The following is a 72089-nucleotide window of genomic DNA, read 5'->3' as shown; positions in this document are numbered from 1 at the left end:
TACTTTGTTTGGAGGACATAGTGAGAACCACCAATTGATCTTCAAGGCAATTCTGCAGTTCCTGCACAATACAGGAATGTATGTAAAAATCGAGTTCAACATCTGACCTGTGGAGGGCAGTAATACGCTGAGCAGCGTCTAAACTGCCGGAATTTTCTAGAAGACCACCAGATGATTCACTATCAGTCAGAAGAACAGTTAGATTTGTTTTCTTGGTTGTGAAGGGACCTCTCTCTTGTATGGTTTGCCATAGGCAGAGCCTTCACGTAGCCGTTGGCTGGATTTAATTTTTAACCCTATTCCCCCGACTTTACCAAGCCTTTTTCTGTCGCCTCCACTTCACGGATGGCTGCTTCATCAACCTGCGTTTGTTCAGCACTGGATTTGCGAAGCTGCTAGCTCTGAGGGAAGCTGTGCCGTGTTCCAATAGCCATACTATCCGTACTTACTAGCCTAAGTTTGAGTACGTAGGGCGTTCCGATTCAGATTGGGCGAAAATAAGTGTACTGAAAGGACCCTGATGGTGTACTCAAAATGGTCAAATCGCGAAGTATGTGGCGATGTACACTTTTCGTACTCAACGGCAGCCATCTTAGCTACGTAGGGGAAGAGGGCGGAGCCAGGCTCAGCCAAAGTCGGCGCATTTTCCACATAGCCTGCATTAATAGATGCATTTTGTAGTTTTTATAGCTTTTATAGCTGCTAGGCGTAAAGAGTTCACCATTCAAAGCGGGATGTTTATTGCGGGGGAGGAGCCGCGGCGGCAGTCGTGATCGTAATTTCAGGTTAGTGCACCACAGAGTATTCGATTTGGAATGACATCTGAAAATTAGCGCACTTAGTGAGTGCGGATAGTGTACTTCGTTTAAGTGTACTCATGGAAGTATGGATATCGGAACACGGCACTGCTGTTCCAACACTGTGAGAGGTGGTCCGAATCCTACGTAGTCACCAGATGGGAACTGCTGCCGTATCCGCTGCCCCACACATGATGGGATGGCGACCTGACAACTATATCCAAATAACACCAGCATACAAAGCTGCGATAGGCAAGATGCCTGAAACGCCTAAGGGACAAGGAGCAGAACTTTCGGTTAAACTGTTTTCAACAAAAACCTCTTCTAGGCTGGGCCTATATCCTACTGGGCCTTACTGTGCACCCCCCACCTCCCAACGAAACCAACTATTTTTGAAAGGTCTGACCATGCTGAACATAAGACAATAGTTGGTTTTGTAGGGAGGTGGGGGTGCACAGTAAGGCCGCATAGCTCGCGGCCTAATAGTTTTATTCTGTTTTTCTTTTTAATGGTAAATTGATTCAAATCACATAATAATATTGATAGTATAATATTGCTTTGGTCTTGTTTAGTAATGAGCCGTACGGCTCATTGGTGTGCACATACTGCTAGGCTATAGAAAAGGCGCGCATTTCCATCCACGGTGTTGTTTGCATTATATTTCTTAATTAGGGAAGACATCTACCCGTCTATAGCCATAGTAGTGTGAAGAGTGTTCATTGGTGATTTATTTTGCACAATAGGATTCAGCTATCGTGTGGGCACTTCCTCAGTGTGTAGGATAATGCGGGAGGTAGTCAGTGCAATCTGGACTGTTTTGGTGGAGGAGGAGATGTCTATTCCCACGAGGGCGGACTGGAGAACCAGCAGTTTGAGTGGCGCTGGAACTTCCCCAACTGCATCGGAGCGATTGATGGGAAGCATGTAGTGATACAAGCTCCAGCCAACTCTGGCTCCTTGTATCACAACTACAAGGGCACCTTATCCCTGGTCCTCCAAACCGTAGCGGACCCCAACTACCTGTTCCGGTTTGCGGATGTTGGAGGCTACGGCAGGACGAGTGACAGCGGCTCCCTCCGTAACTCCGCGTTTGGGGAAGCTCTTCGTGAGGGCACCCTTGACCTCCCTCCCGACTGTGTCATCTCTGGAGCAGAGCAGCGGGGGCCACTTCCTCACGTGTTTGTGGGGGATGAGGCCTTTCCACTCATGACCCACCTTCTGCGACCATTCCCTGGACGACATCACACTCTGGAGAAGCAAGTTTAACTACCGCCTCAGCCGGGCTCGTCTGGTAGTTGAATGTGTCTTTGGGATCTTGGCATCTAGGTGGTGCATGTACCGGTGCGTGATTGGCACCAGCCCTGAGGTAACTGAGGTGTGCGTAAGGGCCACCTGTGTGCTGCAGAACTTTCTCCGGAGGAAGAATCTGCAGAGGTGGGGAAGACGCAGCGTGGAACCGGAAATCGAGCCATCGACTGATCCTGAAGCCCTGCGTAATGCACCCAGGATGGGCACCAACAACGCCACCAGACTGACCATGCAGATGCGGGAGGCCTACTCTGCGTTCTTCAACCAGTAGGGTGCATTGGCATGGCAGCCCAGAGCCTAGCGACACAAAGGCTCCTCAAACCAAACAGCTCTTTTAAGAGCTACCCATGTCTTGAGAAAATAAGCATATTCCAACTACACCTGCACCTTCCTTTACTTGCGTATACATTGTACATTTGCCTAAAGTTACGTTTTAAAAGTAAATGTAACAATGATTGATAATGATTTTTATTTCTTCTGTTTGTTTCTTCACCGCCACATGACCCGAGCCAGCTTTCAAGAATCCCTATTGTCTTTATGCAAGTGTACTGTATAGTTACTAATATGCTAATATTTATATAACCAGACCCTCCAGGATTTCGCGATGTTGCGATTTGCAACTTCAACGCAACATCAACCAATCACCGCAAATTCAGGGCGGTGTCTGTTTGACCAATCAGCAGTCATCTTGAACTGAAATCGACAAACTACCTTCCCCTTACTTACGTGTTTACTACGTTGAAGTGATTCAAGCATTCATGCAGCATGTGCGCGTCCAACGTTTCACACTTGCCGACCAAAATAACGACCAATAAAGATTGCGATAAGCAGTATCCTGGTATTCTACATGAAAACGGGGGGAAATCATTTTGCACTGCATGCAACATTGTGGTGGAACATAAGCATAAATCTGCCATTGATAAGCATTTTGCCACCGCGAAACATAACTACAGAACTGCAGAACTGCAGGCAGGACGTCAGATGACGAGGCAGATCACTATGACAAAGGCTGCTGCATCCAAGTCAATTGCCAGCGTGGAAAGAATCAAGAATCAATTATTCATAGGACCATTTCTCTGTGTTTTTGTTCTTTTAATTAATATTCTTTTCAGTTATAACTTAATATTTAACAAATTACTCGGGAAAAAATGCAGTAATAACTTAATGTTTAACATCAGGGAAAAACTTTTGCAACTTTTATCGCAACTTTCACTTCCTCTCGCACTATAATCGCCACAAAAACCAAAAAATCACTGCAACTTTCATCGCAACTTTTTGGAAAAGCTCACGCAACATCAGGCATTTTAGGCCACAACAATCTCAAAAAAGGCCTGTGAAATCCTGTATAACATAATTCCAGTTCCAAATTGTAATGTATTATAAATGTATTAAAAAAACAACAACAAAGGAACACAGCACAATCAAAGTAACTTTTTTAATTAAGAATATAACAGAACAACACACAGAACAACACAAAAAAACAGAAACACCATAACTTAGTGTGAACAAACAAATAAAACCTCACTCAGTCCCTCAGTCACTCACTTACTCCTCCCTAACCTCTAGCTCCTCCATCTCCGCCCTGAAAATAATTGGGTGAACCTCGTGCCGCAGCCTGGCTCTCCTGGGAATAGAGAGCCTCCTCATAGCAGGGATGAGTCCCGTAAAAAAAATCTCGTCCTCATCAGAGGGCGGCTATGGCTGCGGCTGCAAGGCAAGTGTAGCCAGAGGCTCCATGACCGCCAGCATGCCCTGCTCAAAAGAGGACATCTCAGGCCTACGCCTCTTCCTTCCCCTGCCCTCTTCTGGTGGCTGCACACGCCACTGGTTGATTCTGCCCACAGGTCCACGGCCTGCTGCTGCTGGGGCTGCTGTGGCTGCCGGCACATCTGGCGCTGCCACACCTGCCATTGCTGCTGCTGCTGGGGGTGACAGCGCACCTGCCTCTTCCACTGGCGGCGTCACTGCTGGCACACCTGAAGCTCCACCTACGACCGCTGCTGCTGAGTAATCTGACCAATCTTCCAGCTCCTCCATCACCGCCATTCCCGACATCGGGGGTGGGTCCCGACGCTGGAGGTTGGAGGTGGTCCCTCTGTCATGGAGGAATGGCGCCAGGAAGCCCAACACCGCCATATACTTCCAGGGCTGCTTCGCACTGGCCCCTGCCCCAGTCCTCTGGGCTTCCTTCTCCTTCATCCTCTCCTTCCGATATCTGTCCCTGAGGGACCGCCACCTCTTCAAACATTCAGGCACTGTAAATATATATGTAATAAATTATTGATCACAATACAATCTGCTTCATTCTTTTAATTATTATTTTCTGTAAAGACTTGAACATTTATGTCTATGTACTCTATATATTCTATGTAGCTGTGACCAGCATGGTCAGCTGATGGTGCACGTTTTTGGATTCTGCATGCACGGTCCAAATCGAACGGTCATTAAATACAGGGATATTGTTTCCAAAACGCATGTGTATAAAGAAAGTGCATACCCATGGAATACTCATTTCTTTCTTTGTAAAATATGTTTACACATGTTTCAGCAATGGCAACTAACTATACATTCTAGATAGCAATTAATGAGATATTTTGGACGATGCTAAAGCTGGACCATGCATGCTGTATTGCTAGCAGTCATTCAACACACTGATTAATTTGAAAATGAGTACATTGTAACCAGGTGTAAGAAACACTGTTCATTTAGTACCGTAAAAGAAGAAAGACTTTGCTTTGATTATCTTAGTTGTTTTGAATGCACCGCTCAACTCGCATGGTCCCACGTGGGGTACCTAGTTCTCAGCAGCCAATCAGAAGCTACGCAGGCCACGCTCAGCCTGTCGGCTCGGAGAGGAAGTGCAGTCGCGTTGCTCTTCCGGTCTTTTCGGATCTCGGCCCGGGAAGCGAGGGCAGCTGTGTGTTAAGGAGAAGAGGAAAACTAGAGAAAAAACCCAGAGTGAAACCTGTGAAAAAGGAAAAAGAGTCTGAGCACTTACCCAGTGGAGGTCCGGAGCCAAGTGGCTGAACAAAGGAGAGTTACGTCGGCTAACTGCTTGCCTGTCCTCCGGAGAGCTGCTACGAGGTTCGGCATCGGTATGCTCCACCTTGATACACAGAGCAACGGTCAGGTTTTTTAGAGGACTGAGAGTCTGAGGTTCAGGACAACTTCCTGCTGTGAAAGATGGCGAGCCAACTACCCTGATTGAAGATTAGCACCGAGGAGATATTCACGTACACACTCATTCACACAAATAATACACTCACATTACACTACAAGGAACCTTGGAATCAGGTGAACTTTCAACAACTCCTTTTATTTTAAGGGCCCCAACAGACATTTTTGTTTTAAGTGTGCACACTACTTTTTTATTTTCATTACTGTTTGGTATAATATTTTGCATTTTGTACGAACCAGACAAATTACTTTGTTCACTGTAAAATATAAGAGTGGCTACTCAATTGTTACTCTTGTGTCTGCCTCATTGTTGTTGCTCAGTACAGTGGCTCCTCTCGAATTTGGTCTCTTCTGATTCTGGTCCTGGTCTTATTGTTAGTCCAACTTATATTATACTGTAATTCGCTTTTACACTCCTAAAATTGGTTACAGAAGTGGCGAGCCAGCCAGGAGCCATTTGATTTGAGCGTCAATATTGAAGTAATAACCAGTATGGATTTCATACAAAAGTCTGGTGTCAAAATTCCAAATGCAGTTACTGTCAGTGGAATTACTCAGGTAGCTGAACAAGATGAACAAGTGATTGACTTTCTAAAACAGTATGGTAAAATTTAGAGAATCCTTTTGGTTGATGATTCACAGTCCGAGTTCTTTCAAAACCTGATTGTTGAATATGCTAGCGGTTCAGCCTTAGAAGGTTTAGAACCTCGCTTACCGTACATGTGCATAGCACGAGATGACCCCACTGTTGTCTATGAAGTAAAAACACTCAGTAGCGTGTACGCTACCAAGGTTGGAAGTAATGTTACCAAGACATACTTAGCTGAGCTCAAGCAACTAGCTAAGATGAGTGGCAAAGACTATTGCGTGGTGTTGAAGGAAATGATGTCTCAGATCGGGGAAGATGTTGAAACTATGCAGCCCACAACTGAAGAATCCTCCCCCACACATGTTGAGACCACTGTCGTATCCCCACCCACTCATCAAGAGCAACGGTCTTACACCTCATTTCCAGATGCCACACCAAGCAGCAACGGTGCCACTGACCATGTTCCCCTCACCAATGGAAAGAGAGCACCGTCCCTATCAGTAAGTGACTTGAACCCACCGGACATCCAGAGGGTCGTGGTCGAGCATATTGTGCGGAGGCAAGACGTTGTCCCACACATCCAATCCCAAGTGAGACTCCGCTCCTTCTCCGGCAAGACTCCCAGACCTAATCATGAAACTGATTATGACACATGGCGCATACACATTGAGTTGCTCCAGAATGATCCTAGCATGTCTCCTCTGCAAATATCCAGAAAAATCCATGAAAGCTTGCTCCCACCAGCAGCTGATGTAGTTAAAAGCTTACGGCCTGAGTCACCGCCTGCAGCCTACCTACAGCTCTTAGACTCAGCCTTTGGTACTGTGGAAGATGGAGAGGAGCTCTTTGCTCAATTCCTGAACACCCTCCAAGACCCAGGTGAGAAATCATCCACTTACCTTCATCGGCTCCAGTTAGCCTTGAACAGAGCAACAAAAAGGGGGGGAGTTACACATGAAGAAGTAGACAAACATCTTACTAAGCAGTTCTGCAGGGGGTGTTGGGATAACACCTTGCTCAGCGCCCTGCAACTGGAGCAAAAGAAGAGCAGCCCACCCTCATTCTCAGACCTCTTGCTAATGATTCGCTCCGAAGAAGATCTACAGCAAGCAAAATCCTGTCGTATGAAAAAAAATATTGGCATCACAAAGCAAAGAGCTCAGGTGCAGTTCCATGGCGCATATGTTTGTGAACCAGAGGAGAAAGATGAGAGCAGTATCAGTGCTATTGAGGATCTGAGGAAGCAAATGGCAAGTCTGCAAAGCCAACTAACTACATACATGTCACAGAAAAACACCAAAGGAGATAGCAGCAAGGGATCTGCAGGGAAGCAACAGAGCAGGATGTCAAAGCCAAATGATACAGACATGCAAAGACAAATCAAAAAGAAACAGACATACAAACCCAGGCCCTGGTACTGTTTTAACTGCGGCAAAGATGGGCACATTGCCCCCTGCTGCACCGACCCCGCAAACCCCGACCTAGTGGCAGAAAAGAAGAGGCAGTTGGAAAAAAAACAGCGCCAGTGGGAAGCTCAAAATGATTCAAACTTACCTTTAAACGACTAACAGTTCCTGTTGTGGGACAAACAGGGGCTGAGGAGAGTCAACAACGTCCCTCAGACGTAAACAAGGAAGACAAAACCCCTACTGAGATCAACAAAGACATTACACATACAGGGAACATTAAAGCTCAAACATGTTCCAGCTTACATCATCCAACGCAGGACCAACCGTTTAGACTCCCCAAACGGCTGGTTGGCATCAAGAGCACAGCCCAAGTGACTGTGAGAGGTGAAGAGGTCAACTGCCTTCTTGATTCAGGCTCACAAGTTACCACTGTACCTGAGTCATTTTACAAGCAGCACCTTTCAGAGCAGAAGATTAAGCCGATTCATGACCTCTTAGAAGTGGAAGGTGCAAATGGCCAGCTAGTGCCTTACTTTGGCTATATAGAAATGACCATAACCTTTCCAAAAGACTTTGTAGGAGTCCCAATAGATGTAAATACACTTGCCTTAGTTGTTCCTGACACTTCACAGTCCCTCATGCTCATAGGTACTAACACTCTAGATGTACTGTTTGACATTTACTCAGAGACTGACTTAACCAATCGCCAGCCCCTCCCACACGGCTACAAAGTAGTTTTCAAGGTCATTGGGTTAAGACGGAAGCAGGCAAGCAACAACCACCAGGGGGTAGTAAAGTTGCAAGGCAAGACGCCTCAAGTCATTCCAGCCGGTGAAACTGTAGTGGTGGAGGGAGTTGCCCTTGTCACTGGTCTTCAGGATGAGAAATCCGTCGTCATTGAGTATCCATCATCATCCCCCTTGCCAGGTGGCCTGCTGGTAAAATCTGGTCTCGTTGATCTCCCCCAGCTACGGCCCCATAAGCTACCAGTTGTCATAAGCAACGAGTCTGACCATGACATCGTCATTCCTGCTAAGTGCACTATTGCAGAGGTTAGTGCTTATCAGACCATCATATTAAAGGAGCACAGCATAGCCAAGCAATCAGAATCTCTCCAGAGACCTCCAGAGACCCAGTCATCTCAAGAACCCACCTTGAATTTCAATTTTGCTGATTCCCCAGTCCCACTCAAATGGAAGCGACGCATCACTCAGCAGCTCAACAACATGGCTGATGTGTTTGCACATCATGACCAGGATTTTGGCCGGACGGACCAGGTGCGACACCACATAAAACTCTCAGATGAAAGTCCTTTCAAACTACGTGCCCGACCAATCCACCCACAGGACATTGAAGCTGTCCGGAGGCACATTAAAGAGCTTCTTGATGCGGGAGTTATAAGGGAGTCAGAGTCACCATTTGCATCGCCCATAGTGGTAGTCCGGAAAAAGAACGGCCAAGTCCGGTTGTGCATCGATTATAGGCGTCTAAACCTCCAGACTATAAAGGACGCGTACAACCTTCCAAAGCTGGAGGACACATTCTTGGCCCTCAATGGTTCCCAATGGTTCTCAGTTCTCGACCTTAAGTCGGGGTACTACCAGATCGAGGTTGAAGAGGCAGACAAACCGAAGACGGCCTTTGTGTGTCCGCTCGGATTCTGGGAATTCAACAGAATGCCTCAAGGAGTGACGAATGCCCCCAGCACGTTCCAAAGGTTAATGGAACGGTGCATGGGGGATATGCATTTGAAAGATGCGGTAGTCTTCCTTGATGACGTCATCGTTTTCTCCAGAACCCTTGAGGAGCACGAAGAAAGACTCATGAGAGTGCTAACTCGTCTCAAAGAGTTTGGGTTGAAGTTATCCCCAGAAAAATGTGTCTTCTTCCAGACATCAGTCCGTTATCTGGGTCACATAGTCTCCAGAAGTGGCGTTCAGACAGATCCTGAGAAGATTTCAGCCCTGAAGACATGGCCTGTCCCCCAGACCCTACGGGAGCTGAAATCCTTCCTCGGTTTCGCTGGGTACTACAGGAGGTTCGTTAAGGGTTACTCCAGCATCGTAAAGCCCCTCCACAGCTTAACCTCTGGCTACCCACCTCCCCACAAGAAATCAAAAGCGAAGCTAACAGACATAAGACAGAAAACAAACCAATACCATGACCCAAAAGAGCTCTTCGGGGGGCGCTGGATGCCAGCTTGCCAGCAAGCCTTTGAGGCAGTCATCCAGAGCCTCACTACAGCCCCTGTACTAGCCTTCGCTGACCCCCAGAAACCCTATATACTGCACACCGACGCCAGTACCACCGGGCTCGGTGCTGTGCTATATCAGGAGCAAGAGAGCCAACTCAGAGTCATAGGCTACGCCAGTAGAGGGCTGTCAAGAAGCGAGAGCCGCTATCCAGCGCACAAGCTAGAGTTCCTGGCGCTGAAGTGGTCGGTCACCGAAAAGTACAGCGACTATCTGTACGGCAACCAGTTCACCGTTGTAACGGATAGTAATCCGCTAACTTACATCCTGACAATGGCCAAACTTGACGCGACCAGCTATAGGTGGCTAGCAGCACTATCCACATTCTCCTTCAAACTCCTCTATCGTCCAGGAAGGCAGAACGGAGATGCGGATGGATTATCACGCAGACCACATGGGATACTAGCAGACGATCTGAAATCACAAAAAAAGAGAGAACGTATACAGCAGTTCACACAAGATCACCTCTCTGATCCAAACAACATCAATGCAGTCGATCAGTCTGTTGTGAAAGCAATCTGTGAGAGACAGCTCACCTACAGTGTCAGTCCTGATGATGAGAAAGAGGGAGATACAGATCGTGTTGCTTTAGTGGAGGTTCTTGCCATGTACCCTAGTGCTGTTCCCGACAGCTATGGACAAGAAGAACAGTTTGGAGGTCTTCCAACCGTCCCCCATCTCACTGAAGCTGAGATAGCAGCTAAACAGAGAGCGGACCAATGTATAAAGCATGTAATCACCCAGATCGAACATGGGGACACACCACCTCCCACCTTGCGCACCCAACTTCCTGATCTCCCACTCCTCCTCCGAGAACTCAATCGTCTCGAGCTCCATAACGACATCCTGTTCAGGCGACGCCAAGTGGGGCCACAGACAACTTACCAGCTTGTTCTTCCAGCTGAGCTCCGTGACACAGTCCTCACCAGTCTGCACGACCATATGGGTCACATGGGAGTCGACCGGACACTGGACCTTGTAAGGACCAGATTCTATTGGCCAAAGATGGTCATGAGTGTGGAAAGGAAAGTGAGGACATGTGGCAGGTGCGTGCGGAGGAAGGCACGACCTGAAAGAGCAGCCCCCTTGGTCAACATTAGGACCACTCGACCTCTTGAGCTCCTCTGTATGGACTACCTGTCCCTGGAGGCTGACAAAAGTGGAACCAAGGATATACTGGTGATCACAGATCACTTCACTAAATTTGCGGTCGCCATCCCAACACCGAATCAAAAGGCCCGCACAGTAGCAAAGTGTCTGTGGGAAAACTTTATGGTACACTATGGTATCCCGGAGAAGTTACATAGTGACCAGGGTCCAGACTTCGAGTCCCGCACGATCAAGGAGCTCTGTCAGGTGGCTGGAATCCACAAGGTGAGGACAACCCCATACCATCCTAGAGGCAACCCCGTGGAACGATTTAATCGTACCCTGCTTGATATGTTGGGCACTCTCCAAAATCAAGACAAGTCCAGTTGGCGTGATCATGTGAGACCCCTGGTCCATGCCTACAATTGCACCAGGAACGAGGTGACTGGCTTCACCCCGTACGAACTGATGTTCGGGCGCCAACCTCGCCTGCCAGTTGATCTTGCCTTCAAGTTGCCAGTACCAGAGGGTCAACATTCATCTCACTCTGATTATGTGCAAAACCTCAAGGCACGTCTCAAGGAGAGCTACAAGATAGCCATGGAGAAGGCTGCAAAGATCGCTCTCAAGAACAAAACAAGGTTTGATAAACATGTTACCGTCTCAGACCTGGAACCTGGAGATCGAGTATTGGTCAGGAATGTCCGCATCCGGGGAAAACACAAGATCTCAGACAAATGGGAACCCACTGTCCATGTGGTGGTGAGAAGAGCAGGCACTCTCCCTGTATACACTGTTAAACCTGAAAACGCGGATGGTCCCCTAAGGACGCTACACAGGGACCTGTTGCTGCCGTGCGGGTACCTACCTGCGGAGGAAAATAGTGAGCCTGTGCAAAAGCCGGTACCACGCAGGCCAGGAACTCGTGCAAACCCTGCTGTAGAGGAAGAGAATTCCTCAGATGAAGAGGATGATGCACTCATTCCTGTTTGGTTAAGTTCCCCTGTCCCCATGGTCAGTGAGATTCCTGTGTACCCGGATCTGTCCATGACCGATGTCCAAGACACTCGGCATACTGAACCTCCAGGCGTTCGTCCTGTCGAGAGTCCTGTAAATGCTCAAAATGATGACAATCCACCTGAATTTGACAATCCAACCGATCTTGACACCCAACCCGATTTTGACAATTTACCTGATATGTCCAATAGTACTTCAGAAGGTCCTTTGATGTCCATCAAGTTTAACTCTCATCAGAGTGATACTGAGTACTTATCCGCCGATAAAGTCACACCAACCGAGCAAGCCGATGAACCAGCCTTGATTCAAAATGACTTACCTGAGGATGATAATCCAGATGTCCAAGGAGAACAACTTCCAGTTGAGGAGGATGGTTTTAAAGGAGCAGAACTTGAGGAAGGAAAAGATGGAACAATCCCAATGGATACAGAGGAGAACACAGATACAAATGATTCTGTCAGGAGATCTGAAAGAAATCGTCATCCACCACGACGGCTTGATTATACAGAGCTAGGAAATCCTTTGATCACAGCAGTGAAATCATTCTTTCAAGGACTGTCCACAGCTTGGGAAGAAGTCATAAGAGAAGAACCTGCCCTGACCCCTCGAATAATATTCCTTTAACTGTATACTATGCACAGGGACGTGCATAAGTTCAGGAGGGGAGGGTGTAACCAGGTGTAAGAAACACTGTTCATTTAGTACCGTAAAAGAAGAAAGACTTTGCTTTGATTATCTTAGTTGTTTTGAATGCACCGCTCAACTCGCATGGTCCCACGTGGGGTACCTAGTTCTCAGCAGCCAATCAGAAGCTACGCAGGCCACGCTCAGCCTGTCGGCTCGGAGAGGAAGTGCAGTCGCGTTGCTCTTCCGGTCTTTTCGGATCTCGGCCCGGGAAGCGAGGGCAGCTGTGTGTTAAGGAGAAGAGGAAAACTAGAGAAAAAACCCAGAGTGAAACCTGTGAAAAAGGAAAAAGAGTCTGAGCACTTACCCAGTGGAGGTCCGGAGCCAAGTGGCTGAACAAAGGAGAGTTACGTCGGCTAACTGCTTGCCTGTCCTCCGGAGAGCTGCTACGAGGTTCGGCATCGGTATGCTCCACCTTGATACACAGAGCAACGGTCAGGTTTTTTAGAGGACTGAGAGTCTGAGGTTCAGGACAACTTCCTGCTGTGAAAGATGGCGAGCCAACTACCCTGATTGAAGATTAGCACCGAGGAGATATTCACGTACACACTCATTCACACAAATAATACACTCACATTACACTACAAGGAACCTTGGAATCAGGTGAACTTTCAACAACTCCTTTTATTTTAAGGGCCCCAACAGACATTTTTGTTTTAAGTGTGCACACTACTTTTTTATTTTCATTACTGTTTGGTATAATATTTTGCATTTTGTACGAACCAGACAAATTACTTTGTTCACTGTAAAATATAAGAGTGGCTACTCAATTGTTACTCTTGTGTCTGCCTCATTGTTGTTGCTCAGTACAGTGGCTCCTCTCGAATTTGGTCTCTTCTGATTCTGGTCCTGGTCTTATTGTTAGTCCAACTTATATTATACTGTAATTCACTTTTACACTCCTAAAATTGGTTACAACATACATGGAAAATAATAATAATAATAATAATAAATAATATTTTTTACCTATTTCCCCCACCTCCAGTGACACATCTTTCCACATCCGATCCTTGCGATTGGTGTCCCTATATATGTACAGGGACTGGTCGTAGAGAATGGGACGAGAACCCATCGCAATTATGAGTTAATCCTCCATTTCCAGCTGCCGGACGGCTTTCACATATCCATTCTCGGGTCGTTTACAAAGGTGATTTTCATTGATCAGTGCCCTATACCACGAAGCTCGCTGAACATACCCAGGCTTTCTTGGGAAAACCTGGCTCGACAGAGCCGCAACTCGCAATCAGAGTTAAATGGTACCACGAAGCTCACTTTAGATTCAATTAGTTGAACCAGGTTTTCCGCTTTAGGTTCAGTGTGCGTTCACGTGAAAGGGGCGTTTTTTGCGTCATTTTTCTCACCTTTACGATAGATCAAGCAGTCTATATGAGTATAAGTGAAAAGATTCTGCATATTGTCTGTAAAATAACTATGCCAAATGCAGAATTGTTCGCCATTAATCCAAATAGAATGATGATGATTTAAAAATGCATAAGCAACGTCCATCCTGCCTTATTCTATCATTAAGGGAATTCACTTTAAATACACCCTATTTAAGAAATGTATCGCATGTTTTCGACCGCTGAGAGGTAGCGGCTGTAGCGTAGTGGATTAGTATAAGACCCGAACGCCAGCGACCGGGGTTCAAATTCGCCGGTCTATCATCATGCATTTTACCCCCATAGATGTGGTGCCAGCACGGCCTTGAAAATATGGGTTCAAGTTCGAAATAAGCACAAAAATATAATTCCATAAGCTTTAGTGAATCAGTATTCCATATGCATGAGAATTAGGACTTTTTAAGCTTCACATAAATTCGCGTCACTTGGGAGTCGAACCCCCCGCGCAAAAATTCAAGACTGACGCGCTACCTCCACTCTAGCACTCTGGCACTGAGACACAATGCGCAACAGTAATCATTGTCTACATAAGGTCCAAAAGGACGATCAAATAACGAACACCCTCTGATGAGAATCTGTATCTCTCATGAAGAACCCCAATTTCGTTGTTTGCACAATGACAATAAAGTCTGAAATCCGAATATCGTCAGACAATGCCAAGGGATCGGTTCTGTCCCGTAAAACCCTTGTCTCCGGAGAAGTGCGCCGGGGTCCACGGGAACACCCACAAATGGTGACGCCATTGTCAGAGGAGGGGCTAGGAAGCTGCGCACGCCGATTTAAGTAGCCGATCTCCGGCTAGACTAAGCCGAAAAACTGCTCCCGACCAGGTTTGGTTGCGAGCATAAGTCACCATGGTGATACAGCGACGCTAAAAGAGATCGACTTTCGTGCTACAACTAACCCAGGCTTGGAGCTCAACATACCTCGCTAACCCTCTAAGCAAGCTTCGTGGTACAGGGCCCAGGGCCCGAGTGGTGTCACAGTGCATAAATTTGCACACGCGACCTGATTGGATGACGGATCCGTCGCTGCCTGAAAAGTTGAACATTTTCAGCTTCTTGACGGAGCCGACGGATCCAACGGAACGGATGGATCCACATTGCATTTCGGCTCCGCTCCATTCAAAGTCAATGTGATCCGTCCGTTGACGGATGCAGTGGGCAAGAATAGCACTGAAGCCATAGTAGACGGAGTGACAGAGTTCCTGAAGAGAAGTCAGCACCCTGTCAGCGCCAAGATTCTAAATGCCTCAAAATTCTAAGCAACAGGGTGTTATACATAGGGGTTGCAATACTAATAGAAGAAGGAGGGAAAACAATGTGCTAGACAGCCCTTTATTGTTGTAAATTAATTCTCTGAGGTCAAACTAATTAAATAATAAACAGTAAAAAAGGGCATAATAGGGGCCCCTTTAAGATAGCTGAGCACATTTTCTGTGAAATGGAGCATAGTATGTGCAGCTATGTGTGATTACATATTTTCTGTGAAATGGAGCATAGTATGTGCAGCTATGTGTGATTACATGTGTGCTAGCTTGAATGGGGAGCGTGTCTATGTTCCCCTCTTTGTATGTGACTGGGGAACATAGGACCCTTTTTAAAAAAAAAGGGTCCTATGTTCCCCGCTTTACCCAAAAAGGTCCTATGTTCCCGTATGTGACCGGGGAACATAGGACCCTTTTAAAATGACTGCCAAATTCCGGCCGAGAAAACTACCATTGCATGTCTTTACCTTTTGTGGAAGAGGGAGAGACGTCGGAGAACCTGACGCAGTCTATTCATTCGCAGGTAAACAAACCCCGAGAAGCCCAATCCCTACGAGAGCTCGCCGCGCTACGGCCATCCGGAGGCGCACAGAGCTTTTGGCCGTGATATTATTATACAATTATATTATATTATATACTATTATATAAAGAGCTCCGGGAGTCGCAAACGGCAACAATCACTTTCTCCTCAATGCTGCAGTTCACCCCGGACTGCACTGCACTGAGTTGGCCGGTTGAACGCTGATTGCCTGAGGCTGTTACGTTACACATGTCAATCAGTGGCCACGCTGTTGAACGCCGATTGGCTGTCATCACGCGAATGTCGCTTCAAAGTTTAAATATTTTTAAAGATTGATAGATTGCGGGGAACATAGGGTCCTATGTTCTACAGGGGGTCCTATGTCCTATGTGGCTACAGGGGAACATAGGACCCTTTTTGGGAAAAACGGGGAACATAGGACCCGGGGAACAGAGGGATGACCCCCTTGAATGTGTGATACATGTTAAGATGGTTAAGATAGCTGAGCACATGTGTGCTAGCTTACATGTGTGATACATGTTAAGATAGCTAGACTGCTAGTAATACTAATTAAGCTTTACTGTACTTATATTAAAAAAACAATGGTTATTTAGGGTTAGGGGTAACCCTAGGCTAACCCTAACCCTAATCATTATTTCTCTGGGGGCAGTTTAGTCTCTTCTGGACCCAGGGCTGAAGTAACATTCTCCTGCCCTCAGGGCTGAGTGGCCTAAATCATTATTTGTCTGGGGGCAGTTTAGTCTCTTCTTATCCTAGCGCTGAAGTAACATTCTCCTGATCCCAGGGCTGAGTGGGCTAAATCATTATTTGTCTGGGGGCAGTAGTCTCTTCTGGGCCCAGGGCTGAAGTAACATTCTCCTACCCTCAGTGCTGAGTGGCCTAAATCATTATTTGTCCGGGGGCAGTTTAGTCTCTTCTGGTCCTAGGGCTGAAGTAACATTCTCCTGGTCCCAGGGCTGAGTGGCCTAAATCATTATTTGTCTGGGGGCAGTTTAATCTCTCCTGGTCCCAGGGCTGAATGGCCTAAATCATTATTTGTCTAGGGGCAGTTTAGTCTCTTCTGGGCCCAGGGCTGAAGTAACATTCTCCTATACCCTCAGGGCTGACTGGCCTAAATCATTATTTGTCCGCGGGCAGTTTAGTCTCTCCTGGTCCCAGGGCTGAGTGGCCTAAATCATTATTTGTCTGGGGGCAGTTTAGTCTCTTCTGGTCCCAGGGCTACATTTGTTCCAGACTGTTGTTGGCAGAGGGCCGGTGAATGTCTCCTGGTCTAAGGCCCGGGCATAAAGATATTTCTAGATTTTTTCCTCAGGCCCCTCATGTCTGCCCTGGTCTCAGGCTGCCCTGCCCTGTCTTAGAATTAGTTTGAAGGCAGTGTCATTTCCTCCTTTTAAGTTTTGCCTCAGATATGCAAGTATCATGGTCATAGCTCGTCATAAGTATCCAATTTACTGCTTCAGGAGAAATACATATTTTTATATTTAGTCTTTGCCTGTTATTTTTCTTCAGTATCATGGTTATGTTCTAGTATTTTATACCCTTAATAAGTAATCTTTTTTTTTTAATCTACAGTATACTGCAGTTACATGGATAACCTCACAGAAGCTTGTTGGAAGTAATGTAAGCTTTAGCGCAAGTTCTATCAGGAGGACTCAAACTCACGCGTGCCAGTTTGCCAATCACCTGCATACACCTGCTTTATAAAGAGTCCAACACATGTTTCTTGCTGTTTCGTTCCACCCCACCACCACCAGGTCTGCCCCAGTCTACCGTTCCAGGGGAAGGCTCCGACCCGGCTAGTCCTGGCAGGATATGCCGATTCCACACTGTTGGCATCGACTTTGCTCAGTTTTAAACGCTGTGCACTGGTAAACCAGCTAGGTTTTTCTAGATAAGGGCAAGTGTAGCCTTCCATACAGTGGCAAGACAATGTGCTTCTCATAAATAAAGTAAAAGGATAGTAGGTGATAAGTTCTGACTCTTTTTTTTTTCGGACAAAAAAACCCTGCTATTAAGAACTTTGATTCCCAACTTCAAAGTAGGCCTACCATTTAACTCTGGGTATGTTCAGTGTTGTTTGTAGTATAGGGCACAGGTGTGAGTGTGATTAGCCAGGGCATTTGAAAATCTACCTTTTCCTGTGTTTTAATGACAAATCACAAGTGGAATTGTCCACCTAGATGTATTATGGATAGATAAGCAACATTTGCTACAGTCCACTGGAGAGGCTGGTACACTGATCTATCCAGCGTACATCTAGGTGGACACTCCCAGTGGGATGTCAGCAAAACACACGGAAAGGCAGATTTTCCAACGGCTTGTATTGACTATTAACACTCACACCTGGTGGCATAATATCACCCATTTAACAAGTCTCGTTGGAGTGTCCTGTCAGTAACCTTTTAATAAATGTCCACTTAATTGTCCATTCATTCTATTTTTTCTTCCTTTCTTTTTTTTTTTTTATAATAGGGGTTGATCAATCTCAGAATCAAAAGAACTAATTTAGTTTTACAATTGGACTATATAGATTACCATAGATTAGTTAAAAAAAATCCGAATTAATTAGCCAACTCATTTAAAATAATCCCTGTAGTCCAGCCAATAGTAGTTTTGTAATACGTTTCGCTGTAGAAATAGCCTTCAAGTATTGTTAGCATGCAGTTAAATAATTTGTTTGAAAAGAAAAGTTAGGATCCCAACCTTTCATTCATTTTATTATCACCCTCAAACACACCCTCTCACGCACAAAACGACAAACACAATCGTTCAAACATTAAGCTGTACAGTACACATTTGTTGCTTTGAAGTAATTAATATCCGTATCCAAACACTTGTGACCCTAACCAAGAAAATGGCCACCAGACTTTCATGATAGTTCATTTACTGACGCCTGCTCTTCAATTGCGTATAATAACACCAAATAGGAACAAACCCGTCAAATATCTTGGGCAGTTTAGAATTGGAACCATTTTACCGTAGCGCAATTAGCCTCACTCATTTAATTAGGGGAAAAAGGCAGCATTAGCTTCTACATTTCTATAATGATTTTCTGGTCACGCACTTTAAAATGTGAGACGGTTTATAAGTGCCGTTTGTGTGGTTTGGGTATACATGATTACTCTTGTAGGACTAGTAGAAGTACAGCTCAGTTTCAATAATGAAACGGTCAGACTTTAAACCATTGAACATTGAAAACCATGGCGACATGGGGATCATCACTGTCAATACACAGGAGATTACATTAAAAAGCCAATAATATATTTAAGGACAATTGTTTTTTGATTAATCTGTAAAGCAACTTAAATAGTATATATTTTTTTTTAACAGGATCACAAGCCACCATTTTTGTTCAGGGCATTAGATGAGCTAAAGCACCAATTCATCTTCATACAGTGTACGGTATATGGTTGATCCATTTGAAACCTGCATTGCAGAAACCTCCAATAAGTGGTCTGTTGGCTGCTTTGGACTCGAGCCGTTCTGGATCTCTCCCCCCGAGAATCTCACTTCACAAACTAGAATATTTTATTTTTAATCCTTGGGAAGAAAGGAAGACTGTGTCCCTCAAACTTACCTGGAATTATTAACGGACAGGTGCATCCGATGTTTTTAACTACTTAACCCTAAACATGCTCCACCACATAGGCCGTTGTGCCACTAACACTTTTCTAAAACATTTTTGAGATGCATTTCTTGGGGGCTTTTTGTTTGAGACCAACTGCTAAAGTGGGCCTAATTTGAATTCCCATGATGGAGAAGTTGACATTAACATCCTCCTACGGATATATTTAACAATAGATCAATTTATGTAGAAATTCATAGAAAACCATTTGAAATAAAATAAGTGAGATAAAACACATTTGATTTCAAGGCAAATTGTAAAGATTTCTTGAGGAAAAAGACTGCACTTAATTAGAGCCACTTCTTCCTTGTTCACTCGAGTAAACCATTCCGTTGGGTCGAAGGATAGCCAACAGTACAGTCCACATCCAATCACAGTTGCCCATAGAGGCTAGTCGTAATAATAGTGCATGCTGCAGTCCAACATCACTACCACTTTGTTGAGATTTCTTTTTTTCTTTAGAAAATCCACACTTAATCACATCATTCTGTACAAACAAGGAATCTTTACATCTAGGTATATTATCAATTGAAAAATAATAGCGAGAACCTGCATTTCGACACTGCATTTCCCTTCACTGCCATCCAAAAAGTCATTTTACAGCTACTAGCCTTCAAAGTTAATGCCTCAGTGCCGTTGTTGTCCTTTCATCCAGCTACTGGCAAGAATGTCAGAAAAGTTGTAAACTTAAGTACAGACTACTTGAATCAGATGGCGTCTCCAAGCAGAGTCCTGGTCCATGACCACGTTGGATGTAAGGATGGAAGAGACTATGGCCCCTGAGGAGTCTGAGGAAAAATTATCCAAACAAAAATATATTGCCTATGGAATATCGGCCGATGCATGCTACCACAGAAATAGTAAATAAAAAAAAAAAGACACGACATCCTCTGGCCTGAATAAAGCAAAGTCAAGTGATGAGCCATTTGAAGGAGACTTGATGAAGCACATCTGTTTGGGTCTAACCACTCCACCACAGCATTGTATCGGAGATATCTATGACCACTAGGCCAGTGAGCGGAGCGGCAGCTTCCAGGGCCATACTCCCAACTACTACAGGGAATTATACAGAAGAGCCTCTTTTCACAGCCACACCATTGGTCTATTGGACCATACAGAACACCAACACCTGCTCCTGTCCAACATCGGTCCCCGTTCTCCTACTGTGATGATTCCATGAAGACGCCTTTCTGAATGAGGCCAAATTCTTCTTACACCCTGACGCAGCCCAATGATGGTGGTGATCTGGCTCAATCTAGTTGACGCTGGCCACTTGTCAGTGTGCGTCTCATTGTTAAGATAAATGAGGGAAAGTTTGGCCAAAAAAACTTTTTGTTCCATTAAGCTCAAAGTGGTACCCCCTTCAAAATAAAAGCCCCTATTGGTCCTCTCGTTATTCATAGTCTGAAGTAGAACATGTTTCTAGTGACAATGTTTGAAGCAAATTATCATTCATCGGATGGCCCATCGTTGCCATGGCGATTCAGACGGATATCTCGTAGGTGGTGCCCCCTACTCCTGTCACTTTCTTCACCGCTCCGGCCTGGGGTTTGTGGGCGGGACTCTGCGTGGAACCCGGCCCTTGATAGGCTGCTCGTTGACGGTGGGACATGCCGATTGGGTGGGAGGGAGAGGAAGGGGCGGAGCAGGGGGCGGACACAGAGACGGTGTGACCCCCGTTGGTCCGGTTCAGCGCCTTCATCTGGAATGGCTCATCCCTTCAGGAGGACACAAACACTCAAGTTACACTCTGGAGCAACCCCAGAAAACATCTTCATGTTTTTCCAACTAACCATGCACAAATATGAGGTTAGTGTCACAACACACACACACACACACACACACACACACACACACACACACACACACACACACACACACACACACACACACACACACACACACACACACACACACACACACACACACACACACACACACACACACTTTTTTTTAATTACACTGCTCTTCTCAATGCTGTGGAACGCTCCGTTCACTTGCATGGGCCTTCACAAATTCCGGCGGTGAATTATGTTTCAATGAATCACTATGGATAAGCATGTAATGACCGCTTTCAAGGAAGGTGGATTTTTTGCCTCTGAATCACATCTTTGGTATGACACCGCAAGTAGTCCGGTAACATATCAACCCCAGCGTATTCGGTTGCTAAATGACGTCAATGTCTTCGGTGTCTATTTCGCTGCTGATCAACACTACGAATGGTAATTGTAAAAAGACACACCGTGTGAAGTTATTTTTTCGTTTTGGCAAGTAGCCGTGTAATAAGCGGGATAATGTATAGAACGTCGCCGGTCATTATCATAAATAAGCCCCTTCAGGGCGAAGCAAGACACCTCCGCCTGCGTCGGTGTCCTGTTCGCCCTGTCTGGGCTTATTTCCCGATAATGACCGGCATTCTATACATTATCCCTTACATATTTTATTTCAGAATGCAGATTCTGAAGTCAAATATTACTTCACTGTATACATATTTCTGTACTGTTATTGAAATATTTGCATCATATTCTATCAGAATATACATTTTAGTTTTGATACCTTAAATTTGCATTTTGTTAAGCATCAATATAATAAAATCTCCCTATGATTATTCAGATGATGAACTCTATGTAGCCCACTGATCTCGAACCAGGGTCTGCAAACTACTTGCAAAATTCTCAAATGCAACAAAAAATATTCCTGCTTTTGCAATTGCAAATATAACCAAACTAAATCCCTGTAGAAGACCAAACAGCAGAACAGTGAGGAACAACAATATGAGGAACACGTTTCAGAAAGGACCACAACAGATCGGTTACTGGAACGACGGATTGCATGCATCAGACGCAGATGGAACAGAGAGGCTGAATCCTGGTGTTTGCAAAGGACTAACAAGCATCACACAAAGGGAGAACGACAAGACCACAGCAAAAAGAACAACACAAACTCAACCCATCAAAGGAGCCATGAGCGAGAGGGAAAGTGGAACTCACAGGATATCTGGCAGGAGGAGGAGCAGGAGCAAGGGAGGAAGAAACGGGAGGAGGAGGGGGAAGAGGAGGGAAGGGAGGGAGGCAGAAAGAGTGGAAGCGGGGGTCAGGTGTCAATCAGGTAGTCAGGGCGTTCAGGCGGGCAGATCATTGATGTGGTTTCCAAACGGCTCGGGGGTCTTTACTCACTTGGGTGCCTGGGTCCCCCCCCCACCACCACCCGCCCCTGCCGCATTGGCGGCGGCCGTGGCGGACGCCTTCCTGACGAGCCGGTACTGCATCTCGGCGGCGGCGGCGCTGGAGTAGGATAGGGACTTGCCCAGGGGCGGGGGGTGGGGCGCGTGGGACAGGGCGGTGTGGGAGGAGGCGGGGCCAAGCGGGGCATCGGTAGAGCGCGTGCGGTAGGGGTAGTGCTGGGGGGCAGAGAAGCGGGGCGGGTGGCGGGCCACCGTGGCGTGGTGGTGGTGGTGGTGGGACGAGGAGTGGTGGTGGTGGTGGTGCTGCGGCGGGTGGTGGTGGAGGTGGGGGGCGGTGGCCGAGGAGTCGTGGGGCAGGTGGGCATGGGGCGTCTCCCCCAGGAGCCGCTCACGCTCGGGCGGAGGATGGGGCGGGGGGGAGGAGGAGGAGGAGGAGCGGTGCAGGTGCTGCTGGTAGTGCTGGGCAGAGCGGTGGTGGTGGTGGTGGTGCGGGGAGTGCGACGACAGCAGCGTGGCCGAAGACGAGTGCATCTCTGCTTCCCGCTGCTGAGCCGAGAGGAAGGGCGAGCTGTAGCCGCCCGTGGCTGGGGTCCGGGGTCGCCCTGACGACAGCTCTGGGGGGCCCGGCTCCTCCCCACCTGCCAGCAGGTTGTCGTACGACAGGCTGCCGTTGCGGGACGGGTAGTGGGGCGGCGGCGTCTGGTTGGCCAGACTCTTATAGCTTGCCGAGGTGTTGGTGTTGCCCTCCGAGGCGTGGGTGGCGCTGCCCGGCATGTGGGCGGAGCTTCCCGTCGTGTGGGCAGAACTAGACGAGCGCGAGCCTCCGCCCGACAGCACGGCGGGGTCCGAGAAGGAGGGGTAGGAGCGCCCGCCCAGGGAGTAGCCCGGGATGCCCCCCCCCGCCACCTCCCGCGCACCCTCCCGCCGCTCACCCCCGGCCCCCCCGCCCCGCTCCGAGGGCCCGTCAAGGCTGGGCTGCGAGCGGAAGCCCGGGGTTTGGCTGGCCTGCAGGAGGGAGGAGGAGGAGCAGGACTCCCCCCGGCCACTGCCCACGCTCTCCCCCCGGCTCAGCTGCCGGGGGAGAGAGAGAGGGAGGGTGACATGAAGAAGACACAGGCCGATGAGGAAGGACAACATTGGAAGGAGAACATTGATGGAGAGAGCGGTTGGACAACATTAAAGATCTGTTGGACAAATAATGCAGATTCAATATTAACATAATATTTGATTGAATTACCTATTAAGCTAATTATTAAAAGGTAATACCTTTTGATAATGTGCTTTTTAAAATGAGCAAATGTGACATTCCCTTCTGAAATGTCACTCTGCTCATAAAAAGACAAAGTATAATAATGTTTTTTTGTTTTTTAAATGAGCAAAATTTCAGATAAATAGGAAGCGTAGCAGGTTATGCTGCTGGCTCGATAAACTCGAAACAACGGCGATTCCAACATTGATAAGGGGAACAACATCCTATATTTTGTGGGACAGGTGAAACCAAAAGAAGGGATCAGCTCCTTGGCAGGACAGGGAAAGCATCGGAGGGGATGGATATAAGGCTCCAGGAAAAGAAGATGAAGAGAAAATATAAATGATGGAGTGGTTGGAGAGACCAACAATAAAAGGATTGAACATTGGGGGCCATCTGGTAGGATTAATGCTTTTAGATGTAGTGCCCTGCGCTGTCATTATTTACACAGATTGCTTCTGCAGAATATTTTAAATTGAAAATAGTAACGCAAAAACAAAAATCATGGCAATATTATTGCATAAAAAATAAACAAGCATGTATTCAAATATAATGTTGCATTCCCAAATGCATCCCCATGTTCAGAACACTCGGAGAGGGTTAGGAAGTGAAATGAACTAAAGAATATTAGCTAGCTGCCATCTAAAGGGGTTGATAGGCAAAACAAATAACATTTTTGTGTCATGTTGTATCCTTTTGCCGTTTCTCATTAGACGGTTAATCAATATGTATTATCAATACACTTGGAACGCTGTCGACAAGCCCTCTTAAAGCGATCAACAGGAATTCCTCTTTTACTTTCAAATATCAAGGTGTGTATTAAGCATCCAACAATTATTTTGCACCAAATCTATTTGCAATCCCTTATTTTTTTTTATAAATATTTCTTTCTTCACAATCAAATGTTCCAGGCTTTGAGGGAGTTCAAACTACACAAAGCTGGGGACTTTGATCGCTTTCTAACCTTTAGAGGGCAGCAAACTCAACAAACAGTAAATAATGTTATTAAAAAGGAGATTAAAGAAGGATAAAAAGGATTGAGAACATGCACTTACTGATATTGATCAACAGAAAGCCACTAAGAAACCAAAAACACAAACAAACAAAGATGTGTGAGCCATTCAGATAAAAAATTATCCTTGGACTGAGGAAAACAAGATGACGGGATGGAGTTAAGACACGTTAACTCTACTGTCCTTAACAGCAGCATGCCATGGTCAGAAGTTATACCTCCACGGCCTCTACTGGTTAACAAAACGGGTCTTGTAACAGCAAAAGATGTGAGACGCACTCTACTGACCCTATAGGGTCACCCTATAGAATCCATAGGGTCAGTAGAGTGTTACCTTGTTGGCGTAGGCGTGGGAAAGGTTCTATACCCAGTAACAGTCTATACACAGGGTCAGTAGTGTTACCTGGTTCGCATAGGCGTGCGTGAGGGCCGTGTGGTTCTTGCCCGGACTGTAGCTCGGCCTGAACTTGTACATGGTGGGGGTGGGCGGGGCCTTGTTCAACAAACTGCTCTCTGTGGACCAATCAGAAAGTTCCAGAAAGACTTGAAGTCAACAACACAACCCAAAATAGAGTCTTCTTTTCTCAGATCAGTGTAATATTTCCATGATTCACAAGACGCGGGTACCCTCTGTGTTCGCTCGGGACAGGCCTGGGTAGCGGAGCTCCGGTTTGGGCGGGGGAGGGGGCTCCGCATCACATGACTGGCTTTCCATCATCTCCAGACTCGACTTGGACTGGAGTATACACGCAGAACCAGGGAGATTCCCACACCCGGAGTGGAGGGAGAGCACAGAGTGAGTGACATGAGAATGAGTGACATGAGAGTGAGTGACGTGAGAGTGAGTGACGTGAGAGTGAGTGACGTTGAGAGTGAGTGACGTTGAGAGTGAGTGACATTAGAATGATTGACATGAGAGTGAGTGACGTGAGAGTGAGTGACATGGGAGTGATTGACTGTCGGCCTGCAGAAATTCTTATTTTAAACATATCACTTCACTGATATGCCATTAGTAGGGCCCTATGAAATCCGCGATAACGAAAACGCGGACGGAATCACGGAACTGGACAATAAAAACGGAATCAACTGATAATATATATATATATATATATATTTTTTTTTATTATTTTATTAAGCAGGAAAGTATTAAAAGTAACAAAGTTACAATTTAAAACGGGCCTGTCTTAGTAAAATAACTGATTTCCAGCAGTTTCCTGTTCTTCAGCACATATAACATGCAACAGGGACAAGGCACATCAGACGTCACATTTACAATATGCAGCGGAATGCAGCGGAATTCGCCATTATTTTGGTGAAATTCAGTTTTGAGGGAAAAGGGAAACAACACAGGTGACATTAACGTCACTGAATGTCACTCGCACAACAATGTTAAAAAAAAATCCCCGGTCCACCACGCAAACAATAGGTCCCGCTCCTAACAAGAAGCCGAAGAAGAAGTTGAAGCGCCCGTAATTCGGTTCTAACCCCAAATTCAGAGCCGAACAATATCCAAAACACTTCTATCACTCAGGTGTTTTGTAGAATATGTCTATGGAGTTTGATTCATGCCAAAACCCCGAACACACGCAAAACGTGTTTTGCTCACACAACGATTCACACGCACACAAAACGTGTTTTACTCACGCAAAATGATTCACACACACGCTCAGTGTGGTTTGCAAATACAAAACATCATTCACAAACTAAAGCATTTTGCTTCAGAAACAAATACAGTATGTTTTACACAAAGTACAAAAAAAAATCCTTCAAGTACACAAAACAATTCTACAAGTACGGAACACGAAAGCTGCGCGTGGATCGGAATGCATTTGCGCACGGATCGGATTGCATTTGCGTACGGAACAGCAAGGCGGAAAATTAGTGCCAAAAGTCACATGACAAATAAATGTCCTGTTATTCACACTACACAACAGCAGGTGGCGGTGTTGAGTCAGTTTAAGGCCGCCAGGACGATCTTTTTTCTCCCCAAAATCTTTATTTGATGCCGGCCAAACGTGTGTGGATTCAACTCCATACTATGCGACTTGCCGCCCCTTTGTCACGGAATCGTACGACACGGAGAAAAGCTAGTTTGGGAGATTAACTTGAACAAAATGAGCGGCCAACAGGTGAGTCCAATGGAAGTGTCGCCACTCTGTTTTGGCATCAAATAAAGATTTTGGGGAGAAAAAAGATCGTCCTGGCATCCTTAAACTGACTCAACACCGCCACCTGCTGTTGTGTGTGAATAACAGGACATTTATTTGTCACGTGACTTTTGGCACTAATTTTCCGCCTTGCTGTTCCGTACGCAAATGCAATCCGATCCGTGCGCAAATGCATTCCGATCCACGCGCAGCTTTCGTGTTCCATACTTGTAGAATTGTTTTGTGTACTTGAAGGATTTTTTTTTGTACTTTGTGTAAAACATACTGTATTTGTTTCTGAAGCAAAATGCTTTAGTTTGTGAATGATGTTTTGTATTTGCAAACCACACTGAGCGTGTGTGTGAATCATTTTGCGTGAGTAAAACACGTTTTGTGTGCGTGTGAATCGTTATGCGTGAGCAAAACACGTTTTGCGTGTGTGCGGGGTTTTGGCATGAATCTAACTCCATATATGTCAACATACTATCGATTGGAAACGCAAAGATACGTGCGATGACCACTTGAAGTCCAAAATCCATATGAAAAACAATGAACGCCGTAGCCAGGGCACGCCCCTTCAAACAACAATTTGAGTTTATAAAAAAAGAGTTTATAAGCACTTTAATATTTATGTCATGTTTTTATTTGAAGCACTAAAAACAGTGCAATGTTGTGATGTTTTAATAAATGTAGTCTTCTATCTGATTAAATTGTATTCGTTCGCACTTATTTGACACTCGTTCTGATGATTTTAAGTGTAAAAACGGAATTAATGAAAATGAAAACGGAAAAAACTGAATTTGGAAAAAAATAAAACGGAATTTGGAAAAAAATAAAACGGATTTCATATGGCCCTAGATTAGCATTCTCAATGCCAAGTAAAAGCTAACTACTGTATCAGGAGAAGCAACCACATCCATTTGTTAGAGCAGGCATTTGAATGAAGGACTTATGCTCTCTCTCTCTCTCTCTCACCCTGTGCAGCTCTCCCTGAATGCCGTTGTCCAGGATCTTGGAAGCCAGCTGGGCCTCAGTCAGCTGCGAGCGGAGGAAAGGTGGCTTCACAGCCACACTTTGGAGACGCTTCTTCCTCCCAAGGTACCTGGGGACGGCAGACGCCAGCCTATCAGAACCAGCCCTCATCACAGCCTTCACTTCCAGTGTTGTCACGTTACAACATAGTAGAAGTTGATGTGGAATACAAAGGAAGCCAGTTTTGAAGCACTAATGTGTCGTGAGAAAGCTGTGCATTTGTCTCTAATAATTATGATTGCTTAATGCAATCAATAAGTGTTCTCATTGTGATAATTAATCTCATTGTAGAAGTTGGTTGGGATTTTGGGTTTGTTGTTAATTATTTCATCCTAGACAAGAAGTTCAGGCTGAAACTAGTTCAGGCTAATTAAAGAAGAACAATTACAGAAGCTCATTACAGAATAATTTCAGGAAAACTAATTTAAAAACAACATTTGGGCTTTTCATCAAATAGTGGGTGGATCTGTGTTTGATTCACTGGAAAATCTGCCAAAACTCTTTCAAAGTCATATTTGAAGTGTTGGGCGACACTAGTAAACAACAACAGTGATCACCACTTTCAAGCTGTAACACCAACGTCTCAAAGTGACAACGGCTGTCTTCAGAACCAGACGGAGGAGGAAGAGGAAGCAAGAGGAAGGCGACAGAAGGAGGTCCGTACCGAGGAGCCTGAGAGCTGCAGAGCACATGGGAGATGTTTTTCCAGCAGCCGTTAGTGAATGGGTTGACCCCCCCACGGAACTTCCCCGTCACCTGTAAAGAGACAAGGAGCAGCATTTAGAGCAGCCAATCGCTGGTATTCTCATGTCCTACTCTGAATCAGTGGCGTCTTTGCATTAGGGGCCAGTGGGGCACGGCCCCACCGGAGAACGCTGCCGTGCAGGGCACGAATATACATTTCTTTTTTTTTTCAAAAATGTCATTGAGCATAAGTTAATAATACATTAATTGTTAATAATTAATTACATGTCCGCAGTTTTAATTTGATGAACGCAATTGTTGTAGTGTAGTAGTTGTGTGTGAAATAGTTCGCTCGGTGGGGCCCAGCCGAGATGGCCCTGTCTGCTGCAGTGTAGAAAACTGGTGCTGTCGCGAGCAAGCGCGTGCGCAGCGCCCGCTTCTGTTTCGGCGGTGGGGCCAGAAGTTTAGTGCCCCAAAGCTCTTCTCATTGGCTGATTTGTAGAAAGGGCGGGGTTTACGGCGGGAGCCGATCAGATCTTGCTAGCAAGCTAACGTAGTTACTGTTACAGTTACAGTTAGTTACTGTTACAGTAAATAACAACAAATGGACGTTTCATTCATTAAATTATGAATCGTGTTGAGTATCTGTCTCATGTGAGATTTAGCACTTGAACAGAAGTTGGAGATAAAACATTTGGGACCACATCGCCCGACGGATTTAATCATTATTCAAGAGGGAAAGGACAAGAATAGATCGTTCAACCAGGAGTGGTTCAAGCGGAAAAAAATGCTTGTGTTTCACCTCAGCCACACAAAGGAGACCAGACAGCACTGTCCTTAAAGCACAGGTAATTACCATCTTATCCCAAACTTACTTAAATTTTCACCCAGGATTATCCAGGTCTGAAGCAACCACTCTATCAGGCTAGATTCATTGTTAATTGTACAGTATGGTGGCCTGCAAACTTAATACAACTTAAACCATACATCTTCTTTTTTTGGTATATTGTGAGTGGTGGCTTTGTATATTGATTGCTGTGTAAAGGGTGTGCGCCTTTGTGTTTTTATTGTTGCCACGTTGTTGTTTTCTTGAGTTTTGATATTGTGAGATCTTGAACGCTGCCATTTGGTGGTGCTATTGCTATAATAGCCTAATATATGTCGTCAGATTCGAGTTGAGTGATGGCATTATTCAGCTGCAATTTTGGTCCCCTCTGTCACTTGCTACTGTTTTTGTTGTGATGGTAGTAATATGTGGTATTTCTGGATTGCGTTATAATATTTTCCTGCATGGGCCCCACCAGTTTCCAAACCAAAATCGCCACTGCTCTGAATGCCAGCCAAAATGTATCATGTCACTGGATTCATTCATTAAAAGACTAGTTTGACTGACCTGTGGTCGCTCAGAGAGTGCTTCAAAATTAGTGCCTTACACTCCCTATTCATGCACACATTCACATTAACACATGGGGGCGACAGCCAGCTCATTGGCAGCGGTTAGGGTTAGGTGTCTTGCTCACGAACACCTCCACACTCAGCGAGGAGGAGCAGGGGATTGAACCGGCAACTTAACGGTTGTCAGACATCCTGCTGTGCCACAAACTGAGATATTTCACTCAAAGTCCTCCGCCCATCAGCATCTCTAAAAACTCTGTTGCACTGGGTGGATCGCTGATAGGCAGTGTGAGGGACCGGCATGGTCGCCCCACGTATCTGGGATACTGGGCAACTGGGTATCGCAAGTGTGGGCAAAAATGAGGGCAATGGACTGACGACTAAGAAAAGTGAAGTTGTAATCTCTCCAAACATTCACAAAAATAGAGCAACGTTCAAAAACGAAAAGGAAATGACTGCATCAGTCAGCAAACCAAACTAAGATAACATAAAATAGCATACCATAACATACGTTTCTCGTACTGGCCTCACTCCAAGCCAGCACCACCTTCCGCCCCAAACACCAAATGAAAAGGCCCTTAAATAGGGAAATGGTAATTGGACCAATCAGGGCCATATTGGCCAGACCATTAGATGGGGGAACATTTACCTAAAGCTAACAATCCAACATAACTGAACAGAAAGTACATTGTGTGAATACTAAATAAACATGATACTAAACAAACAATCACCAAATACATATATACCCACACCCTGTGCAGAACCTAAAGATATTTACAAAACAGCTGTTTCTATCAACACCCCCCTGGGCTATTCCCTGATACTTTGATCCTAAGCTCCCTTAGCATACTGCCCCCTACCGGGACGGAAGACCAATTCTATACCAGCCCAATCTAATATATACACACACAATATAATAATAATAATTCCTCTAATGCGGGACAGTGAGAAGGGGGAGGATTTCACCTTCTCACAGGCAGCCGTTCTGTTATTGGCTGGTTTTGTTTTAGAGTATTGATAAAAGATACAAAAGGCCAAACAGGGGCTAGAATTAGAGAATGACAAATTAAATGGACTTATCCAGGCTGAGCCTGCTGGGTTTACCAGTTCATAAACAAATTACTGTCATCCCCTAACCCACTTTAAAATGGGTCACATCGAACAAATACTCAAATACAACTGATTGGAAGAATAAAATAATACGTTTGGTGATGGGATTAACAGCTTTACATTTGTATTCAAATAACAGGGACCACAGGAGGGGGTGACAGAGAGGCCAAGAGGGCAACTGAATAGAAAAACTGAGCTTGGGTACACTGAGCTTTCCAAGGGTTTGTCCAAGGGTAGCAGCCAGGAGGCCACTATATTGCGGACATGAAGCAGGATCACGTACATTGGAGTGAGTAAGGATGCACTCTTCTACCTGTTCGTTGGTGGTTCTGCCTCTGGCCACCAGCACCATATGGAAACCTGTGAGTCCCGCCACAGGAATGAAAAACAGCCCCGCCACGCACATCACTGCCAGGCTACAGTGGGGCATTAAGGACAAGGTACCTTTAGAGAGAATGGCGTGTCCACAAACATTAACATAGAAGTCGCCTGCTTTAAACATTCATCAAATCCCCCAGTTAACCACGTGGACATATTTACATATTTTACTTTTCTTAACATACATAAAATACATATTTTACTTACTTTTCCAGGCTGAGAGGGTCATGGATTGTAGCGTTATCCAAGTCAACCCCTCTTACCTCGTATGAGCTTTGTACCATTCCCCACGTTTTGGATGACAAATTATTAAAAGCCATATGCGAAACAAGTAATGGCTATCCTTCTCTCTGAAGACCCTCACTCTCTCCTGTCTATCACCACTAAACCCATAGAATTGAACCGCATATCTCTCTCTCAATGACCCTCCCTCTGTCCTGTCTATCACCACTAAAACCAAGGAACTGAACTCGATAAAGCTCTATTAGAGGTCCCGCCCTCAGTGCTTGGTGCAACAATGCACCAAGCACTGTTTCCAGGTGGTCCGTTGAGAGAGGACCTCTCCTGAAACGCGGTGGGGTATGGCCAAAGGATACGTGACGATGGCCTGCAGGCGGTCCACGTTTTGCCGGTGATACAGGATGAAGAGGAGGCCGAAGCCGAACACGGCCATGATGTGAGCCGTCAGGGAGAGGAGGAAGAGGAAGAAGTAGCGGTAGTTCCTCCTGCCGATGCAGTTGTTTACCCAGGGACAGTGGTGGTCAAAGTCCTTCAGGGGTGGGGACGGGACGGGGGGACGGGGGGGAGGGAGAGAGAGAGAAACAGGACAGAAACGTTGTTAAGATCCAACTGTCAATAGATGAGTTTCTCGCTTCTTTGTTCTACCTTGGAAACTTTACCAGTTCCGAAGATGAAAGAGAGTCACCTGGTTAGAGGAGAACCCCCCCCCCCAGGTCACCTGGTTAGAGGAGAACCCCCCCCCCCCCCAGGTCACCTGGTTAGAGGAGAACCCCCACCCCCCAGGTCACCTGGTTAGAGGAGAACCCCCCCCCCCAGGTCACCTGGTTAGAGGAGAACCCCCCCCCCCCAGGTCACCTGGTTAGAGGAGAACCCCCCCCCCCCCCCCAGGTCACCTGGTTAGAGGAGAACCCCCCCCCCCAGGTCACCTGGTTAGAGGAGAACCCCCCCCCCCCCAGGTCACCTGGTTAGAGGAGAACCCCCCCCCCCCCCCCAGGTCACCTGGTTAGAGGAGAACCCCCCCCCCCCCCCCCCCCCCCAAGGTCACCTGGTTAGAGGAGAACCCCCCCCCCCCCCCCCTGCCCCAGTCAGCTGGTTAGATGAGACCCCCCCCCCCCCTGTCACCTGGTTAAAGGAGACCCCCCCCAGTCAATTGGTAGAAGGAGCCCCCCCCCAAGTCACATGGTTAAAGGAGCCCCCCCCCCCCCCAGTGTCCTACCTCCACACAGTTGTCGCAGACAGAGCAGTGGGAGCAGCGCGGGGGCCGGTAAAAGCGGCAGGTGGAGCACCACTTCATCCGCACCTGGATGCCCCGGATCTCCACCGTCTTGTAGAGCGGAGCACGGAAGTCATCCTCCTTATCCTCGTCTTCATCCGCTGCGCAAACACACACACACACACACACACACACACACACACACACACACACACACACACACACACACACACACACACACACACACACACACACACACACACACACACACACACACACACACACACACGTCATACTTCTATCCTTGTGTCTCATCCTCTCTGAAGTGATGAGTAATATATCTGAGGATGTCAACAATAATGAGAACTTGGATTAAACACATGGACACACTATTAGCTAGGCAGTGCGAGCCAACCTCTAGGGAAGATTCCAGGATCCATGAAGGTGGCCATGCAGAAGTTGGCCAGGACAAACATGAAGATGACTCCATTGTAGATGGGGACCGCCACGGAGAATCGCTCCGAGAGCCATGGACAGCTGTGGAGGAGCATGGAAGAGTTAAGCAAGGGTTAGTCCCCAATGATTCCGCTGCTTTTAGAATGCAAGGGTCTAGAGTCAGCGACTCTGGATTCCGGTGGTGCAAGAGGCCGGTGCAACTCTCCTGCTCTGATTGGGTTTTCTTTGTGCTGTTAAACAATAATGATGTAAATCTCTACATTTGTAGCCTTCTAATAACAATGGCAAATCATTCATGATGCATTTGCCAGTGATTATTTTGCTAATTTTTAAGCACACAATTACTATACAGAAAACATCGTAAAATGCGCCATTGGGGTACCCATCTTCTAACCAAAAACGATCCATGTTTCAGCGCCATTTGTGATTTTTTAAATGTCTCTTGCAGTGCATTATATTAATTACACCAAATACATTTCATTAAGTGTTGTGAAATTAAAGGCCTTTCATAGTATAATAATACTTGTCCATTGTGAGATGTGAGAGATTCACGTGACACAAGGAGAAACTGAAAACATTGTACAGAAAATGAATGATGCCGGCAAAGAGAGCAGTGTGTGTGTGTGTGTGTGTGTGTGTGTGTGTGTGTGTGTGTGTGTGTGTGTGTGTGTGTGTGTGTGTGTGTGTGTGTGTGTGTGTGTTAAGGGGCTTTTCTCAGAGTGACAGATGTTGACCTATTTTCTCTTGCTTATAGAAAGTGCATGGTTTGCTGCCCACCACCTACACAAATGACCAGGCATGCAGGCCCACACAGACAAACACACACACCACACACACAAACTCACAGCCCCTCAACGAACACTACACAGGTAAATGTTCTGGCGTGCTGCCTCGGTCCCCGGGAAGTATGGGCTACTCCGCTATGCCGGATGACGCCGTGACACTGAGGCATCGTCTCTGAATATATAGGCATCGCCGAATCAGATAAATAATAAAGCTGGATTCCAATGTGGCTGAAGGTGATAATCCTAATTCCCGGGTTAGTCTCCTCTAACACAGGGGGTGTGAGCCCCGGTGGAGCAGGGTGTTTGTGTGTGTGTTCGCATCACTCACGTGAAGCAGAAGAACAGCGTGGTCGACCCCACCAGGAAGAAGGTGGCGGCCGACACGGGCACGTAGCGAGACGGCCGCAGGGGCCTGCTGGAGGAGGGGGCCACGATGTGGGGGAGGGGGGAGGAGGACGTCCCCCCGCCTCCGCTCTTGGTACTGCTGCCTCCGGTCGGCATCACTTCAGGGCCTGCTCGTCCGTCTGGACGGTGGGCAGTTGCCTTGTGTGTGTCGGTGTGTATCAGTGTGTGTCAGTGTGGGATTGAAGTGTTTCAGGAAGCTCTTCGTTGGGGAACTCGCTGACAGAAGGGAAGGGAAAGTAGGGCTTGGGAAGGACAACAGCTTCAAGGAGGCAAGGGGATGAGAGGCAGACTACTTTCAGTAGGTATGTTTGGGTGGAGGGGAGGGGTTTTAGGCTATGACCCCTCCCCCTGCTATTGGGAGTTTAATGGGTTTGAGATGGGAACCCACTTAGTGGGAGTCCGATTAAGTTCTTTCTTTGCAAGGAAAACTCCATGAAAAGAAAATCAACTGGAGAACAGAAAGGGGAGCCGGGGGAGGGGGCTAGGGAGAAAGCGTGAGGAGGAACTGAGCAGTCAGAACCAGATATATATAATAATGTCAAAGGAGAGGGCAGACGATCAGGTCCAAATGATGAAGCGGTCTATCTTTCACTGGAACCTGAAGCGCAGGGGGAGGATGGCGAAACGCGGGTGAAAAGAAGGCACTCAGAAACATACTCCACACACCAACAGGCCCGCCCAGGCTCTCAGGCCGTGCGCCAATGACCACTTGACTGATGCTAGCAGGGCCCCTGTGTAACTTGTGCATGTGTGACGTGTGACAGAGGCGTATTGGACTCTCCCCTGCAAGGCTGTTTTGTCAGTTTATGATGAACAAAAAAAGGCAGACAGGGTCGATGATAAACAAGTCACCAGGATTAAAGATGAGTCTGCCGTGGTCACAACACACCTTAACAGGCTCTACTCCATCATCAAGCACATTGTTGTGCTATAGACCATGTGATATAATCTAACATAAATTAATGCATGACTTTGAATTGCGTGCCTGTTTACTTTTTTTAACCACTTCTTGCACAAAGATCCTTATATCTATATGTCTTATTGTTAAATGTTTCTTTCCACTCACTACCATGGGTTGTGCTTGGAACCCAGAATGGGATGAGTGTAAAGTTGAGGCCTGTGAGGTATGCAGGTGACAACAAGCACGGGGGGGGGGGTCTAAGGAATAATTTGGGATATAAGGAGCTACGGTATGAGAAAATAATCAGTGTCTTGTGACTTTGTTTCTTCTGCCACCTGCTGCCAACTCAAGAAAAAGCGTCCAGATAAAACATAAAAGCATCTAATTTTTACATCGCTGGTCTCCAGACGGAGAAGGTTTTGGTCTGTGTGCCGAACGAAGTGATTTCAAATACAAGGCTCCTGCCGCATTGTTCCTCAGTGTTTCAGTCCAGGAGTCTTCCCAGAGGAGTCAGTTGTTGAGAGGCCGGCCTGTGCGCTAGCTTGGGACTCCCTCGTGGAGGCATCTCTTAGTGCTGCAGAAGGCCTTTTGGGACCATCTCACTTGGAGGTTTCAGACCGGAGGGACGCCATGATGAGGGGGACCAAGCATCCGGAGTATAACGAAGAAAAAGAAAACCCTGCTGTACATCCATTTTCCATTTAATGTGATGAATAAAAAAGAAATATCTTTGTAGTGATGCGCAAAAGGATGAAAAATATGAAAACAAAACAAATTTGTTGGTGCCTTGAATGCAAAAAGGGTTTAAAATGTAAGGAGAATATAAAACAGAAACTAACATGGGAAAAACGATAACTTTGAGGTGCAGCGTACGCTGGGCTCCGCCCCTTTAGTCACGAGCGCTGTGGACTCTCAGACCCGTGGCCTTTTTCTTCCTTTTCCGCCTTGTGCTCCAGGGACTTCCTGGGTCGATTCTTCCGACTTCCTTCCACAGCATCGACGGCCCAAGTAACGCCCTCCACGGCTGCCCCGGGGCCTGAGGACCCACCCAGCGTGGCTCAGTGTCGGGCAGGAGGACCGCACAGGGCCTGGGATGGAGAGCTTGGGCCCCTGGCTTTGAAGATGTGGGGGACGCAACGGAGAGATGCAGAAGGAGAGGAAGGCGGAGTTCCTGTGCTTCGTCTTTACATCCAAGCGCTGGTTGGGAGGGACCACTTTATTTCCCTTGCTTGTTGGGGCTCTCAAATGGTCGGTCATTGAGGAAGGCCATCTGCCTGGTCTCTAAGTGTTGAAGTCCAAGTAGTAGCGGACCTCTTGTTTCTTCAGCACCTCATAGCCCTGGAATGAAGAGAGAGAGATAATGTTATAAAAGCAGGTTACGTTGATAAGAGATAAGAGAACCCGGAACTGTATAGGTAACGCATGTCCAAAACCGCAACACAGAAAATGGATCAATCAAACCGATGTGGGTATTAATGCCAAAATGAAAGACATATTTAGCTAAATGGATTTCAGTTGATCTAAATTAAAAAGTTGTCAAGAACTTTAAAAAGCATCTGATCCTGAAAACCAAACAACAAAACCCTATCATTTCTGTACGATCTGTTCTAGGTCCACAGTTTGAGTTTGATTAGTTAAATTACTTGATATTTGGGTTTCATGTTAATTTGGGCTCTGTATTAAAAAAAATCGAAATTCATTCTTGCAAAATTGACAATCTATAGCTTTGAGTTGTTTTTGTATCCATTCAATGATAGTGATTGTTTAAAAATAGTGAATATCTCATAACTGGAGGTCTGGTGTACCTCAGCTCCTCAAGAGCTCCTGATTGGTCAGAAATGACCCGCGAGCTGTCTAAATCTAAACATCAGGCAGAGGCGTGCCCGCTGTCAACCAGAACAGATATTTCACTCACTATGCCGATGGGTGACTACTATGGCATATCTGACAAATTACCCTGAAATTATTGGTTTTAAATCCTACCTACAGCACAACACAAATCATATCTCTGATGGTTAGGCAAGCAAACCACTTCTAAAATGGTTTGCTTGGAGGAGCCATCAACACCCAGTTAATGTCGGCCCCACCTTCTATCCCTCTCAAGATGAAAGGCCTGTGACTTACATTTGAAATATATTATCTTCTACCCATTGTGAAATGTAAAATTATACAGATTATAGAATGCACACTACTGCACTCTTACTTCTGTGGTGTGAACCTATCGACAAAAAGGAAGACTTGGATTTCTAAGCCATTGTAGTTCCCTACGAAATCAAAATATGTCTGATATAATGCCATGCTAAGCTTATTATTTATTTGAATCAATATGATTAGCGCGAATAGCTCACAATAACCCAGCAGCACATCTCACCAGGCTTCATAGTGCAACTCAGAACTTGCTCAATGCTGGTGGTTATCATCTCCACAAACGTCAAACAACATCCTTGACCTTCTCCTCGTGCGTTAGTTACCGACTTGGGACATTCAGTCACATGTTGAAGATGACTAAACAGAGTGTAACATCACATGTTGAAGATGACTGAACAGAGTGTAACATCACATGTTGGAGATGACTGAACAGAGTCTAACATCACATGTTTAAGGGGACTGAACTGAGCCTGCCTTGACAACTCAGTCATCAGTACCAGCCGAGCGGGGACCCGCTCTTCACCTGCTTGTTTCTGTGTGTATTTTATAAGGCATTCTTAATTAAAAATGTATGAATCGATAAGGTGGCAACACAATCTATGAGATAACTTTACTGATCGCAACGTTTGCCTGCACGCCGCTGACGAGTACTAAATGCAAATCCATCAAATAATAATTGATGGTAGAGTTCAATTCTATACGACATAAGGATAGCTGAGACTAGCAGCTACGTCTTCACTTAACACTTTGTAAATCTAACAGCCAGATACAGGTCTACTCACCACAGCAAGCTCACATTTGGTTTCACCTTTGACATGATGGCACCTGCTCCAGAAGAGAGACGCTGATGGGTCTTCTGTTCCAAAAGGGAGGATGTGATGGGTCTTCTGATCCTGAAGGGAGGATGTGATGGGTCTTCTGATCCAGAAAGGAGGATGTGATGGGTCTTCTGATTCAGAAAGGAGGATGTGATGGGTCTTCTGATCCAGAATGGGATTTGATGGGTCGTCTGATCCAGAAGGGAATGTTTGATGGGTCTTCAGGATTTATTCTGGACAGATGTGAGGGTCCTTTAGCGATCCATGAGCATCACTGTCAGGCTTGGAGGGTCTGGTAGCTAAGGAGCAGCTTCTGGCCACCACCTTCCCCGTTAGCTCCCGTCTGACGTTGTGTTGCTCCAGAGACGCTAGCTAGCTGCTGCTACCATTAGCTGCGATGGGAACGCTTCATTCGCGTTAGCCACTGCTAAATTAGCACTGGCTAGCAGCTCCAACAAAGGCAGCTTAATAACCAAGAGGTCGAAGTCAATGTCCATCACATGCATACATCTTCTTTTACATCCACAGGAGCCGTTGTTATACAGTCAGAAGAACCGGAAAGGGGCCAGTGTGTTAGTGGGCAGCACGGTGCAGGAGCAGTGTGTTGGTGATACTTGGCTCTGATAGGAGGGTTGAAGTGGCACTCAAGTTACGTCAGCGAAATCGGTGTGTAGGATTTAATGAACCTTCCGTGTGATGAAAACGTCATGAATCGACTAAATTACCAACGACTGTTTATTAACTTTAAAAAATGTACATCATGATATCATCATAATAGAAAATCGTTTTGAATGTCCTGGTTGCTGTTAGTAATTAGTCAATAAGCTTAAATACCGCCCCCTTTCAACACACACATTTAATTCTTAGGTCTTAGATGGTCTTTGTCCAATGGTTAAAAAAAACATCTCCTGCGCCACACTGCCAGACTGCCTATCACTGCTGATATGGAGCAGAGCTTTGCTAATTGTCTAGATTTTCGGAGAGCCCTGGCAGCCTTGATCCACTGAAAAGGTTGTGGACATGCCCCAAGCTGCAAAAAATATTAGCTTGCATTGGTAGCCTTCATAGGTCCCTTAGTATTTCCAGAATGGGCTGGTATTTAACGATTTTATCGTTGAAAGCAATTTCCATGTAGGCCTACAGATCAAACACACAGCCTATCTCAAGTAAGAGCATTTCCCTTCTGTCTCTGTTTAAAAACACAATATCAGGGAGTATTTGGGATGTTACTAAACACATCAATAGAGATGTTAAACCATTCCGGCATGATGCGTGAATGTTTGTACATTGTCACATTTTCTAGAAATACTTCTTTAACATTGCTTGAAATCAGATCGACAAGTCGGTCATGGTGTGCAATATCCTTTGTACATAGTACAGCCATTCACAATATGGGCAACTGATTCAAGTTGATGGCCAGAGTGCATTATACAGTGTGGATGGTGGTGTGCAGGGTACCATAATGCCAGATTGTGTTTGGTAGGTAGCACCTGCAGTCTAGCTTTGGCAGTGAAACAGAGGATGTCCTCCCCAACAGCAGCATTTCTGTACATGGAGTGGGAAGCAGAGTGGTCGGCAAAGTCTAGGCATGCTAGCTTCCCCTGCATTCTATGTCCAGTCCAGTGTGGTTTGGTCTCTGTTTGTTTTATGTTAAGAAGGAATCTCCTTGCTTTTGTGTTCTGTAGTATGTGTTGTGCCTCGTTGTGGTATACAGTAGCCTCTGCGGTTATAGATGGGTCGGTGACAACTGCATCAGATGCCTGTGGTGCTGTGCATGAGTTGTGTTTTGTCCATTCCAGTTTGACTGTCATTCTGTTGCACAGATCATTTAGGTCCGGCCAGTCCGACCGAACTCCAAAGCCTGCAGCTTGTGAGTCCAGTTTCCCGCTGCTTTTCCTCCCAATGCCTAGGATGCTGTCCTTGCCTGCTTTGGCCAGAGGGACCTTCCTCTTCCTGAGGTCCAGCAGGAGGGAAGCTCTGGCAAGCTCTCTGACAGTGGCATCATCATTGTTGTGCATGCTGATGAGGTGTGTCAGCCTGGTAGCAGTGTATATCCCTTCCACGGTTCGGACAGCCAGGCCCCCCTCTTTATGTGAGAGGAAGATGAGGTCCCGGGTAGAGTGTAGAGAGTTCAGCCCTAGCCATATTCTGACAGCCTGTACTGTTTTATTGTTCATGTCCGGTAAGACATTTTGCAGGATGTGGACGTTTACAAAGAGGTGTTGAACCTTTGCCAGGGCCAACTCTCTGATAGCGTCCAGTTTCATGACTACAGGGAGTGGGGAGGAATCAATTAGATCGATTCTGTTCTTATAGGCACAACATAGCTCCTGTGCCTGCTCCCCCCACTCACCCGCAATGTTGATGTTCTGGCCAAGATAGGTGTATGACTCGTGGCATGAGTAGACCCTGTTAGGCTGTCCCATTATTGTGAAGGAGGGTGGTTTGTCAGATTTGGCTTCATACCAGCGGTTGCCACCGCTGTGTCGCTCATAAAGAGCTGCACACTTGTTGTGCATCACCTCCAGCCTTGACCAGTGAAGAAATTAATCTGTTCTGGCCAGCATGTTGTGTATGACACTTTCGTCTCTGGAGGACACCTCAACATCATCAGCGTAACTCTGAACAGGGTTTGGTCTGCCAAAGAAACTAGGGTAGGGGCCAAGGGCGCAGCCTGGTTACACCGTGAAGGGCCATCTTTTCAGAAATGTATAGTAGTTACATGTATTAGAATTGTACTAATGATACTAACTAATGTTATAGGTTATAGGTTTATAGGTTATATTATAGAACCTATAAAATTCAACTGAAATAATGAGAAATATGAAAAAATACTATATTTGTTGCTGTGCTGTGTAACTCTGGCTGTGGGCACACACTGCCAGAGATAAGGTGAGAAGAATAGGGTGAGTTGTTGATTGGCTCTAGATCTGATTACGTGAACCCAAATCCCCCAAAGAGCTGTTGTCCATGGGACGGTTGAAACAAGTCTTATTACTCCAATCAGAAACATGCTGGAGTGATGACACTCATACTGCACATGCTCAGTTAGACCCTCCCCCGATCAGAAAGAGAGAAAAAACCCTTATCATTTGCTGCTACATTTATTTTCTCTAAAACATGTTTCGCTATTTTTTTATGAGCTGTATTTTTGTAATGCTGCCCGGATCTTTTGTATGAATGAATCCTAACGTACTTAGTTTGAATCATTGGGTTGTTGACTTCTAATTGAGATGGTCAGCATGCTTAATGGTCAGAGTTTCTACCTAACACCAGATGTTGTGTCATGGCTGAATGGTTGGGTAAGGTTGCAACAAGTTGTTGCAACTGTCCCCAAGCTAAGCAGCCATATCAAAACAGAGCACAGAACAGTATTCTTCAACATAAGCAGGTCATTGTGGGCATTGGTGTAGTCTATTTTATTGTAGTGTGTGTAATGTGTGGCGCTTATGGGGTGTCGCACCACACTCACTAACGCAGGGGTCTACAACCTGCTGCATGGATTTAGGAGTGCAACGATTATCCACAATCATGGAAAGCTGAATAGGCTTATCAGTTTTAATAACAGTATGAACAAATATAACAAAAAAATGACAAGTTGTCCTTTGTGTATGTAGCAGTATAGAAATAGGGTTGCCTTGTTGCAGTTAATTGCATCAGCTGACCACTAGGGCGGCAGTATATAAGTACGGCCCTCCTTCTCGCTCTCTCACTGAGGGTCAGGTGTTTACCTGTGCAGGTAATGCTCTGTGCCCCTGCTGCGGCTACTGCTTTGTTTCATTTATCACTGTCCTCATGCTTAAAGCCGGTGTGTTTTCACTGCGGAGCAGCGACTTCGTGCTCCGTTTAGTCCCCGGTCTTCTCTAGCGGTGGTAAGTGTCCTCTCTCTCTGTGTTATACCGAATGCTATCCTGTAGCTAATGCTAATGCGATCACAGGTAGATGACTGCTGCCGTGTGGGTCTCTCTCTCCCTCCCTCTCCCTGTGCAGGTTTGACCTTGAAAACAGGTATGCTACCTTAAATCTAGCCTCCAAAGGCCTTGTAAGAGCCAATATGCCAATAATTGATTTATAATAAATATTTAGTTTAAAAGATTTAAAAAGAAATGCTAATAGTAATTTTATGTTAATTCGTAATGTGTAAAACTGTTAATAATTTAGTGAGGTATAAATGGTAAATATGTTATTCTCTATGTTTAACGGTAACGATGGTAACGTAATTCAGTTTGGAGTGTACGGCCACACCAACCGCGTTGCTCGCTTTAGGGGCGTTGAAAATCGGCATTTTTGCATAGGGAACCATTGGTCTAGGCGCGGTACACGCGTTGAAGCGTTGAAGCGTTGCGTTGGGGGCGTTGGGCGCGGCAGTTGCACGTAATTACGCACGTAAACGCAGTAACGCGCCCAACGCACCAACGCCCGGAGTTCAGAAAATTGAACTTTCAACGCTCCAACGCGTGACGCTTAAAGGCTGGTTTATGCTCGGTTACGTAAGCGTAAGCGCAAGCGCAAGAGGCCCTTGCGCGCCCTTGCGCCCCCCTTGCGCGACTTCTCACGTCTTGCGTGCGTCGGGTGATTTTTCTAGACTTGCGTCATTTTTTACGTAAGCTTTTACGCGAGCAGCCCAGCCTGCAAGGCTGTGATTGGTTTGCTGGTCTGGTTACTACTTCCTGTCTGGAGTATCACCCGGCAGGCTCATATACAAAAGCATTAACCTGAAGTGAAGTTAACTTTGCTGCCAACACATTATGTCGTTTTAAAATGTAGAGAGATATGCACATTTATACAACCCCAATGATCAACAACTTCATCACCCCTGTTCCTCTGTCTGTTGCCATCATTCACTGTGTATGGGGAGAACACGATCTGGCACATAAACAAACCAACGACTCCCATATACAAAGACGTCATTCTCGAGGTCGTCTTCAACGAAAAACTTTCCTCCACATATTACTCCACCTACTGTTCTGGCGGTAAATTGCTTGGCAACACGCGCAACACGCGCAACCTAAAAGGGAGCATGAATTGCTTTGAGTAAATTTTGCGCAACAACGTAACACCAACGCTGAAGCATGCAGCCGCCTTAAGGCGGCTGCATGCTTCAGCGTTGGTGTTACGTTGTTGCGCAAAATTTATTTTACTTCACAAATTTTTTTACTTCACTTCAGGTTAATGCTTTTGTATATGAGCCTGCCGGGTGATACTCCAGACAGGAAGTAGTAACCAGACCAGCAAACCAATCACAGCCTTGCAGGCTGGGCGGCTCGCGTAAAAGCTTACGTAAAAAATGACGCAAGTCTAGAAAAATCGCCCGACGCACGCAAGACGTGAGAAGTCGCGCAAGGGGGGCGCAAGGGCGCGCAAGGGCCTCTTGCGCTTGCGCTTACGCTTACGTAACCGAGCATAAACCAGCCTTTAGCCGCGGTAGCCAATCAGCGTGGAGCTTGACCCGACGTCACTGGCAGAGAGTAGTGAGCTTGCACAGAAGCATACGGCCGACATCTTTCTTTTTTCTTCTGGGTGGAAATAGTAACATAGTTACGCCATTAAATGCGTTTATGGAAACATTTCTAGCGAGAAATGTGCATTTTACTTTCATAATGTTCGCTCAGTGAATGTGAAGGATGTTTGGTTTGATAGTTATGACGAAGAGGGAACGCTCCGTTCACTTGCATGGACAATGGACTCATCTAGCTGCGTTGGCGCGTTGACGCGTTGGAGCGTTGAACCACCACACACTGGTCAAGCGTCAGGTTAGGCGCGGTACTCGCGTTGTCCAACGCGAGTACGCGGTTGGTGTGGCCGCAGACATCGATTGAAGCTACACAGTTTTTTGACCGTGCGTAAGACCGTAGTTTATATTGAAGACGTGTATTTTGTTTGAAGACTTTTAAGTAAACATTTAAAAACGAAGGAACATTGTCTTGTCTTTTCGCCCGCGTTGCAAACGCTGTCAGCTGACTCCAACAAGTGGTACAGAGGATAAGTGAGACGGAGTGCCACTATATTTTGTCAAAAAACTCGCTTAACGGATCAATAAGCTCGTGGAGCAAGGTACGTTTTATTACTGTTTTCTGGGAATAATTGACACAAGCAGAAACCAAAAACCAGCCGTTTTTTCGTTTTGTCCAAAAAAACGAAAATCAAATGTTTATTCGTTTTTTGGTTCTTCTTACCAAAACGAGTTTACCACTCAATATCTGGTTTCCGCCGGTGGGCGGGTCCTCTTATTGGCTAGTGTGCTTCGTTGCCCTGTGCTCTTCCAAATAAAAGTTTTTCCGTTTGATAATGTCGACAAAAATATTACTGTAGGCCTATTATAGACACTAGCAGACACAGAGGACCACACCACCCACAGTCAAGACTGACACGGCTTCAAATAACAATATAATAATCATAATAATCATTTGAAACCCAATGATTCATTTGAAAATTAGAACTTCTGAAGTTATGATGACTTCAGTGCAGTTGATGTTTAGCCACAGTTAATACATGCAGAGTAGACCTGAGGGCTTTACTACGACATCATTGTCCGGCTATGAACTCTGTGAGCGTTCACATCGAAGGAGCTGCGATCGCGGGCTGCTGATTTCCTTACAGCCTGAGAGCTATGAGGAATACAAGTGATCACAACACATTTCCGACAGCTGAAATTTGCGCATTTGTTGACCTTTATCCATTTACAGTAAACAAATTATTTTTTCTTGTTGAAAGATATTTTATGTTGTTTTCATATTATTATTTACTGATGGTGTTTACAGAATGCGAGTGCGTGTTATATTGAAAGCGAGGCTTGGTGTGCCTATATATGAATATAGGCTACAGTGAGTTTTTTAAAGTGCTTTACAAGCAAATCATATCGTCTACTCTGTGACAGGGCAGGGAGTGTAAAGTAACCTACTTCATTCAATATCGAATAGGCTACTGTAGCCTACACTATGTACAAATGGTTTTGCTCTTTGCTCATGGCAGTTGTGACAGTCATTTTAACGTGTCAGCAGGCAAGCTTCACTCATTCCAGGATGCATTATGCGCTGTCGTATAGCCTACTTGGAACCTGTTTTGGAATGGATCTATAGTAGCGTATAGAAATTGGCTCATAACAGGCCAGCTGGAATACAAAGCAAACTCTTTGTATTCCAGCTGTTTTTTTGTGTGATGTTTTATGATGTTTCAATGTTGCGTTGGTAATGTGTTAGACAGCTTAGATGTTCTTAGATGTTTTGTTAACCTGATTCCTATCCCACTCTGTTTAAGTAAAAGTGTGCTACTACTGCAAAATCTCTTTGCTTTTGTTTTTTTCTTTTCTTAAATGTGTTTGGAAATGACTTTTAATGATGTTAACTAGATCTCATAACTGGCCTAAACACATACAATTTGTATATACCCTATGCCGTTTGACTATAAGACCTCTATAAGAATCTCCTCTGTGCTACTATTCATGTTGTCAGTCAATGATCAAACTAGTATATGAATTACAGTCCAAGCGGGTTAGGCAAGGCAAGGCAATTTTATTTTTATAGCCCGTTTTTACAAACAGTTTGTCTCAAAGGGCTTTACATAGCATGAGCATCATAACAACATCCTCTTCCCTTAAACCCTCACATCGACTGAGTAAAAACTCCCAGGAAAACCCAGGGGAAAAATTGCAGTTGGTTCAGACTGGGGATGGAGCTGTGGAGAATATGTGGAAACAGAGAGAGACTGCGAGACGCCAAGGCCAAACTACAAGGTGCGAAAGGTGAGGGGGGCTGTACTTAAATTTAGTTAAAGTGTCTGCCTCTCGGACCCATGGGGAGAGCTGGTTCCACAGTAAAGGAGCCCAGTAACTGAATGCTCTACTTCCCAGTCTGTTTTTAGAGATAATGGGAGTCACTAACAGACCTGCATTCTGGGAGCCAATAAAAATCTTGCATAAGTCATAATAAAGGTAATGATTAATTATTGCGCATTTAAAGATGTATATTATTACATTGCAGCATTATTTGGGGATGACAATACAAGACTTCCATGAATGTGCATTTGAAGGAGAGTTTGCTTTGTATTCCAGCTGGCAAATTTCTATAGGCTACTATAGATCCATTTCAAAACACGTTCCAAGTAGGCTATAGGACAAAGCATTATACATCATTGAATGAGTGAAGCTTGCCTGCTGACATGTTAAAATGACTGCCACAACTGCCATGAGCAAAGAGCAAAACCATCTGTACATAGTGTAGGCTACAGTAGCCTATTCAATATTGAATGAAGTAGGTTACTGTACACTCTTTGTCACTGTACAGAGTAGTCAATATGATTTGCTTGTACAGCACCTTAAAAAACTCACTGTAGCCTATATTCATAGGCACACCCAGCCTCGCTTTCAATATAACACACACTCGCATTCTGTAATCACAGTAAATTATAATATGAAAACAATATAAAATATCTTCCAGCAAGAAAAAATTATCTGTTTACTGTAAATGGATGAAGTTCAACAGATGCGCAATGCAGGGCTCTCCATTTTTTTAATGAGTTCAGAGTGAGATTTTGTCGGGGGGGGGGGGGGATATATTAATATGTAACTGCATACAAATTTGTTCACAGACATGGTGACTAATGTATGATAGTAGGCATTATTGGCCCTTAACACTAATATTCAGAAACAACACTGCCTCAAAAGGATATTGGCCTAAGCAACAACAGTAGAGGCATATACTTTCCCTGAACTTTTAAACGTTGCAAACGTGCAAAACATATATTATATTTACGCGGCATTCAGTCCAATGCTTAAAAATATATCTGTGGCATTCAGTAGGCCAATGCTGTGGTAAAGTCTGCAAAGTATGAGTGAATATTTGATGGAGTATGAGTAAGTGTTCCCTTCTGTTACATATAGAACTTTATCAATCCCCTGCAGGAGAAATGTGTTAATGTTTGTCCCTATAAAACAATAATGGTAAAAAAATATAATACAAAACATGACGGTAACTCTAAAGTCAAACCGTCCAATCTGAAGGCTTTACTTAACCACTCCCCCTACTCACTTCCACCAATGCAAAGCGAACAGAACTGAGTAGGGGAGGGCGTAGCCCAACTAGTTTGTGACAGACCCAGAGGAACGCAACGCAAATTAAATGTGAACATGTATTGAGGCTTTATTAAAATCCCGGACGATTTTGAAATTTCACCCGGACGCATTTGATTCCTACCCTTCCACTGTCAAATAGCGGCGCAATGTGCAGCTGTCAGAAATGTGTTGTAATCACTTGTATTCCTCATAGCTCTCAGGCTGTGAGGAAATCAGCAGCCCGCGATCACAGCTCCTTTGATGTGAACGCGTACAGAGCGCATAGTTCAGAGCCGGACAATGATGTCGTAGTAAAGCCCTCAGGTCTATTCTATATGTATTAACTGTGGCTAAACATCAACTGCACTGAAGTCATCATAACTTCATAAGTTCTCATTGTCAAATGATTATGAACACTATTATTGTTATTTGAAGCCGTGTCAGTCTTGACTGTGGGTGGTGTCAGTGGTCCTCTGTGTCTGCTAGTGTCTATAATAAAGTAATATTTTTGTCGACATTATCAAACGGAAGAACTTTTATTATGAAGAGCACAGGTCAATGGAGCACGCTAGCCAATAAGAGGACCCGCCCACCGGCGGAAACCAGATATTGAGTGGTAAATTTGTTTCGCTCAGTAAGAACCAAAAAACGAATAAACGAACTGAAATATTGATTTTCGTTTTTTTGACAAAACATAGAAACGAATAAACAAACTGAAATCTTGATTTTCGTTTTCTTGTCAAAACGAAAAAACGAAAAAACGGCTTGTTTTCTGGTTTCTGCTTGCGTCAATTATTCCCAGAAAACAGAGTAATAAAACGTACCTTGCTCCTCGTGCCCGTACCCGGCCGTGGGGAGAGCGCAGCTGTCCACTCGGGAGATCGGGAGTACGGGAGAAAAGCCAAGAGAGCTCACCCGAAGAAGCTCATACAAGAAACGGTTAATCCTTACCCTGCGTTCACACCAAAAGATGCAAAAAGTTGAAGCGGCACGATCCCATTCAAAGTGAATGTAGAGACGCGTTGCTGCTTTGCTGCCGCAGCATTTGCTGCCGAGAAAACCGGCAGCAAAATTTGATTTGCGGCGCGTCAAAATCTGATTTGCAGCGCGGCATGCCCGTGCCCGCTACCGGGCACGGGCGCCGGGCGCGTTCACGTATTTTGCAGCGCGTCAAATGCTGCTCGAGTTGAAATATTTCAACTTTTCGGCAGCAAACGCGTGATGACAGCCAATCAGCGTTCAACAGCGTTGCCACTGAGGCGTTGCCACTGAGTGACACGCCGTAACAGCCAATCAGTGTGACTCCCTTGGAGTGACCTAGAGTTCACTACCGTTACATTTATTTAGTAACTCGAAAAAACCCACAAATCAGCATTCTGTAGTGTAGTTGTGTTGACAGTTAAACTCAGCTATGAGTATGTATGCTAAAGGGCTAGAAAACAACCCCAAACAAAACCCAGTTGGGTGCCAGGCAGCACCAGCCTTCCAGGCTCCGAATGGTCTCATGAACCCATAAACGACGGGCATTCCGACGTCTCTCCCTCTTCCACAACAGGTAAAGACATGCAATGCTCGTAATGTCGGCCATGGTTGTGAATGAATTCAGAAGCACCGCGGGCAAAACTTGCAGTGCCGCGAAACTTCCCGCGCTGCAAAACTGCGGCGCAGCAAAACTTTTGCTGCGCGTCAAAACCTTTGCTGCGCCGCAAAAGCTTTGCTGCGCCGCAAAACTTGATTTGCTGCGCCGCAAAACTTTTGCTGCGCTGCAAAACTTGATTTGCTGCGCCGCAAAACTTCGGCGTCAACGCGTTCGTGCAGCAAATGCATCTTTTGGTGTGAACGCAGGGTTAGAAGTCCAAAGAAAGGTAACGTGATCTGTTGATATTATCCTTGTGCATTCCGACAAGAGGACGTCACACCGATGCAGGAAGATAGTCGAAGCCCGTGCCGAAATTAAAGGTGGACTACATAAAAATAAAAAAATAAAAATTAAAATAAAGAAAAGAAAAGGAAATGCAAAGTTGTTGATTCTCCGTGTCAGCTCGTATTTTAAGCCAGACAGTCAATGTTGATTATTTGGGCTTCATTTAAGAAGTTGTATTGCCATTGTTCTTATGAAGAAAAAGTGACTTGAAGGATAAGTGCTTTTAAACCATTGCATGCAACTAAAGCCTAACTCTGCAATATTAAGATGACTGATGAAAAGGAAAAGGGGCTTAGATATTTTGAGGATGCAGGACGCACACGTAGGTTGACAGAGAAAGCCTCAGAGGAGAATTGCAAAAAAATATAGCATTGAGGAGAAGAAAATTAGGAGCTCTCACAAGTCAAATAAATGAATTGGAGAAAATTATGAGCGATACTCAAAATGTACATAAGGTTAAAGATGTCATGGAAAATGATTTCCCACTTTCTTTAAATGAGTTGTATTGCCTCAACAAAGAAGTTGCAAGCCTTTTGCCTGAAGATGAAAAAACATTTGATCAAGAACAATGGTTTGAATCCAAAATGGCATCAATCAAAGAATTTACGAAAGCAACTAAAACTTGGATCGCAGATGTGCACGAAGGCTCGTTGCAAAAGGATGATGCAGAAGTTGACACGCAAGATGCTGTTAAATCAAGTGACAGTATATCGCAGTATGGTGCCAGTCATGCTGGACACGACCATCAGAACGGATCTCACAAGTCGCAAAACTACCACATCGCGAGCTTCGTCGACACGTGTTAAACAAGAGGCTGAACATGCAGCTTTGCTTGAACGTGCTGCAGCTCAGAAGAAAAAGCAGCAGCTTGAGTTTGAAATAGCGAAACTTAAAGGGGCAAAAGAAGAACTTGAGTTGGAAACTGCATTAGCAAAAAGCATTGCAAAATTAAAAGTGTTTAAAGAATACGAAAGATCCGAAGATGGTTCCGGTAGCCGTGGTTACAGTAGCCATTCGCTAGTACAACTACTACAAGGAGGGAACGTGGAGCAAGAAGAATCCGGTGTTTCGCTTCCTCAGCCAGTAAATCCAGGTGTTCATGTTCAACCACAAGTGCTGCAATCCCAAGTACATAAGGTCTCTCAACAACATCACGGTAACGCTCAAGCCAACAGAGATTACGAGATGCTAAAAGTCCTGCAAAATCAGAACGCTATCACTGAGCTACTGGTAAAACAACAAAGGCAATCCCAGCTACCAACGAAAGACATCCCTGTCTTCAAGGGTGATGCACTGCAGTACAAATCATTCATCAGAACATTCAAGCACTCAATTGAACAAAAGACAGACAACGATAAGGATAAATTGTATTTTTTTGGAACAATTTACAGCTGAGGAACCCCAGGAGTTAGTTCGCAGCTGCGTCCACATGTCAGCTAGCAAAGGCTACTCTAAAGCGAAGAAACTGCTTCAAGAGCACTATGGGGACGAGCTACAGATCGGCAGCGCTTACATTGATAAAGCACTAAAATGGCCACAGATCAAGTCGGATGACGGAAAAGCATTAAATGCTTATGCTATGTTCTTGGTTGGGTGTCGCAACACTATGGAAGACATAGACTATCTGGAAGAGATGGACAACCCTACCAACTTACGGACAGTGGTATCCAAACTACCCTTCAAAATGAAAGAACTTTGGCGTGCTGAAGCTTACAACGTCAAAGAGCGAGGAGGCAGAAGAGCAAAGTTTGTTGATTTGGTGAAATACATAGACCGCCAAGCTAAAATAATGATGGATCCCCTCTTCGGTAATCTACCAGACAGCCGACCAACCACGGTTGTGAAGGTTGAACAAAAGGAAAGACACCCTTTTAGGAGAGAAGTCCGTGGAAGCAGCTTCGCTACCAACGTTTTCACAGAAGATAAAAGGCCTCAAGGAACATATGTGATGCCAGCTAATCCAGGCAAGACCAGGATTGCATTTGAGAAGCCGTGTTTGTACTGCCAGGAGTCTCACACTCTAGCTTCATGCAACAAAATTAAAGATCAGCCTCACAAAGAACGTGTGGAGTTCCTGAAGTCAAATGGCTTGTGTTTTGGCTGCTTAACTCCCGGCCATCTCAGCAAGTTCTGCAAAAGAAGGATCGAATGCAAAGAATGTGCGTTAAGGCATCCAGACATTTTACACATAGTGAAAAGAGAAGGTTCTGTCTTACCTAAGAGGAAAGGCAGTGCTCACGGAAATGAAGTTTCATGTGCTCAAGTTTCTGTCACGCAAGAGTCCTGTAGTCTAACTGGGGCCGGAAAAGCTGAATGTGTGCTGTTGATTGTACCGGTGATGATTAAATCCAAAAAGAGCGACAAGTATGTGAAGACTTACGCCTTCATGGACCCGGGAAGTACAGCAACGTTAACTGAACGTTAAAGGTAAACCAACACAGATATTTCTCAGCACCATGGGTCAAGACGAACCTGGAGAACAAAAGCTCATAAGTAGCTACGTGATATCAGACCTGGAAGTGTGCGGACTGGAAGATACCGAGCATATCGATCTGCCTAAGGTGTACACTCACAGCAACATACCAGTTCACGCTGAAAACATACCCAGCCAATCCGATATTCAACAGTGGCCATGAAGTGCGTTTGCCAGGATTGGTAGCAGATGTAGGCCTACTTACTGGAGCAAACTGTCCGAAGGCTATGGAGCCATGGCGCATTATTAACAGTCAACATGGAGGACCATACGCCGTTAAGACTGCCATTGGATGGGTAGTGAATGGGCCCATGAGAAAGGAACTGGAGGACACAGAGAACAAACCGCCTCAATGTTCAGTGAACAGGATCTCATTGATTGAAGTTGAGAAGTTACTTGTCCAACAGTATAATACTGATTTCCAAGAGCGCAACTACGACGACAAGGAAGAGTTGTCGCAAGAAGATAAACACTTCATGCAGTCTGTGCACAAAACAGCAAAACTGGAGAACGGACATTACAGCATTGGAATGCCGCTTAGGAACGAGAAGCTCCAAATGCCTAATAACCGCTGTGTGGCGGAGCAGCGCATAGCCAGTTTGCACAGAAAGCTCCAGAAGAATCCTGAGTTCTTTGAAGAGTACAAAGCCTTCATGGACAACATCATAAGCAAAGGCTTCGCTGTCCAAGTTCCGGCACACCAGCTGAACCGTGACGACAACAGGGTGTTCTACATACCGCACCACGGGGTGTATCACCCTAAGAAAAGAAAACTACGAGTGGTCTTCGACTGCACAGCCTCGTTTCAGGGCCGGTCTTTGAATGGTGAACTACTACAGGGACCCGATCTGACCAAAACGTTGGTTGGCGTCCTCTTAAGATTTCGTGAAGAGCCAATAGCCATGATGGCAGATATCGAGTCGATGTTTTATCAAGTTCAGGTGCCAGAAGAAGACGCAGATCTCCTCCGCTTTCTGTGGTGGCCCAATGGTAACTTGAATGGGCCCATGGAGGAATACCGGATGGCAGTGCACCTATTTGGGGCCACCTCATCGCCAAGCGTTGCTTCGTACGCACTTCGGAGAACTGCTGAGGACCACAGAGCCACTGCCACCCCAGAAGCCATTCAAACAATTCTGCAGAACTTGTATGTGGATGATTGTTTAAAGAGCGTAGCTACAGAAGAAGATGCTGCGACATTGGCAAGTGATCTCCGCACCTTGTGTGCCAGTGGAGGTTTTAATCTAACGAAGTGGATGAGCAACAGCCGGAAGGAGTTAATGTCCATCCCAGAAGTACACAGAGCTAGTGAAGCAAAAGACTTGGATCTAAGCCATGACGCACTACCAGTCGAGAGGACTCTCGGCATACAGTGGGATACAGACATGGATGCTTTCACTTACAGCATGAAGCTGCAAGACAAGCCGATGACGAGGAGAGGCATTTTATCCGTCGTCAACTGTCTACGACCCCCTCGGTTTCTTGGCGCCAGTCGTCCTGGCAGCCAAACTTCTGCTAAAAGAGCTTTGTAAGGAGCAGCACGGTTGGGATGAAAGCATTGGCAAAAAAACATGCTGAAGATTGGCAAAAATGGAAAGAAGATGTTACTCACCTTACTGACTTCCACGTGAGCAGATGTTTAAAACCTCCAGATTTCGGATGCACTGCCATGGCACAGTTACATCATTTCTCGGATGCCTCAGAGTACGCATACAGCACTGTGTCTTATCTGCTGCTAGAGAACAAGCAAGGTGGGAAACATTGATCGTTTTTGATGGGGAAATCAAGAGTGGCTCCGCTCAAGCAGGTCACAATACCCTGGCTTGAACTGACTGCGGCAGTCGTGGCGGTGAAGATGGACAAGATGTTACGGCAAGAGCTTCAACTTCCACTCCAACCGTCTACCTTTTGGACAGAGAGCACTACCGTACTCAGGTATATCGACAGTGAAACAGCTCGATTCAAAACTTTCGTTGCAAACAGAGTTACACTGATTCGCGAAGCCACCAAGCCGTCTCAGTGGAACTACGTCGGCACAGCAGAAAACCCTGCAGATCAAGCTAGCAGGGGCCTGAAAGCCAAAACATTTATGCAAGAAGGAACATGGATTAAAGGACCGAAATTCCTGCTGCAAGGCGAACATGATTGGCCAAACAACCTGTGCAAAGGAAGGAAAGCCTTCAAGATGACCCAGAGGTCAAGAACATAGTTTCAGTCAACACAGTCATAGTTGAAGATAACGTGGAACCAATTAACAGATTGATCGACTACTACTCGGACTGGCATAAGCTGAAAAGGTCAGTGGCCTGGATTCTAGCTGAAGGAAACCTTGCGCCAGCTGAAAGATGAAAGAAAGGAGTTCTCGAGAACAGTCAATCAAACCGAAAAGGACCCCGAAAAGCGAAGATCAAAGTTAGAAAAACACATAGAGAAATACAGAACAACAAAAGAAAAGAGACCACTTACCTTAGAGGACATGGTCGCTGCAGAGTCCATATTATTCCAGTTCAGTCAAAGACAACAGTACCGAGAGGATATTAAAGCTCTGCTAAAGGGAAACCAAGTCAGTCGAAACAGTCAGCTGCTCAAGCTGGATCAGATTCTGCAAGATGGTACATTGAGAGTTGGCGGAAGACTCAACAAGTCGGCCATGCCAGAGAACGTCAAGCACCCAGTGGTACTCTCTAAGCACTGTAGAGTCGCCACATTGATCTTGAGAGACATACACCAAAGAACAGGACACTGCGGACGCAGTTATGTCATGGCACAACTAAGAAGCAAGTATTGGATCCCGCGAGCCAATTCTTCTATCCGAAAAATAATCAACAAGTGTGCAGTGTGTCGCAGGATCAGTGGAAGAGTCGGAGAGCAAAAGATGGCAAACCTGCCTGAAGACCGCATCTTGCCAGACAAACCTCCCTTTACAAAAACCGGTGTTGATTTTTTCGGGCCGATGTTAAGCGGGGCCGGAGTACAGTCAAGAGATATGGCGTACTGTTCACTTGCCTTACCCTTAGAGCCGGCCCGTGCACATCGAAGTTGCAGATAGCCTCGATACAGATTCCTGCATTAACGCGATTCGGCGTTTTGTGTCTAGAAGAGGTCAAGTTACTATCATGCGCTCTGACAACGGCAAAAACTTTGTTGGTGCTGAAAGGGAGATGAGGGATGCAATTCAACTCTTTGATCATGACAAAATTGAAAGAGTCTTGCAACCAAAGGGAATACAGTGGATATTCAACAGCCCGGCAGCTTCCCACCAGGGTGGGGTTTGGGAAAGACCGATTCGAACAGTGCGAAGAATCCTCAATTCTTTGTTGAAAGAACAAGCTGTGAATGATGATTGTCTTCAGACAGTTCTGTGCGAGGTTGAGAGCATCATCAACGGCAGGCCTCTCACAAGTATCTCGGACGACGTGAATGACCTCGAGCCTCTGACCCCCAATCATTTATTGCTGCTGAAGTCGCAACCCACCATGCCTCCAGGCATTTTCAGCAAAAACTACACATACACAAGAAAGCGCTGGAAGAAAGTCCAATATTTAGCAGACTTGTTCTGGACCAGATGGACCCGTGAGTACCTCCCACTACTCCAGGAGCGGCAGAAGTGGTCGAGACCGCAAAGAAACTTTTCTACTGGAGATGTTGTGTTGTTAGTGGACAGTTCTTCGCCTCGAAACTCCTGGCTCATGGGAAGAGTGGTTGAAAGTTGAAACCTTACCGGACTCGAGCGGAGCGGTTCGAAGAGTGAAGATAAAGACCAAGACCAGTATTTTGGAAAGGCCTGTTAACAAACTGTGTTTGTTAGAATAAGCAGTGTCAAGAGAGAACGTTTAAAAAATGGAATAATCACAAGAAACCAGTTTGAGTTGGGCATTGTTTTATTTTGGCTCTTGATGTTTTTAGTTTGTAATTGCTTAGTCCACCTGCCTAACCAATTAGGGGCCGGGTAAGGTAAGAGCCAATATGCCAATAGTTGATTTATAATATATATTTAGTTTAAAATGATAAAAAAAAAATGCTAATAGTAATTTTATGTTAATTCGTAATGTGTAAAACTGTTAATAATTTAGTGAGGTATAAATGGTAAATATGTTATTCTCTATGTTTAACGGTAACGATGGTAACGTAATTCAGTTTGGAGTCTAACATTGATTGAAGCTACACAGTTTTTTGACCGTGCGTAAGACCGTAGTTTATATTGAAGACGTGTATTTTGTTTGAAGACTTTTAAGTAAACATTTAAAAACGAAGGAACATTGTCTTGTCTTTTCGCCCGCGTTGCAAACGCTGTCAGCTGACTCCAACAAGTGGTACAGAGGACGAGTAGGAGTGAGACGGAGTGCCACTATAGGCCTTAATAAATGTAGCTTAGCCATACTAATTTTATGTTTATTGACAGGGAACGCTCCTCAGCTGGCCGAAATCTACAGGTGGCGATTCATGTGACTCCTCCACCAGCTGATTGGGGCCATTGCTGTTTTGTCTCTGCTGCTAATCACAGTTTCTCTGCTGCTAATCACAGTTTCTCTGCTGCTAATCACAGTTTCTCTGCTGCTACATACGACGTTGTACCCTGCCTTATCTCTGGCAGCCACTTATTCCTGGCTGCTCTGTGCTGCTTGGTGCTGGTGCTGTTGCTGACTTTTTGCTACAGCCGGCTTGCATGGTGGACTGCCGACACCACACCTTTAACCTGTTTATCCCTTTCATTTTAGCTGAATGATTGTGAGGAGTTAATCCCTTGGTTTTGTATTGCTTGTTTTGTATTCTGTATTATTTTGATTGGGTGGATTGTTTTGTTTATTTTGAACAATTTCCTGCTTTGTTGTATATTGTTTTGTACATTTTGGGTTAATTATTTCCGTGGTAACTTCCTTTTTGTTTCCTTCTCAGTGGCTGTAGGCTGGTGGTGGTGCTGGTGACGTGGGTGGTGGTGTCCCTCCTTCTTGTGTGCTGTGCTTCCTTAGATTTGGTGATACCACAGTGTGACTGCCACATCATGTGTCTGGGTGAACCCTCTTCATTTAATTGAGTTTTGTTGAGTCCCCTTCCCCCTCACCTGCTCTTTCCCCACCAGTAGGCCTCAGCCCCTGATTAGGTTATTTCTTTGTTTATTTGGGGTTAATGTTCATTTTTATGATAACATATATTTTATTAAATAAAGTATTTTTGTAAACTGGGAACCACGTGTCTTGCCTGTCGAGTGAAACGAACCTGTGTCTTTGATCAATGTAAAATAATATATAATAATTCCATGGGTGCAATTCCCAAGGTGGCGTTGTCGAGCAACCTAAGATTCACATTGAGAGCCTCCACGCCACCACATGTATATAGTAGCAATAGCACCTGCTAAACAAGGTCAAAACCTACTCAAAATAATTTAATGAACTGTTTACAACCATGGCTAACCAATGCAAGAGAAGGAGATGAAAGGGGACTAATGTTTCACTCTTTCAATTGCTCTAATTTTATCTCTAACTGTTGTTATCTAACATACCAAACAGTAATTGAATTGTGTAAAAGTCTGAAATTATTGCACCTTAAAAATGACCATTAATTAGCTATACTCTCATTTGCATAGTAATTAACTTTATGAATTTCAATTGTGTATTCCAACTGCATGTTGGCTGACATTTCCCTAACTTTCTTTCCCTCCACTCTAACCAAGGATGCCTGTTTTTAAATTTCCTTGCCTGTCCACAACACTGGTCAGGGGTTCTCATCTAAAAGTAACAAGGAGATATACAGTGGGATTAAAACATTGTTACTTGTTATGTGGTATACACATTGTTTTGGGAGGACTGGACACACGCACACGCACACTCGCACACGCACACGCACATGCACGCACACACACACACACTCCGTAGTCTCCGTAGCTCTGGTAGTGGCATCTGCTGCATGCAGGGTCAACAGAAGCGGCAGCAGTAGATTTTGGGCCAGGCTTAAAACTAACTAAAACACTGAAATAGTGTAGTTTACTTTTCGTATTGTAATATTGTAATTATAACTTTCAATCTGTGTGGGTGGCCAATCACAGCGCAAGGGAGGGGCTTGGCCCGCCAACCAACATGCAGAGATGCAGGGGCAGCTTCGCAACAGAGACAGGACAGGGCAGCGCGCGAGCGTGCAGGCAGCACAGTAAAACGACGGCTTCAGCGCAGAAGATAACACAGCATTACGCTAGACACAACCGATGGATAGCAAAGAAGGCTCTGCGCGTACAAGATCCTCAGCATCATGTTCTACGAAGGGGTCAAATAATTCTTCCACGTGGCTGCTGCTACCATGGCTCGTGCAAAAGCAGAGGCAGCGAAAGCACGACTGCAGTTATCGCAGTTCTATTTCATGTAGGCTACGCCGCATGGGCTTGTCCCGCTTGCACGTACTGAACATTTTCAACTATGCGCCCATCAACGTGGGCACCACCCACATTCCCACGGAACCGTGTATATAAGGCGGCGCAAACCGCCGCCCATCCTCCCTTTTCTTTCAGCGATTTGTACTATCAACGGAAAAAGAAGATATGACTTCCAACCTTAAGATGACCGGTGGCAGCGGCGTGGGCGAGGCCATGGACCAACGGCCCTTTTCAGGGCCTCAGTGCGCCACCTGTCCCGCCTCCCTGGCTCCGGGTGACGGACACCGGGCGTGTTTCAGGTGCCTCGGTGCTGAACACGCCGCGGCTGCCTTGGTTGCCCCCGCCTCCTGCCCCGCGCTGACTGAAGAGGGGCTCCTCTCCGGGCAACTCTTTTTCTCCCCGTCGGTGGATCTCGCTGAGGCCATCGACATCTTCGGGGCCGAAGTTCCGGACGCCCAGGACGCCGAAGAGCGCTTCGAGGTTGAGGAGGAGGCCGCGAGATGGCTGGCGGTTTCCCGCTTCTCCAGCGCCATCCTTCAGCTGTGCCAGCCGGTAGCCGTTTCGGCCGGCCGGCATATGGCGTGGGCCACAATGATCCAGAGGGCCGTATGGCTCTCACACTGCGGTTCCGGAACGAGAGCGGGCCAGCCTCGCCCATTAGCTCCGGATGGACTATTTGGGTCCCGGTTCTCGGAGGTGCTCGCTCACCAGCAGGACCCCGCTCAGGAAGCGAGGTCCAGGCAGGTTCCAGCGCTCCAGGGCGCCGCCTCCGCCTACAACCCAGATGCCGCAGCGGCAGTCGAAGCAACAGCCGGGGAGAGCAGCACCGCAGGGCCAGAAGTTCCGCAAACTTGCTCCCACTTTTTCTTATTTTAACAATAAAGAAAAGAAAGACCGTTCGAGTACACCAGTGGCGGCTGGTGGTTTTTAAAGTGAGGGAGGAAGGACTGCGCGCTTGGTTGCCATTGGCCTGCTTGCACTGTTGGTGTATGGTGGCATAAGAATGTGAGACTCAAGTTGTTTCAGGGTGTTTTGGTGAACTACAAAATAGAAGGGAGGGTGTTATGTGAACAAAATGTATACAAAGCCACCAGTGGCATCACTGTAATTTGAGAAGGAAAGGATGCAAAGCATATATGTCAAATCAGGCCTACTATTGATTTGTAAAAGTAAATAAAAAAATCTGGGCCTATCATTGGGCCTATTTTTGCCCTCACTGACTGAAGTTATTTAGCTATGTTTATTTTCAGTTACAATTGCTTGTAATGCTACCAGTAAGTCATGCGTACCTAGCAAACCATGTAGCACTCACAACACTGACGTTGCCATTACTTCTGGTGACCTTGATTTTGGGAAGTGGTCTACCTCTTTCTTTGGTCGCTAACTAAGAACTGTAACTGAATGAATGGAATGCTTTTTGTAATAAGACGTTAACAATGTCCTCAGTTTCCAATGTTTCCATTGTGCATTTAGGATCTCGCTATCGCAGATTTCACTTGCTCTGCGTCTCTCAGACTGAGCACCGCGGCAACGCAGACCGGGTTTCTTATCGACAGCGTTGCCTAGGGTGACCAGACGTCCTCTTTTTCCCGGACATGTCCTCTTTTCGAGACCTAAAAAATGCGTCCGGCAGGGATTCCAAAAACGTCCGGCATTTTGCCTCGTCGCAAAAAAAAAAATATATATTATTGTTATTATTATTATTATTTATTTTTTTGCCTCGTCGCATATTTGTGTTTCTGGGTCTTTCACATAACCTACTAGTTTTTACCATTGTATATGTCTATGGTTATTACGGCCTTCCAAGTTCTGGAAATGGTATCTCCCTTACGTTCCACCTTCTTGCGCGAGCTGACTGTAGAGAGAGTCTGTCATTGGGCGACCGATCTCAGGGTTGCCAGAGCCACGATAATTATCCTCCAAATAAGACCATTTTGGGCCTTTGGTACGTTACTTTGCCATTTCCAATCTGGCAACATTGAGCACCTTGCCGCTTCCACTCTGTTTACAACAGCACATTACATCTGCAGCCATGCCTAAACGTAAATGTAAGTTCACGGACGAACTAAAGAAAAAAAAAAAAGTAATTTATTATTTAGAATATTGTATTTGTTATCATTATTGCTTTAATATATGAGGAGGACTGAAACGTTTCTAATTTTCTTATTTTAATGTGGCCATATAAAGAATTTATTATTTAGAATGTTTTATTTGTTATCATTATTGACACATTTAAATGCCACAAAAAAGATTTGTTTTACATTTGCACTTTGCAATTTTGTTAAAGTTCAATAAATAGATGTTCATATTGTCATTTCATTTGTGACATTTGTATGCATACACATGGTCATGGTGCGGCATGCTATACACTACACCCCACTACAACCCCCCCCCCCCGCGACAAAGTGTCCTTTTTTTTACAAACTCAAATCTGGTCACCCTAGCGTTGCCAGATTGGGCAGATTTCCCGCCCAATGATAATTCTTCCAGCCTATCGGACCAATCTGGCAACACTGCTCAACATCCAGGGATCCTGCTTATTGGTTCATAGCGCAGACGGATAGATTTTTGCGCGAATCAGACCCCTTAAGGTCTGATTCACCCACTCAGAGGAGGATTTTCCTCCTCTCTCCCATTGAAACCCATGTTATCCACCGGCCGCCAGTACTTTCGGGAAAATGAATGGGAGTCAACGGAGGCGGAGGGAGGACGTTCCTCCCTGAAGTAATTGTCAAAAGGCGATAGGGGGTGCTTGAACTAGTTTCCCACATAATCCCCTCTACCTCCCTTCTACAGTCTGTGGAAGGCGAGAGGACGGGTCTGCGCACTGTGGTTACAGCCAGCGGACAACGCACGGTCATGAGTGCTACGGCTAGACGGCTCTTTGACAGTTCAGCAGACACGAGCGCGGCATCTAGACAGCTCGCTGTTTGTACAGCGACTAGCTCTGTGATGTCTTCCACACTCGCTGAGCCTCCTCCCTTTCATGGGATGCCCCCCTTGGTCCACACACTTTGTGGAGGCGGTAGGGGCCGAGGAATACGGGTTATTTCTGGAGGTCGTTGCTCAGCTGTCAGCTCGCCCTCTCTCCGACGCTACGCGTGTTGGCTAGAGCGGTGCGTTCTACCATCGTGGTTGGACAAAACGTTGAGATGGGGTCATCCCATATATGGGGTTGGTCGAGACCAGGCTACGGGATCCGGCGGCAAGCACGGCTCTGGCAGCGGAGGTGGCCCAACTCTTGGAGAAGGGGGCCATCGCTTTCGTTCCCCCCCACGAGTCACATCGAGGGATCTATTCCCGCTACTTCCTGGTTTCCAAGAAGTCAGGGGAGATGAGACCTATTCTGGATCTTCGCGTGTTCAACAGATTCGTTGCAGCGAGGAAATTCAGAATGCTCACTATCAGAGCGAAGCTCCGATGTGTGAGAGAGGGCGACTGGTTCACATCCCTGGATCTCAAGGATGCTTACTTCCACAGTCCACATAAATGAGCTCGACGCTGTGAGGAAAGTGCTGTTGCATTTCTTTCACCTGGTGCGTGGCCGCCACGTTCTGATCAGGACAGACAGTGTGTCGGCGGCGGCATACATAAACAAACAGGGGGGAGTGCGCTCCTCTGCTCTCCACCAAAAGGCGGTCGATCTCTGGCTTTGGGCTCATCAGTATCTCCTCAGTCTGAGAGCCCTGCATATCGCGGGCGCCCAGAACTTCGGGGTGGACCTCATGTCTGACAAGTGGCGGTTGCATCCCGACATTGACAGACTGATCTGGCAGAGGTTTGGGACGGCTCAGGTGGGCCTGGTGGTTTCCAGAGCTGGCGGCGCTCTCACGGACGGTACCGTTCAGACCGGATACGCTTTCACAGGCCCATGGGATGGTGCACCACCCGCCCGATGTATCGGGGCGGTAGTTGGTCTGGCTCCTGAGAGGTTGATCCTGCAGGGCAAAGGTTTGCCTGAAGATGTTATCATCACTATTCAGGGTGCTCATGCGCCTTCTACTTCCCTCTATGCGGCGAAGTGGTACGCTTTCTTGGTGTGACAGGAACCACGCTGTACCATCCCATTGCGAGGTGGGAGGCGTGCTTGCGTTTCTACAGCACTTATTGGAGAAAGGTTTGACTTTCTCCACTATCAAGGTCTATGCGGCAGCTGTTTCGGCTGGCCATGCGGGCTGGGATGGTGGGCCGATCTTCAACCATCCACTGGTCAAGAGGTTCTTGCATGGGGCTAGACGGGTCAGGCCTGTTTCGCGCGTGCTTACACCACGCTGGGATCTCCCCACCGTGTTCGAGCCTCTGTTTCAGGCCCCTTCGGATGCCCTGTCATTTAAAACTGCGCTCTTATTGGCTTTGGTTTCTGCCAAGCGGGCCTGTGAGCCCACCGCTCTGTCTGTCAGCCCGAGCTGACAGACAGAAGAACATTAATAGTTCTTTCCGGTCAAGAGATATTGTGCTTAAGACTTCTCACCCCCCGCCTCATTCCAGTGAGGCGGAGGCGGAGTTGCATCTCCTGTGCCCTGTACGGACGCTGGCTTTGTACGTGAAAAGCTCGGCCGCGTTCCGCTCCACGCAACAGTTGTTTGTGTGTTATTGCGATGCTAGCAGGGGCCGCGCTCTCTCTAAACAGCGGTTTTCTCGCTGGATATGTGAGGGTGTTTGCTTAGCCTACGCTCGGCAAGGCTTAGTGCCACCATTGGGCATCAAAGCGCACTCGACACGGGGCGTGGCCGCTTCAACGGCTCTACTCAGAGGCGTTCCGGTGGAAGACATTTGCACGGCTGCGTCTTGGTCTTCCCCCGGCCCCTTTGTTAGTTTCTACATGTTAGACATGTCCAGGGGCTCACTCGGCAACTCTGTGTTGGAGTCCGGTGCCCCTTCTACGGCTTAAGAATGAAGGCATGTTCTTTTAAGCGGCATCGTTGAAATTCCTCTCGCCGGATGGCAAGATGGACTTGAATGCCAGTATTTCTCTCCCTCTGTTTTTTCAAATGGAAAGCGGAGTAGAGAGGTTCCTATTGGCTCGCCGTTTGACGAGTTGGTTTTGTCTGCCAGTATGGCACTCCCGCCGTTTTTTTAAAATAAGAAACGGATGATAGAAGCTCCTTATTGGAAAGTCGAACTCCGTAGCTCCGCCCCCGGTGGTAGCGGACCTAATGGAAACCGTATTACTCTGGTTTTTCCCTTCACTTTCATGGATTCCATGAAGGACGGATTGGGGCCGGATTCTTTGCAGACTCACTTTTTTCTCTTGATCATCGCCTTGCTTGATATGAGGAATTAGTTTTTTATTAAGCTGTTGTGTTTTGCACATCCTCTGCTTTTTTGAGTCGTGTGCCCTTGTGACTTAAGTTTCTTGACTGGGGTCCAGCAGGACATTGATTGGGCTCCGCTCGCAGCTTCACCTTAGCCCATAAGGGGAATATGGCGGCCTAGACGGTGTAGCCTACATGAAATTGAACGATAGTTATGTTATTATAACTCTAGTTCTATGATTGTAGGCGTAGCCGTCTAGTTTCCCACCTGCTGTACCCTCCAAATGCTGAAAGAATAGCGTGTAGGATGGGCGGCGGTTTGCGCCGCGTTATATAGCCTACACGGTGCCGTGGGAATGTGGGCGGGGCCCACGTTGATTGGTGCATAGTTTAAATTTTTCAGTGCGCGCAAGCACGCGCACGGGACTACTCAGTCCAACTATGTGCAATTCCCCTCGACCCTACAGAGTGTACCAAAGAATATGCTGCCAAAAAGGCCAGAGAGCAAAATAAAGTACAGTTTGCACCAGAGCCTCAACAGACATCTCAAATCGGAATCAGCCGGCTATACGCACATCCAGCGTCACTAGACCCCATCCAAAACCCACACCTCAACATAAATTGCAGCCAATAGTGATTGATTTCGTAATTCGTTTCCGTGATTCTGTTCGGTCAGGTCGCCAAGAAGAGTCGTTTGCGAATCGTTCGTTCGTTCAGTCGCGTGTCCGGTAGCGGTGAATCGAATCATGGAATCACGGTTCTCAGCCGAGTCAGTCAGACTCAGCTCCTCCCTCGTTCTCGTTCTCAAACGATCATGCATGGTCATCAATAAACATAACAACATTACAACTAGATTCCTTTCAGCTGAGGAGGAGCACTTCATAGAATAGGGATATTGTTGCCCAGGCCCTGCACATCAACTGCTGACTTTATCCTGAAAGGTCAGTCAATATCGTTCATTTTATATATGAAAAATACCCGAGAGAAAGGAACAATGTGTCAAGCAAAATGTATGAAGGACAAGGCTACTCGACAAGAAATTGCAAAAATTTAGCTCTTGGTGGAAACAATGTAAGAACCATCTGAGGCTTTACTTTACCTCAGCGATAATACGATAGTTAGTAGGGTTGGGCAATCGTCTACAAGCTTCCATCGTCCGATAGCGCCCCCTAGCGATCGCCGATAGTCGATACTATCGGGGGGGCAACTTTATAATAATTTTATAATAATAATTATTTATAATAATTTATCACATTGAAAAAAATCGGAGGAGGAGCTGTCATGATGACACACGCGGATGACACACAGCTCGTAGCTGTGTTCGAAATCGTTCCCCATCACGGATATAGTGCACTATATAGGGGGCTCGCCATTTTGCAGAGTTGTTCGAATTCTCACTGGTTAATTTCATGCACTATATAGTGCACTTAAAATACCCAAAATTTGAGTGTTCATATGATGTTCCCTATGTGTTACTCCCGTATACCACAATGCAATGCGGTCGTGTTTTTCCGGAGGAGAAGAAGAAGCGGAATAACCGCGAAAACAAATACATTTAATTATGGATTCTCCGGCTTTCGTTTAGAAATGTCACGATTTATTTGGGATTTAACATAGAAAATGTAACATTCAAAATTAATACGAAAAACCTTGTTCAAGGAAATGTAACATTGAACATCAATACAACCTCCAGCTTTCCTCGAGAGTGCCCGGTTTGTTTACATGACGTGGGCGCATCTGTCTGCGTCACACAACTACCCGGCGCATTTACTGACGCAAATGACGTTTAGAAATGATCAGCGTAGCGTCCGAATTCTCGTTTGTTCGTTCCCTATGTAGTGCACTATATCATGGACACTATAGGGAATAGTGAGTGAGTGAATAGGGAACGATTTCGAACACCGCTCATGTACCACAGCTGTGACCCGGAAATGGTGCAGCGGGGTTTGATGTCATTTCGCCGTGCGAGCAGACCGGTAGGTTTCGAGCCCCTCCCCTCTCCTCTCGCAGCAGTGAGTGAATACGGCAGGTCAGCGCTACATAGTATGTTTTCCATCTGTGCCAGTTAATTTCAATTACAATTTGCGGGGCTTTTTAAGTTGTAAAAATAGCTACCACAGCGCTGTTTTTCAAAAAAAAAAAAAAAAAAAAATTAATTAAATTAAAAATGAATTATCGCCTTTTTATCGGCAACTTCAGACGATCGACGATGGAATCCATCTATCGTCGATATCCGATAGAATCGACTATCGGCCCATCCCTAATAGTTAGGTGAGTGCTGGATGCAGCGCTCAACTATTGTTCTTCATAAGTTTTATTCTTTCTTTCTTTCTTTCGTTATTATTCTCTACAAACTTTGGGACCTATCTCCTTCCTCAATTATTCCCCTAGAGACTCCATTCAAATGTTTGAATATTCAGAATAGCTTGGAATCGAGCGCTTCCTTTCAGATTCTTTAAATATTTAATACTTTTTAAGATATTCTACCTTTAAAATATATATTTTTTAACACGGGAGTCAATTGGAGGACGTCCTCTGGTACTTCAACTGTTTAAGACGTTACTAAATCAATTTCCAACCGTTTATCTTCATTCAAACCATTATACAAATCTTCAATATTCAATAATATCTAAACTGAATTTCAATATCATTTAAACTTTCTTCAGAATCACAGTTTTAGTTTCCAACCGTCATATTCTACAGTTGGTCCCATTGAAGCCGTCTGCCCATTCTGACACTTAAATTACTTAAGACATCTAACTCGGTCACATTTCAACCGTTTACCTTCGTTCAAACCCTTTGACAAATCTACACACTTGTATCTTCAATAATATCCAAACGGAATTTCGATATCATTTAAACTTTATTCAGAATCAGGGTTTTAGTTTCATACCAGCTTTGTTATCAGTTGGTCTCATTGATTTACGTTGACGCTGGAGCGTGATGACGTTCAGCAGTGATGCCAGATTGGGCGGTTTTTCCCGCCAGATTGGGCTACACTCCAAGTAGGTCTATCTGCAGCCGGAGACACTTGCCAAAAACGCCCATTGCTCTGCCAAACACGCCCATTGCTCTGCCAAACACACCCATAGCTTGTGCGCGTGCGTAACGCTACAGAATTAATATGGCCGCCGCTGATAGTGGAAATTAACAATGGAGGTAAGAACAATTTCACTTGACCGTTAATTAGACCCTTCTTTTTAGGCTTTCTCAAGATCGTGAGGAGACATTCATTGATGTTATGTTAAGAAACATTGTAAACAACTAACATTGGTTCAGTTAGCTTAAGTGCTAACAATCACCTCAATTTGGTTTAGTTACCAGCAATTAAAATGTTGGATCTGTTAGAAACTTTCCAGTGTCCGTTATGCCACAAGACAGGGGGGTACCAGCGGTCCGTTGTGAAGTATTGTGGCAAGTCCATCTATGATAACATTTGTAAAATTTACATTTTGAATGGTTCCCCTAAGGTGTAGTGTCCTGCATATTAAAAATCAATGTATGTGCATTTATTTCCATCCTGTTTCATCACAAGACTTTGGGGTAAGACCTGGTAATAAATGGAATGCTCTGGTGTTTTAATTGGAGGTATGGGAGGAAGTTTTCCCACTTTACTGAGGAAGGAAAATCAACCCTCCGAGACAATGTCCCACCTGCCTTTAGGATTGCACGAAAAAGGAGACTTTCAAGCTGCACAGTGGTCAGTGCTAAGTACTCCATGTGTCTTTATGGCTCGTGCAGTATGTTTAGTTTGGTACTGTGTCATTCTGAATCCAACCTGGATCGCTTTTTAAAATAATAAACCTTTGCATATTAAACATGATTGCGCAATAATGATGTTTGGTCTACAGATGCCGTTGGACTCTGACGAGGACCATGTTTTCAATAAGAGGCCTTACAGCTTTCCTTCTAAGGAGATGGTTAGTATAAAGTTAATTTCATACAAAGACAATGTCCACCATCAGAGCTGTATTCATGTGAATTTGTGTATCCCTTTAGGGAAGTGGAGTTACCATGGACAAAGATGTCTTCAGCTTGAAAGAAGACACATCTCTCATTTAATCACAGTAATTTATTGGTACAGGCTTAAGCATTTTAGAATTTAATTTAGAATTTAAAGAATGGAGTTAAATGTTTTGAAACAGCTCTTGTTCTTTTTGACAAAGGCTTCCATTTTTGTTCAATAAAATGTGTCTTATATCAACTGCTGGCTTCATATCATTTTGTTGATTCTAGATAGAAATAGTCTGAAATGTCTTAACTACTGCCAAGCGTTAAGCATGAGATTTTTACAAAGCTTACAAAATTAAACATGCTTTTAACAGATACCTTATGAGGCTTTCCTTAAGGAGAAGGAGAGGAGAGGCTCTTTGCGTCTAAGTTCATGATCCAGGTTGATCCACAACCAGTCACAACATGCCTAAAAGCTGCATGCCTAAAAGTTATTCAAATGTTAAAACGGTTTGTAAACCTAAGAAAAAGCTGTGATCCCTTACGAAGGAAACCGTGGATAAGAAGAGAGGCGCCAGGGTCAGTAGCCTACGTGAAAAAAGTGGAGGAAAACCTTTGCTTCCAGAATTGTGTATCTCACTCAAAAAATCATGTACAGACTTTTTTCAAACTTTGTATGCGTGTGGGAGCACCATGTACCCACAACAGCACCCCAAATCCCAGGCTAAGTGCTGTTTTCATAATGTCCCCTTTAAGATGTCAATGGGTGGATTATTTTCAAAACAAACAGCTCGTATAGACAGACGAGTCGTGGAGACAGTAACGTGTATTTGTGAAAGGCACGTTTTATCACGTTTTTATCCAGTTTTTTTGCATTCTATACAAATTGAGCGCTGTTTAAAGACGGTAACAGTGGCTGTGGCGCTGATTATTTTTTTCCCCCATGATGGCCACCATGAGAACCATGGACCAATTATAAGATAGCAACGAACAATGGGCTTGTTTGGCCGGTGGGCGTGTTTGGCAGAGCAATGGGCTTGTTTGGCAAGTGGCTCCAGCTGCAGATAGACCCTACTCCTACTTTGAGTGGGTAACGGCTGCGGCCTGCGGGAAGGCGGGGCTTGAGCTCCAGCCGGTCAAGCCCCGCCCATGTCACGCACGTCACACGCCAAGCCCTGCCTAGAGTGCACTACGTCATCGTGGTTTGTTCAGGGACAGTCGGGATTTCAGAAATCCGGTCGAAGCAGCGCCTGGATTTGCCTGGATGTCGGATTTCATGTTGTTCTTCCCTAGTAGCTACTACATTAACGTTTACTAAACTAACGTTTCAAGATAAATGGAGATATTGAATTACTTGAAATGATTATTGATGTGAAGACACATTGTTCCACTATAGCAACAATGTAGCCTATTGCCTACTATATGACTATTTGACTGAAGATTACTATTTGTATTTTTTATTTGTATTTAGATTTTTGATTTTTAATTGTTAATAAAAATTAAGTGAACATAAAAACCGTGTTTGCACTGTCTTTCGCATAGACATATTGTGTTTTTGCTATTAATAAATAGGTTTGTCATCGTTTATGTCACTAACAGAAACCACTTTTTAGCCAACCTCAATTTGTTAACCTCTCTGTTTAGTTGTATTCATGCTGACTATTTTATTTACTCAAATATTTACTTTATCAGGAGGTTTTAGGCCTACCTCCTGATCAGCCCTAAAATATTACATTTCTATAGAGGGCATCCAGTACACCACCATCTTTTGTACTTTCATCTTTAGTTATCTTATTTGTATCATTATACCTGACCTATTTTCTCACCCATACTGCGTCTTGCACTATTTATTGATGTGTCATAACCTTTGGTACTGTATTTGCCTGTTTGTGTGGAGTGTATTTTGGGACTTGTCCAGGTAATCAAGGGCAGTGGTACAAAAAAAAAGCAACCCCTTCCATGGAATATCTTAATGATGATGAATGATGAATGAAAATCATTACCAAAAGAAAAGTTTATATTATTTAGCAACAATGAACACTCTTCTGATCAAATTATGTAATGCAGACCAAGCCATTCCCCTGCAAAAAACAGTACAATTATTATCTTTGCATCCTGCAGTGAAGAAAGGGGAGATGTCCACCACTGCCTTTTTTTTCTTGATCCATGAAAATGTTATGAAGTGGATGATCCTGGTGGTTGTTCTGAATGGCCTCTCACATCTTCAGTGTACATCTTTCCACCACCAAGTAGTTTACCCAGCATCTTTGTGTGTGATGATACCTCGCCAGCAGACTGGAAAAAACGTCAAACTTGCTACCTCAGACTGCTAAATTATCTGCGGCATCTTATTACAGATAAAATGACTCAAGGACTCAAGAATACATTTTTCATTTATTAAATGAACAATTCATCTGTAACCATGATGACTTAAATTGAAGACAAACATCTTTGCGTTGCCCTCCATTTAAGGACAGCATCATGGGCATGGGAAACCTCTTCAGACAACACATTCTCACTCCGAACGCGTCAATTTTTGACGAACGGTCAACGGTTGACGAAGTGACTTTGGCTTCAGTTTCTGACGCAAAAGGGTACCCTTGCGCTTCTTTTTTCGACGCATGGGGTTTTCAACTCGTTAGAATGTAACCGCTTCACGGGGGACCCGATGGCTGCACATAGAGACGCTATGAGCATTCATCCCATTGGCTAACGGAGGACCTTGCGCTTCTTTTTCCGACGCAGGGGGTTTTCCACTCATTACAATACGCGTATCGTTACAGCCCTAGCCGACACGCGCACACACACGGCTACGCAACCTGAGCTGGATGACGTATAGTCAATGCGACGACCACGGACATAATAAAGGCGACGAGCCTTCTTTCCCATTAAACGGTAAACATCGCGTCAAGCGGTTCAACTGTTGGTGTGTTCTCTGTGTTGTTGTCCATTGTTGTTAAAACTCTGACTGGCGGCAGACTTTATTATGGTCCATACAGCGGACGCTTGGTGATGACGTGTTACGACATGATGATGCATGTACAAGAGCCTTCCGTGGCCAGGCCACAGCTGCGACGGCCAACGGCCACGGCCAGATGGCCGAGTGTGAGTGCAGGCCAGAGAACAATGGGGCCATTTGAGCACAGTTGTGAAAACGGCCAACGGCCACGGCCAGATGGCCTAGTGTGAGTGCACCCTAATACCACCTTTAACATGTAGCTAAGTGACATTCAAAATAAAGGTATATTACAAGGGACAAATAGTATTAAATAAAAAAATCCTTTATTTAAACATGCCAATTACAAAATATAAATACCATTTCAGGTTAAACATCTTTACAATGGGTCTTGCTAGTTGCCCGAGAAAATGGCAGCCAGTCTGTCTCTTGCAACATTACCAGGGGTCTGGTTGCCGTGTTCTTTTTGGAAAAAGTCTGCCGAGTCAGGATCGCTTTAACTCACTTTATTTAGCAAAGGTTTGGACTAGCATACTATGAAGCAAAAGGAGGAGAATTGTACAAACACGCGTGGAGATACACTTAGTAGGGCATTCAAAAGGATGCTTTACCTGGAGCGTTCTAACCCCCTGGGCTATGGGTTGTAACTTTAATACTGGGCAGGCGTGGACTTAGTTATGTGCTCTGATTGGCTAAGCATGGTGCTGTACTCCCGCCTCTCTGGATGTTGTATGTGTCTCTATGCTGCTCCCTTGTGGCTATGTGTTGGCATTACAATTTGTTATCTGGCCCTGAACTTCTGAGTTCGCCGAACACCTGGGCCGCTCGTATCTGTAGAATTGATACGTGAATGAATGGCTTCTTGTATGGGCCAGACGCCTCCCTAGGAGCCGGATCCCTCCTTGGGATGGTAACGAGACCTCTCTAGTCGCATGCAAGGACATATGTGGCCTGTTGGTATGAATGTGTGAATTACGTAACATGGTTATCTGCTAGGGGTCCCGGTGAGGCCATGATGACGTCACAGGGTAGGGTTGTCCCATTTGGTAGGGGATCGGTTAGGGGTAGCAATGAGCATGAGCTATGAGGGTAAGGGTTAGGTTTAGGGTTGAGATGCAGGGTTGACACAGTGAGCACAGAAACGGGATTGGGCCAAAGTGAACAGCGAATTATTCGCTCGAGAAAACCGGAGACAAGTTTAGATTTGTCGTGCCACACTTTCGCCCTGAACAGGCAAGCGCGTTCACGAAGATTTGTGCCACGACAAATTCGCTCGAGTTTAAATATTTCAAACTTTGACGCGAATTTCGCGTGATGACAGCCAATCAGCGTTCAACGGCGTGGCCACTGAGTGACATGTGTAACGTAACAGCCAATCAGCGTTCAACCGGTGTGTGTGTATGTGTAACAGTTGATCAACTGATTACCAAACGCATAAGTTAGCACTTTTTGATATGGTAGCATGATTCGATAGACTCTGATACTGTATAATAACGTCTTTACTGGAGTTTTCAGGGGTACAGTATGTATTTTACACCAGTACTAGTGTCATCGCGCGCATGCGCAGAACCACTAGATAGCAAAAACTGACAAGGGAGCAGAAATTGGTAGAAGGCAGGTTGCACTATGCTAGCGTGGGTGCCGGTGTTCACCGGCGGTCAGAAGAAAAAGCGGTGCTGTTTTAATAGATTTCACGACATGCATCCATGTATCTGCTGCCTACTTAGCAATTGGTATAATGGTACAGATAGCCTATGTATTTCGAGCTAGCTATCACAAAAATTAACTGGACTCTGAGGTTTTGC

General features: G+C 45.5%; 1 protein-coding gene and 2 long non-coding RNA genes across 5 annotated transcripts; 2 read left to right on the top strand and 1 right to left on the bottom strand.

Annotated features, from left to right (window-relative positions):
* Nucleotides 1-17054: 17054 nt before the first annotated feature.
* On the bottom strand, nt 17055-38931 carry zdhhc5a (zinc finger DHHC-type palmitoyltransferase 5a). Of its 2 annotated transcripts, none has more exons than XM_056585118.1 (12): nt 38277-38931; nt 34369-36684; nt 33215-33336; nt 32803-32960; nt 31943-32115; nt 31282-31384; nt 28444-28535; nt 27723-27849; nt 25228-25336; nt 25004-25113; nt 22332-23410; nt 17055-20873 (listed from the first exon to the last, which is right to left on the bottom strand). In XM_056585118.1, exons 2-12 carry the CDS (start codon nt 34539-34541, stop codon nt 20639-20641), a joined length of 2481 nt encoding a protein of 826 aa, XP_056441093.1. In that variant the 5' UTR covers nt 34542-36684; nt 38277-38931; the 3' UTR covers nt 17055-20638. The 2 variants fall into 2 exon arrangements, with proteins under 2 accessions (XP_056441093.1, XP_056441095.1); XM_056585120.1 differs by having other exon boundaries at nt 38291-38931.
* Nucleotides 38932-42036: 3105 nt separating this feature from the next.
* On the top strand, nt 42037-56313 carry LOC130378393 (uncharacterized). Its single transcript, XR_008894684.1, has 3 exons — nt 42037-42184; nt 42251-42320; nt 56161-56313. It is a non-coding gene; the product is annotated as an uncharacterized LOC130378393 (long non-coding RNA).
* Nucleotides 56314-64248: 7935 nt separating this feature from the next.
* LOC130378385 (uncharacterized) lies at nt 64249-67680 on the top strand. Of its 2 annotated transcripts, none has more exons than XR_008894681.1 (3): nt 64249-64318; nt 67229-67297; nt 67377-67680. It is a non-coding gene; the product is annotated as an uncharacterized LOC130378385 (long non-coding RNA). The 2 variants fall into 2 exon arrangements; XR_008894677.1 differs by lacking the exon at nt 64249-64318 and adding an exon at nt 66916-67077.
* The last annotated feature ends 4409 nt before the right edge of the window (nt 67681-72089 follow it).

This window comes from Gadus chalcogrammus, chromosome 3 (genome assembly GCF_026213295.1).
Source record: "Gadus chalcogrammus isolate NIFS_2021 chromosome 3, NIFS_Gcha_1.0, whole genome shotgun sequence".
NCBI lineage: Eukaryota > Metazoa > Chordata > Actinopteri > Gadiformes > Gadidae > Gadus > Gadus chalcogrammus.
This window is presented reverse-complemented; position numbering and strand designations above follow the sequence as displayed.

What these genes read in the sequence shown, in the direction of transcription:
- zdhhc5a (XM_056585118.1), bottom strand. Translation starts at nt 34,541, where the DNA reads ATGCCGACCGGAGGCAGCAGTACCAAGAGCGGAGGCGGGGGGACGTCC. An exon ending in CGCCTGCAGGCCATCGTCAC is followed by an intron (nt 31,385 to 31,942) that starts GTATCCTTTGGC and finishes GCCCCACTGTAG; the next exon opens with CCTGGCAGTGATGTGCGTGG. An exon ending in GCAGAACCACCAACGAACAG is followed by an intron (nt 28,536 to 31,281) that starts GTAGAAGAGTGC and finishes GTCTCTTTACAG; the next exon opens with GTGACGGGGAAGTTCCGTGG.